The sequence below is a fragment of the Carlito syrichta genome, unplaced genomic scaffold (assembly GCF_000164805.1).
Source record: "Carlito syrichta isolate Samal-C Ts95f unplaced genomic scaffold, Tarsius_syrichta-2.0.1 Scaffold315958, whole genome shotgun sequence".
Taxonomy (NCBI): domain Eukaryota; kingdom Metazoa; phylum Chordata; class Mammalia; order Primates; family Tarsiidae; genus Carlito; species Carlito syrichta.
The window spans coordinates 152217-223695 of record NW_007260054.1 but is presented as its reverse complement, the minus strand read 5'-3'; the positions used below and the strand labels follow the sequence as shown (position 1 = coordinate 223695).

Sequence of the window (71479 nt, the reverse complement as noted above, 5' to 3'; positions counted from 1 at the left end):
GTCTTTGTCTGCTTCTGCCTGCAGAGAGCGCCGGCACGCCAGAACGTGAGGCGAGGCTTCACTTGACCTTTTAAATTAGCATTTTGATTCCGATCCCGGAATCTCGTGCAGTTTTCCACATGGCAGTAAGCTGGCAGCTGATTCCCCGTGGTAGTCTCGAAAATACCCAATGAGAAGTTTCATGTTTAATTGCCAGCCAAGCGCGGGGTCCGCTAGCAAAACCATTTTGGAAGAACTAACTATAGGAAGGGGGGAAAAAAAACCCCGACAACTTCCTATTAAGACTTGTTGCAGTTTTCTAGAAGAAAAGTGAGCCGGCGGTTAGAATGTACAGAGATCCTGCAATTGGTTCGTGTTCTGGAAGGAACAGTTTTATAATCTTGCTCAGTTATGACTTATTGCAACAGACTATTTTAGATCTTCTTGCGCTTGCTGTTTTCTGAATGCCTTTAACTTAAAATAATCAATATGCCAGTGCATATTTTGGGGTGGCATATTTTTAACTTTTTCACTAACAAGCATTTTGAAAATCTAGAATGGTCTTTAAATGCTTCTGGGAGTATAAAATGATACAACCATTTTAGAAAACTCAGTTTTTTAGCCGGGCTCGGTGGCTCAGCCTGTAATCCCAGCGCTTTGGGAGGCTGAGGTGAGTGGATTGCCTGAGCCCGCGGGTTCGAGACCCGCCTGGGCAAGTTGGTGAGCCCTCATCTCTACAATAAATAAAAAGTTAGCCGGGCGTGGTGGCGCGTGCCTGTAGTTCCAGCTACTTGGAAGGCTGAGGCGGAAGGATCGCCGGAGCCAGGAGCGGCCACTGCACTTGAGTCTGGGTGACAGAGTGAGACTCCAACTCAAAAAATAAAAAGAAAATAAAAATAAAACTCAGTTTTTAATAAAGTTAAACATACACCTCATGACCCAGTAATTCCACTTCTAGGTGCTTAACCAAGAAAAATATGAGTCTTTATTTATAAAGACTTACACAAGAAATTTCATGGCAGGTTAATTCAAAATAACCTAAAACTGGAAACATCCCTCAACAGATGACTGGGTAAACAAATTATTGTATATCCATACTGTGGAATATTACTCAGCTATACACAGACATGAACTAAATGAAGGGATCTCAGAATCATACTGAGGTAAAGATGTTAGACACCGCGGGGCTTGGAGGCTCAGCCTTGTAATCCCAGCACTTTGGGAGGCCGAGGCGAGTGGATTGCCTGAGCCGGCAGGTTCAAGACCAGCCAGGGCAACTTGGCAAGAACTCGTCTCTACAATACAATACAATAAAATTAGTCAGGCAACGTTGCACGCCTGTAGTTCCTGCTACCTAGCGGAAGAATCGCAGGAGACCAGGAGGTGGATGGTGGGGTGGCCATGAGTGTGTCACTGCACTCAGGCCTAGGTGACAGAATGAGACTCCGACTCAAAAAAAAAAAAAAAAAAAAAGTTAGCACAAGCATATGATGTTTCACTTATGTGAAATTTTAAAACAGTTGAAACTAACCTATCATCATCATCTTGTTCCCTAAGTCCAATCTTCCTTTTAGCTTCCCAGGTTAGGTCAAAAGATACTATTATACCAATTAACTCAGCTAGATTCAGATATGTATATGAACTGGTTAGAATCCCAGCGGGGCCTCCACAAGTTAATTTTTAAAATGTACATGAGAATATATTAGGGGCTAAAACTAATAAATTAAAAAATACATTATAAAAAAATAAGGCTATCAATGCTTTGTGTGGGAACTTGGAAAAAAGTAAATGATTTCTTTAAAAAAATGGCTGGTTTCCTAATTCACTTATACTAAAATAAATTCTTGATAAATTAAAAAATTTAAACTATTCTTGTTTCACTCATCATAGTTGAAAAAGAAGTTAAAACGGTGGACAGGCTAGGCATGTTGGCTCACACCTGTAATCCCAGCACATGGGGAGGCAGAGGTGAGAGGATTTCTGAGCTCTGCGGTTTGAGCCCAGCCTGGGCAACTTGGCAAGACTTTGTCTCTACAATAAATAAATAAATAAATTAGCCAGGCATGGTGACCTGTGCCTGTAGTTCCAGCTACTTGGAAAGCTGATGCAGAAGGATCACCTGAACCCAGTAGGTAGAGGCTGCAGTGGCTGTGTATGCCACTGCACTCCAACCTGGGTGACAGAGCGGGACTCTGACTCAAAAAAAAATTATGTACCAAAAGCACTTCAGGAATATATATATAATAATCTTGGCATGATAAGCATATCATGAAATTCTCAAACCAAAGGAGAAAATATCAACAAATTAGGCTACTGCACAGACTTTTGTAAATAGGTGCACAATAATGATAATTAACAAAGTCAAGAGACAAACTGAAGGAAAATATATGTGACACTTGAGAGATAAGAGCTAATTCCCATGCCATATTAAAAAAACTTAGAAAATCAGTAGGAAAAAATACAATAAACAAAATTGAATATTATTATTGAAAAGCAATGCATAGATAAAATTCAAATGACTGAAACACATATGACAAAATACTCCAGTGTACCAGTGGTCAGGAAAATGAAAATTAAATTGACAATATTTTAAATTCCCTAACAGGTTAAAAAATATTTAAAGATTGAAGCTATCTTTATAAATAATAATAATAATTTTTATCTGCTTTGTTAACTATGTTGTTTGTTAGTCAAAATAGGCTAGTTTATACTAAGGTTAAAATTAAACCCAAGATGACAGTGGCTTTCTTTTTTTCTCTCTTTTAATTTTTTTATTTTAAAGATGTGGGATACAATTCAGGGTTAGGTATACAAATGTTCATTATGCAGGTACCCTTGCTGATGAGGTGTGTCCCCCTCCCCCAGCAGATTCCCACTACTGCCAATACCACCTCCCCTCCACCCCTGCATCCCCTGCCCCTGGCAGTTTTCTGTTACTGCCAATACTTTTCTTACAGTATTACAATAATTGTTCAAGGTCCGCTTATGAGTGAGAACATGTGATACTCAGTTTTTTGTTTCTGTGATACATCACTCAGTATTATAGGTTCTAAGTCCATCTAGGTTGCTGTGAAGTTCATGATTTTGTCCTTCTTTATGGCTGCTTAATATTCCTTCGTGTATATGTACCACATTTTTTAAATTCAGTCCTCATGACAGGCAGCATGGTTGGTCCCATGTTCTTGCTACAGTGAACAATGCTTCGATAAACGTATGTGTGTAGGTATCTTTTTTATAGAGTGCTTTGACCCCGCAATCCCACTACTGGAAATATACACAGTAGCTCTCTTTAAAAAGTTTTACTTCCCACTTACGCAGGTCTGCCAGGTCTCTACATCATACAATTACCCAGAGAGCAGGTCAAAGGCACTTCCTCCAATTGATAGCTTTAAAAATATGTGGTCAGCCTCCCAAAGGCGTGGGATTACAGGCTGAGCCACCAAGAAAAAAAAAAAAAAAAAAATATGTGGTAAGAGAACATTCCAGGCAGATGAAACAAGTGCACAGAAGATAGGCCTACTCAGCCTGATGTGCTCAAGCGTCTGCAAGGAGTACAGTGTGGAAAAAAGAATAAAATAGAGAAAGGGTGGCAAGAGATCAAGCCAGCAAGGTAGAAGTGAGAGAATGGAGCTCTATGAGGGCTATCTGGACCACTGTAAAGATGTTGGCTCTTACTTTTGACATCTCCCCGCATCTACCTGCACTACAACAGATTGAATGATCTTTTAAAGACACAGATCAGATTATTTTATTACTTCCTTACAACCTTTCAGTAACGTCCCATCTGCAAGGTCCTGTGGGATCTGTGCCCCATCTTTGACTCCACCTTCATTGTCTGCCCCTCTTCTCAATTAGACACATACACTCCAGCCTTTATTAGACCCTTACGCTTTCCTCTCACAGCATTTTTTACTTCTATTTTATAGCATTTTAAAAATGTGTTTTAATATGTGATTACCGTGTTTACCTCATGTCTGTCTCCTTAAGACCATTCACCTATAATCACAAGGGGCATGTTTTCCTTTATACATCAGCTCCAAACTCAGTGCTTAGCACAGAATAAATATGTCATATGTATTTTTAAGTGTATGCATGAATGAATAAAATGGATTAAAATCAAAATCAAAAGTATGACTTCTAGGTGAATTTATCTTATTCTGACAGTGATAAATTCTTATTATTTTTCCAAAAACATTGAGAATCAGTTTGAAACATCAAATCAGCAGACTGCATGTATGTCATTATTTCTTTGTTAAAGATAACCACTTTGCCCTTCCATCCTTTCTTGGAAACTATAATGTACCAATGGAGGAAGAGAGCACATTGGAGAATGGATGAATGTTACTGTGGCTAGAGATGGAGAGACAAGGTATTAAAGCCACCCTCTGTAATGTAAGTCTCCAGAAAATCTAGTTATCAAAAATTGCCTTGTGACTGAAACTTAGATGACTCCTAATTTAAAGGATGACTGAATAAACTAGAGTTGGAGTCTCAAGTAAAACCTTTGTAAAAAGGATTGATGACTCAATGTCCAGCTCCATACACCTATAGGTTCAAGAACTCACTGTTTTATATTGTCATCACCTCTGTGGGTGATGACACCCTGTTTTAGGGGGTGTTTTCACAGAAATCATAAGTTGCAGCAAGAAGAGGATCTGGAGGAATGTTTCCAGGAATACTGAAGAAGGAGTCAGGGCATCTTGACGTCTGAAGGATTCTCTCTTGTCAACAGTGTGAAATATGGACAGGTGTTCAAGGTTAAAGGCTAGTGTAAATATACAGGGCATAAATTGGGCCCTCAGTTCCCAAACCTAGTGTGATGGTAAATTTTGTCTGTCAGCTTGACTGGTTCAGATATTTGGCCAAACATTATTTTTGGAGGTGTATAGATATTCCTACTCAACCACTTATAAGAGGCAAGGACCTGGGTGACTGTATAAATGATATTTCAAACATTCTTAGAAAAGAATGAGTGGAATGAGGCTGGCTGATTGTTTCTAATGTCATTAGATAAAGTGGAACAAGAAAACGATTAGTTCAGAGATTCTAATTCCCAGCTCAAGCACCTCATAAATGATCTGGAAGCTATGTGTACTTAGGAGACCTTATGTGCTGTGGCCACAGGGCCAAGACTGATGAAAATCAAGCCCAGAATTTTATCCTATGACTAGATGAATTACATGGCAGATTGAAGTTCCAGCCTTACCAGCTGTCTACTCTTTTTAAAAAATGTATATTTGATTTTAAAGATATGGGGTTAGCCAGGCATGGTGGTGTGTGTCTGTAGTTCCAGCTACTTGGAAGGCTGAGGTGGAAGGATCACCTAAGCCTAGCAGGTCGAGGCTGCGGTGGTCATATAAGTGTGCCACTGCACTCCAGCCTGGGTGACAAGAGTGAGACTCCAACCCAAATTAAAAAGATGTGAAATACAATTCAGGGTTAGGTATACAAGTGGACACTGTACAGGTGAAATTTGGTCTTCACTTTGCCTGGTTTGAGATTAGTTACCCTTATTGATGTTGTGTCCCCATCCTGGCAGTATCCCACTACTACCAATCCCTTTCTTATAGTATTATGGTAAATGTTCAGGATCTGCTTATGAGTGAGTACATATCGTACTGTGTTCTTTGTTTCTGTGATAGATCTTTGAGTATTATAGTCTCAAAATCCAAGTTGCTGTGAAGTTCATATGTTTGTCCTTCTTTATGGCTGTGTAATATTCCATCATGTATACGTACCACATATTTTTTATCCAGTCCAGTTTCGATGGGCAACATGGTTGGTTCCATGTTTTTGCTATTATAAATAGTGCTGCAATAAATATGCATGTGCAGGTATTTTCTTTGTAGAATTATTTGAGTTCCTCCAGGTATATTCCCAGAAGGGGGATTGCTGGGTCATATGGAAGGTCAATTTCTAGTTTTTTTAGAAATTGCCACACTGTTTTCCATAGAGGTTGAACCAGTTTGCATTCCCACCAGCAATGTAGAAGTTTTCCCTCTTCTCCACATCCTCAACAGCAACTGTTGTTGTTTTATTAATGATGGCCATTCTTACTGGGGTTAGGTGGTATTCAGTGTCCATGCCATAAGAGGTAAGATACACAAGTGGGACCCTCATTAAACTGAAAAACCTCTGCAAAGCAAAAGAGACCATCAAGAGAGTAGGGAGACAGCCATAGAATGGGGGGAAAATTTGCCAACTGTATATCTGACAAAGGTTTAACATCCAGGATCTACAAGGAGCTTAAATAACTGAAAGGAAAACAAAACAAAACAAACCAAGCAGCCCCATTAAAAAGTGGGCAAAAGACATGAATAGACACTTCTCAAAAGAAGATATATGGGCAGCCAACAGACACAGGAAAAAGTGCTCAGTCTCACTAATCATCAGTGAAATGGAAATCAAATCCACAGTGAGCTGTCTATTCTTAAAGCGAGGGAATTGACTGGGGAAAAAATGGGATCTGTAAGTTGGCATGGGGACATGCGGGAAGAGCTTGATGAAAATGAAAACATTAAAGCACTAAATTCTGCTGAGTCTTCTTTGTCACAGAAGAGGCTTCCCCAGCCCCATTGGAAGCAGCTTTTCTATTTCCAGTGATAGAGCTCTCCAACCCTGCCTGAGAAGTTTAACACTGTAATGGCCTCCCTTGAGGCAGTTGCCATGCAAGGATTCTCCTCAGGAGAATCACTTCCACTATCCCTCTTTTCTTCTACACCTCTAATTAGACTCGTGCCTCAGCAGATCCCTAAAGGCGGGGAATAGTTACTCATGAAAGGTTGTGCTATACCCCAAAAAGTTACTCAATTTTTCTAATTTATAGGGACAGCAATCTAGGAACACGTGTTAGGCAGGCTAGCTAGCTTAGGCATGGAAGTAGGGGAAAGAATGGAAAATTACTGAGGCAGAGGTTAAGAGGTTAAAAACTTCTTGTGGCTTGAAACTGGCGCAAACTTCCTAGAACTTGTAATTGACATGAAACTTACTCTCTCTCTCTGTTCCTCTCTGACAAAAGCCAGCACTCACTAAGCTTGAGTGCATCTCCCTCTTGGAGATCACCTACTCTCCCCTCTGGAGTGTGTACTTTTGGTTTAAACTAAAGCTCCTTCCTTTACTTTCTTTGACTTGTCCTTGAAATTTTTCTTCATGGAGTCAAGAGCCTGGTCCCAGGTATGGGCCAGGGATTGCACCTCTTGAGAAGAGACTTCTAACTCCCCAAGGAGTCAGCCATGCCATCTTGTTGGGCCTAACTGGGGAATGCTGTCTCTCTTTTGCTGACACAATCCTTCTCAAGTTAGTTGTCATTACAAAGAACTAGATACTAAAGGTATGGAATAATGGTGTAAGAAACATAAAGTTGAATCAGACTGAATTTGCTAATATGGACTCACTAAGCAGAGGTTGTGCAATTAATGTTGCAGCTGAGAGAGTTAGAAATGGTGCTCATAGTTTGGTTGGTTGGTTGGCTGAAACACAGAAAAGATGAAGTGGAAATGCTGGATGTGCCTTAGTTTAATGTAGAGGATGGAACTAAAAGGCTTAGGAATATTGGAAAGAGTGGATTTGTCATTTAAGATCTACACACCCACACTGGGAAAGTCAAGTGTGGTGGGTGTGAGTGGGTGAAGGGCAAGAAGGCATACTTTCAGAGCTGTGGTAGCTCTTCTCTTTATGCCAGACCTCACAGTGGGAATTGTAGTCATTGATCTGGGAAACCTAAATGCAGTGGGAGTAATGGATCTCAGGATGGCAGAGACAAGTAATGGAACTCGACTGCCAAAGGCATGGTGACATGGCTATTATAATGAAAAGCAGAGCCAAAAGGGCAATCAGAATAGTGTGACTTGTGTAAACCTATGCTTTGGCTAGTTGCTCATGGTTTCCTAGAGGTGAAACTGATGAGAAGCCTATTGAATTCCTACTTGATCTGTATAGACAGCAAAGTTAGGCCAAGTGAGCAAAAGTCTAACCTGAATCATAAAAATAGAATCATGGCCGGGCTCGGTGGCTCAGCCTATAGTCCCGCGCCTTTGGGAGGCTGAGATGAGTGAATTGCCTGAGCCCGCGGGTTCGAGACCCGCCTGGGCAGCGAGACCTCATCTCTACAATAAATAAAAAAATCAGCCGGGCGTGGTAGTGCATGCCTGTAATTCCGGCTTCTTGGAAGGCTGAGGCGGAAGGATCGCCGGAGCCCAGCAGGTCGAGGCTGCGGTGGCCGGGAGCGGCCACTGCACTCCAGTCTGGGTGACAGAGTGAGACTCCAACTCAAAAAAAAAAAAATAGAATCATGGGCCCTCAATTCCCAGGTTTGAGCTACTTTATAGATTCAAATCCCCTTGAATGAAGGGGACGCCCCCAAGGGCACCCTGGTTGCTTTAGGAAAACTCTTGTAAACCATTTTTCTTCTGCCCTCACACCAACACAACAATCACCAACACAGAAGACTTCTGTGATCAAAGATGTGGGAGTTTCCCCCCACATATCAAGTAGCAAACACCAGCTGGGTGTTCTCCAAATCAATTCTGACACTATTTATCTGCAGATAGTGTCAGGCCATACAGGTTGAGGACTCAGTCCTCAATACTGACCCCTCCTTCCCACTAGTTCCAAGTCCAAGCCTCCAGAAATTCTGACCAACTGGTTTTAAGATTTCTATGACCCTTTCTTTGGGTGCAATCAACTTGATAGAGTGACTCACAGAACTCAGGGAAAACATTTAAGTTTACTGGTTTATTACAAAGGGTATTATAAAGGATACCCCCCAAAAAAAAAACCAGATGAAGAGATACATAGGGCAAAGTCTGAAGGGTCCTGAGACAAGAAGCTTCTGTGTTGGGGTGCATCACCTTCCCAGCACATGGATGAATCCTTTTTCATTGTCCTGCCCATCTCCACATATTCAGCTCCCCAGAAGCTCTCTGAGCTCAGTCCTCTTGGGTTTTTATGGAAGCTTTAGGGCATCAGTACTTCTTCCCTCAGAGTATAGGGTGAGATTCTCTCTGGGGAGACTCACAATCAGAGGGTCAATGAAGGTTAGAGTTCTGCTTTGTGAATGGGTAAAAGGAGCGCAGGAGAAAGTTTTTCCTGAGGCCTTCCCAAGGACTAACATACCCAGTATTTTTTTTTTTTTTAAGTTGGAGTCTCACTCTGTTGGCCAGACTGGAGTGCAGTGGCCGCTCCTGGCCACCGCAGCCTTGCCTTCTGGGCTCCGGCCATCCTTCCACCTCAGCCTTCCAAGTAGCTGGAACTACAGGCGTGTGCTACCATGCCCGGCTAATTTTTGATTTATTGTAGAGATGAGGTCTTGCCAAGTTGCCCAGGTGGGTCTCGAACCCGCGGGCTCAGGCAATCCACTCACCTCAGCCTATCAAAGGTGGGGGATTACAGGCTGAGCCACCGAGCCCAGCTTATACCCAGTTTTTTAATAAAAGACTGTAACAAAGGCTATGGGAGTTACCAACCAGGAACTATGGAGGAAAATCAATATTTAATACCACACTACCAAAAATGTATAGTGAGTCTTTCTCCCAGCCTTTCCCAAAGGGATGAACAGCCTTTTCTCAGGATAATGTGGCAGGATTTTACAGAGAGAGACGGTACACTGAGGCTTCTTTGCCAGGAAGCAGTGTTTATTCATGCTGGCACTGGCTCTGCAGATTCACATCCAAAGGCTGAGCCCCGAGCGTAGGAGGGCATTGCCTTATATACATTTTTAGCTTGTCTCCCTTGTAAGGCTACATATTGGTAACATACATTATGATTGGGTATTTCACAGCTCAAGGTTGCAGAAGGATTACACATGGGCATTACAGCTTGGGCCACATTCCTTTCTCTCGAACATAAATTTTTCTAAGAAGGTTCTTATCTCACGATCTAGGAGGACCCTTTCTCTATTCTAGGAAGGCCCTTATCTTGTACTAGGAAGGCCTCTGTCTCAATAACTGTGCACTGGGGAAAAGAGAATCGAGCCTTTTGTGAAACTAGTGGACACTGGTTGAACTGACACTAATTCTAGGAGACAAAAAAAAAGTCAGAGTAGAGGCTTATAGAGGTCAGATGATCAACAGTTTTAGCTCAGGTCCATCTCACAGTGGGCCCAGTGGATTCTTGAACCATCCTGTGGTCATTTCCCCCGTTACAGAATGCATAGTTGCAATAGTCATACTCAGCAGCTGATAGACCATTGGTTCTCTGACCTATGGAGTGAGGACTGTTTTGGTGAAAAAGGCCAAGTGGAAGCCACTAGAACTACCTGTACCTAGAGGAATAGTAAACTGAAAGCGGTACTGAATTCCCAGAAGGGCTGAAGAGATTAGTGCCACCATCAGGTACTTGAAGGATGCAGGGTGGTGATTCCTACCATATTTCCATTTAACTCACCTATGCAGTTTGAGCAGAAGACAGACGGATCTTGGAGAATAACAGTGGATTATTATAAGCTTGAGCAGGTGGTGACTCCAATTGCAACTGCCGTACCAGATGTGCTTTCATTGCTCAGGAAAATTAACAAAGCCTCTGATACCTGGTATGTAGCTATTGATCTGGCAAATGCCCTTTTCTCCATCCCTGTCCATAAGGCCAACCAAGAGCAGTTTGCTGGCAATGCAGCAAAAGACCTCACTGTTCTACCTCAGGGGTACATCAACTCTCCAGCCAGGTGAAAATTTTGTTCACAGGAATCTTTTTTTTGGAGTTGGAGTCTCACTCTGTTGCCCAGACTGGAGTACAATGGCATGCTCATGGCCACACAGCCTCGACCTGCTGGGCTCAGGCGAGGACTCATCAAGTTGCCCAGATCAAGTTGCCCAGGCTGTCTCAAACCGTTGGACTCAGGGAAGCCTTTCACCTCGGCCTCCCAAAGTGCTGGGATTGCAGACTTGAGCTACCGCAGAATCTTAATTGCTTTTTGTTGTTGTTGTTGTTGCAGTCTCACTCTGTTGCCCAGGCTGGAGTACAGCAGTACCAATCAGAAGCCTTGACCTCCTGGGCTCAGGCTATCCTTCTGCCTCAGCCTTCCAAGTAGCTGGAACTATAGGCTCATGCCACCATGCCTGGCTAATTTTTTGATTTATTGTAGAGATGAGGTCTCACCATGTTGCCTAGGCTAGTCTTTAACTCCTGGGCTCAGGCAATCCTCTTGCCTTGGTCTCCCAAAGTGGACCTCTATGAATTTTGGAGAAATGTATTTCTCATTTGGGTGTGTTAACTATGGCCCATTTACCAAGTGAACCAAAAAGTTGCTAGTTTTAAGTGGGGCTCAGAAGAGAAGGTTCAGCACAGATCCAGGCTATTGTGCAAGTGGCTCTGCTGCTTTGATCTGTATGATCCAGCAGATCCCGTGGTATCTGAAGTGTCAGTGGCAAATATAGATGCTTTGTGGAGTCTTTGGCAGGCTCCTATAGGTGAATCTCTTTGCAGGCTCTCAGAATTTTTGAAGCAAAGCCTTGTCATCCCCTGCAGATGACTTTTTTTTCTTTTTGAGTTGGAGTCTCATTGTGTCACCCAGGCTGGAGTGCAGTGGGTCACACTCATGGCCACTGCATCCTCAACCCGCTAGGCTCAGGCGATCCTTCTGCCTCAGACTGTCAGGTAGCTGGAACTACAGATGCGTGCCACCATGCCCAGCTAATTTTTTTTATTTACTGTAGAGATGTGATCTCGCCAAGTTGCTCAGGCTAGTCTCGAATCCCTGGATTCAGGCAATCCTCTCGCCTCTACCTCCCAAAGTGCTGAGATTGCAGGTGTGAGCCATTGCACCTAGCGTTGCAGATAACTTCTATCCTTTTGAGAAACAGCTCTTGGCCTACTACCAGGCCTTAGTAGAGTCTGAATGCTTAACCATGAGTTATGAAATTATCACGTGACCTGAGCTACCTGTCATGAACTGGGTGCTATCTGATCCACCAAACCAGAAAATTGGGTGCAAACAACAGCACTCCACCATCAAATGAAAGTGGTTATGTATGTGATTGGGTCCAAGTAGACCTTGAAAGCATAAGTAAGTTATATGAACAAATATCCCAAATGCTCCCTACTCCTGCTATACTGCCTTCTTTCTCCCAGCCTACACCTGTGGCCTCATGGGGAGTTCCCCATGATCAGCTGGTAGAGGAAAGAAAGACTTTCCTCTGGTTTACATATAGTTCTATGTGATATACAGGCACCATCTAAAAAGTACAGCTATAGCAACATAGACCCTCTCTGGGATATCCCCGAAGGGCAGTTGTGGAGGGAAATCTTTCTAGTGGGCAGAGCTTTGAGCAGTAAACCTAACCATTTATCTTTCTGTTGCTCCATCTTGACTAAAAGCAGAAATTTTGAGCCATTTTATTGAACAATTTTTCTAATTTCTACATTTTCTCTGAACTTAATTCAAATAATTGCCTTTAAAAATTCAACCATGTATTATTAACTTATTATGGCCAGGTACAGTGGCTCATGCCAGCACTTTGGGAGATCAAGGTGGGAGGATCCCTTGAACCCAGGAGTTTGAGATGAGTTTGGGCAACATAGTGAGACATTGTCTCTACAAAAATAAAAATAAAAAAATAGCTGAGCATGGTGGTAATGCTTGCAGTCCCAGCTACTTGGGAAGCTGAGTCTGAAGGATTGCCTGAGCCTAGGAAGTCAAGGCTTTGATAAGCTGGGATTGTACCACTGCACTTCAGCCTGTGTGACAGAGTGAGAACCTGTCTCAAAAATAATGTTGATGATGATAATAATAATGTTAATAATAACTAACTAAGAAAAGCTGTTCTAACTAAGGTAGTCTCTGTTGATTCATCACAATCCCCATGGTTTAAAAAAGGTGGCTTTGGTTGGGCTCAGTGGCTCATTCTATAATCCTAGCACTTAGGGAGGCTGAGGCAAGTGGATTACCTGAGCCTGTGGGTTCGAGACCAGCCCGGGCAACTTGGCATGACTTCGTCTCTACAATAAATTTTTAAAAATTAGCCAGGCTTGGTAGCGCGCACCTGTAGTTCCGGCTACTTGGAAGGTTGAGGCAGAAGGATCACTAGAGCCCAGCAGGTTGACACTGGGGTAGCTGTGAGACTGAAACTGCACTCCAGCCTGGGCGACAGAGTGAGACTCCAACTCAAAAAAAAAAAATGTGGCTTAGGCTCTGGTGTAGTGGCTCATGCCTGTAATCCCAGCAGTTTGGGAGGCCTAGGCAGGAGGACTGCTTGATCCCAGGAGTTTGAGACCAGCCTGGGCAACATAGCAAGACTTTGTCTCTACAAAAAAAATAAATAATTAGCTGGATGTGGTGGCATGTGCCTGTGGTCCCAGCTACTCAGGAGGCTGATGTAGAAGGATTGCTTGAGCCTAGGAGGTCGAGGCTGTGATCATATCACGGCCCTCCATCCTAGAAGACAGAATAAGAAACCAACTCAAAAAAAAAAAAAAAAAAAGCACAAAACAAACAAAAAAAAGGTGGCTTATAATATCATACCAATAGTACAAATCAGATATTTTATCTTTAGGAAAAAAATTAAGTTTTTATTTTCACTATTCGCACATTAATATGACAAATCAGATACCTTAGAGGAAGACTTACCACTTTCTAAACAGTATCATTTGTGATTCTGGTGACAAAATGGTATGGGGTGGGAAAAGACAATAAATATATCTTAAATAGAAGCACTGATGTAACTTCATAAAATGCAAGTTAAATAGTTCATTGGATAAATGACTTGCTGTATAATTGGATTTCATATTATACATATTAATAAAATAATATAACAAAAATAATAATCAAAGACAGGCAGATGAGAAGCAATATATAATAAACTCTGAAGCTAAAAAAATCTGAAAATTAAAATCTTGAAACTAAGATTTCAGAATAAAAGAATAATAAAAATAGTGATTTTTCTTTTTGAGTTGGAATCTCACTCCATTGCCCAGGCTGGAGTGCAGTGGCACGCTCACGGCCACCCCAGTGCTGACCTGCTGGGCTTCAGCGATCCTTTCACCTCAGCCTTCCAAGTAGCCAGAACCACAGGCATGCGCTACCACCTCTGACTAATTTATTTTTATTTTTATTTTTATTGTAGAGCTGAGGTCTCGCCAAGTTGCCCAGGCTGGTCTCAAACCCGTGAGTTCAAGCAATGCACTTGCCTCGGTCTCCCAAAGTGCTGGGATTACAGGTTGAGCCACCGAGCCCGGCCAAAAATCGTGTTTTTAAAGAAATGTTGATTTGATAGGATGCTTTGTAAGCTGGAAAGCCAGTAAGAAGATTCAGAATGAGATGACAAAGGTTAGAATCATGGTGGAAGTATGTACAATAGAAATGTCAAGACATTTTGGTAAACAATATTTCTTTCACTTATATAGGAAAATTAAGATTAAATACATTATAAAATACCATTTCAAACATAATTACAACAATAACAAGAATGAAGCTATCTTCAACAGGATTTTCAGATGTTTGCTTGAATGATTCTTGACACTCCATAGGAACTCAGCAGCAGTTTGTGTTGCCTAGAAGAAGTAATAAAAAGAAGCATTAGTATGCTAAATTAAAAATAATTCATCACTCATTATAAACTAAAAACAGGCCTCCTAGCTTCTAATAGATAGAAGCAAAGTTTATGTTCTGTAGCATGATTTTATTTATATTCCTTAGTCACTATTTCAACCAATTTTAATTTATTGTGAAAAATACAAAGATTCACAGTCAAGAAAGAAGAAATTTACTTCTCTGAGACTACATATTAGAAAACGTTCTTTCAAGTTGCCATTGGGAGAAGAGGGAGGGATTTTAAAAAAGAAATAAAATAATTAAGGACCTAGAGACATTTAGTTAAAATACTAAGGGTATTATAAAAGAAATAATTTGGGGTGTGTGGGCAGGAGCAAAAAATGTCAGATAAAGCAAGGAAGATGTGATTTGAACTGGACTTGAAGGATAGGTGGAATCTGGATCTACAGAAAAGAGAGTATAGAAGGAGGGAAAAAATAGCATTGTACATCACAATCTCAGTTAGACTTTCTTTCTTTTTTCTTTTTTTTGAGTCAGAGTCTCATTCTGTCACCCAGGCTGGAGTGTAGTGGCATGATCATGGCTCATCGCAGTCTCAACCTCCTGGGCTCAGGTGATCCTTCCATCTTAGCTTCCAGAGTAGCTGGAACTACAGGAATGCGCCATCACACCCAACTAATTTTTTTGAATTTTTTTGTAGAGACGAGGTTTTGCTATGTTGCTCAGGCTGGTCTTGAACGCCTGGGTGCAAGCAATCCTCCTACCTTAGTCTCCCAAAGTGCTGGAATTACAGTGAGCCACCACACCCAGCCTCAGGAATTTCTTTTATATAAGATGTCAACAAATTTTCAGTTCATGAAATAGATAGCTTGCTAAGTGCAATGAAAGCAAATCAAAGGAAGATGATACTTCTATGTATTTATTCATTTCTTACCTTCTTTTAATGGGGTTTTGAGGGCAACATTTTCTTTACTTTCATGATGAAAAGCCTTTGAAGGATCAAAGCGTTTGATACCCAGAACTTTATTCAATTCTTCCTGAAGTTTTTTCTCATTTTGTTTTGTTTTAGAAAGCTGAGAGCGGAGTTTTGATACCTCCTATGTAAGAAAAACACAGATAATAAACAATTATTAAAGATTATGTCAGTTAAATATCTTACCAACGGTGCGGGCAAATTCTGAAGTTGCTTATATATCAAACCCTAAAGGCAAAAAGCACTACTGGATACAGTCCTTAAGACTGAATTATAAAATGACTTTAAACAGTTGTGACAAAGGAGATAAAAAAACAGTCTTTTAAATCTTCTTGTCCCTCTCTGCTACAAAGCTAATATATATATATATATATATAGCTATTTTGTGTGTGTGGGTGTAGACAAGGTCTGCTGTGTTGCCCGGGCTGATCTCAAACTCCTGGCCTTAAGAGATCCTCCTGCAACAGCCCCCCAAAGTGCTAGGATTACAGGTGTGAGCCACTGAGCCTTGCTAAAGCTATTTTTCTGATAAAAGTTCAACTTAAAATTAATTGCCAAGATCCACTGTAGCGTAAAGGCATGAAAGCATCAAAGAAATCTCTTCTGATCTGCTCCCTATTAAAACTAAAAATTATAAAAAGGTAACCAGTTAAGGCCTCTGAAAATGGAACTAAGGGGAAAATAGCAAATGAAGAAACATCTTCTCAAGAAAATCTGCAAAAATTTGGTAAGAAAGATGGGAGTCTGCTGAATTTGAACCCAAACCGCTCTCTCTCCTCACTGCTGGCTTGGCAAGGCAGAGAATCTATACCAGACTGCTGCAGCCAAGAATATAGGCTCCGTCTTCCCCCAGATTGCTTCTGTTTCTATTGAGATGGTCATGTAATTGGTGAGGACATGGAGAAAGTCGTACCCTCATACACTGCTGGTAGAATATAGAACGGTACAGTCACTTTGAAAAACAGCCTGGGCCGGGCTCGGTGGCTCAGCCTGCAATCCCGCACTTTGGGAGGCCGAGGTGAGTGGATTGCCTGAGCCAGTGGGTTCGAGAACTGCCTGGGCAACTTGGCGAGACCTCATCTCTACAATAAATCAAAAAAAAAAAATTAGCCGGGCGTGGTAGCGCGCGCCTGTAGTTCCAGATACTTGGAAGGCTGAGGCAGAAGGATCGCCAGAGCTCAGCAGGTCGAGGCTGCGGTAGCCGGGAGCGGCCACTGCACTCCAGTCTGGGCGACAGAGTGAGACTTCAACAACAACAACAAAAAAATTGAAAAACAGCCTGACAGCTCCTCAAATGATTAAACACAGAACTACCATATAACCTAGCAATTTCACTCCTAGGAATATATCCAGGGAAATAAATACAAATGTACATACAAAAACTTGTACATGAATGTTTATAGTAGTGTTATTCATAATCGCCAGAATGTGCAAACAATCCAACTGTTCACCAACCAATGAATGAATAAATAAAATGTGGTATACGCACACAATCATTAGGCCAAAGAAAGGAATGATGTACTGACACATGCATGCTACAACATGAATAAACTTTGAAAATATTATGCTCGCCGGGTGTGGTGGCTCACACCTATAATCCCAGCACTTTGGGGGGCTGAAGTGAGAGGATTACCTGAGCCCAGGGGTTCAAGACCAGCCTGGGCAACTTGGCAAGACTTCATCTCTACAAAAGCAAACCAAAAAACCATTACGCTAATTAATTGAAAGAAGCCAGTCACAAAACACCACATATTATTTGATTCCATTAAAATGAAATGTCTACAACAGGTAAATCTATAAAGGCAGATAGTAAATTAATGACTACTTAGGGATGAAGGGTGGTATAAGATGAGAAAGTGTTGTAAAAGGGTACAAGATTTCATTTTGAGGTGCTGAAAATATTCTAAATTGACTGTGGTGATGACTGTATATCACCACAGTTTAGATGAAAATACTAAAAGCTATTAAACAGTCCACTTTAAATGAGCAAATTGTATGGTATATATCTCAATAAAGCTGTTAAAAAACTTAAATACCTATTTTTGAACACTGCTTGTCTTTATAATATTTACATTAAGGAGTTTGCATTTTCACAAATAGAAATAAATATGTAAATCTTTATGAATTCTTCTAATTACTCTAGTAATTTTCAACACACTAAAGAGGTAGTTGGAAAATCTCAGAATATTGAATACCCATCTGGTTAATACTCCAAAATAAATCCATTAATTCTCAGATTTTCCTCTATAAACTGTTAAGTTTTTCTGATACCAAAGATCTTCATTTTATTTAAATATTATACATATTTTAGAATAACCCCTAGCCCAATATCTGTAATAAAAATGCTATTTTACAAACCGACTTGAGTTGGCTATTTTCATCTTTTAATTTCACAACATGCTTGATTTTTTGTTTTAAATTCTGATGACCTAATAATTTAGCATATGAATCTCTTATTTTATTTAGCTGTTCTTGAGCTTCACCATGTTCACTCAACAATGCCTGTTTCTCTGCTTCAAATGCATCCAGTTGTAGCTGAAAAAGATAAAGACGACAGTTTAACCTTACTAGTTTCATATAAGCCCTTAAATAAACAAACAAAAAAACCCCATAAAATAGAATATGCTTATATATTCTCAGGAATCTCTACTGATTCTCTATGAAAACCATCTAAACTCTGTGCTTTTTAAATATCCTTAAACCAGAGGAAAAGAAACAAGATAAACAGCTAGCCAGCCTTATCTGTTATCATCTGCATCATCACATTATAACCAATACTGTAGTTCTACTCAATTTAAGTGCCAAAACTAGCATTTATCCTTTGTTTTAAAAGATCAGAGTATTAATTTCAGAAACAATGAGAAAGATCATAACAAAATGCATATCACAAATTAAAATACGTTAATTATCAAAAGCTCATACCAGTAGAGCTTTCTGAGCTATTAACCTTTTTTTTTTTGTTAAGTCGGAGCCTCACTCTGTTTAGGCAGGAGTGCAGTGGCATGATCATGGCCACTGCAGCCCTGACCTATTGGACCAAGGCAATCCTTCTGACTCTGCCTTCCAAGTAGCTGGAATCACACGCATGTCACCACGCTGAGCTAATAGCGAATTTTTAAATTTATTGTAGAAACGAGTTCTCGCCAAGTTGCCCAGACTGGTCTTGAACTCCTGTGCTCAGGCAATCCTCTAATCTCCACCTTTCAAAATATTGGGACCACAGGCATGAGCCACTGAGCCCAGTTAAGCTATTAACTTTAAATTCCTTATTATAGACTTATTTTTCATCTATAAAAGCAACCTTAGGAAATTTATGCCAATTAAATGTGTCAATTATATCTTAATAAAGCTGGAAAAATGTATGCACAATTAAATTCATAAGTCTTCTTTAATAAGAAACTAAATTGGCCCTGTAAGTACACAATAAAAAGATCTTACAGAAGAACCAAAGTCACTGTCATGATCATAACAGGGAACAAAAGTGAATTCCTAAAATAAACACAAGTAAGCTTACTACTAACTGACAAACCTGAAAAGGTTTTGTTTTATTATACAGTTCTTCATAAAGCAGACGCCACTTATTAATTTCTTCAGTCAATTCTGCCATTGTATTTTCATTTTCAGTTTTTCTGCATGGAAAAATTAAATTAAAAAACATAGTTTATTTAAAAAATAACATCACAACTGAGTTACATGGCACTCAGTTTCCAATCATAGTACCTGGCTTTTTCATCTTCCAGTTGTTTCCTAAAGTCCTCATCTTGTTGCTTGAGTTGGTTTTGCAAATCAGTTATTTTTTCAAGAGAAGAAACTGTGATTTCTTTAATTTCTGCTTCTTTAAGTGTTGACTTGGTCTGCAGCTCTAGAAGCATCCTTGGGTTTGAGAAGTAAGAATCCACTGAGCATTTGACAGCTATTTGAATTACTTTTTTTTTTTTTAAACTTAAGAAACTCTTTAAGAATTGTTAATTTTTTTTCTGAGACAAGGTCTCACTCTGTCTTCCAGGATGGAATGCAGTGGCACGAGCACTTACCATAGCCTTGATCTCCTGGGCTGAGGTTATCCTTCTGTCTCAGCCTCTCAGGTAGTTTTTTGATTTTTTGTAAAGACGAGGGCTCAGTATGTTGCCTAGGTTAGTCTCGAACTCCTGGGCTCAAGCAGTCCTCCCCTCCTTGGCCTCCCAAATTGGTGGGATTGCAGGTGTGAGCTACCATGCTGGCCTTTAGCTGAGTAAATTCCTAATTTGCAATTTAAGATTGCCAAAAGTAAACTATTTAACAATTCCCTGTGCCACTCACTAGCTGTCTTTCAACAATAAATTGTCTTAATAGTTCTAAGGCCGTTATTTATTTTTTTGTTTAACATACCTTGCATATTCTTGATTTGCACTCTCAGTTGCCAATATCTTATGTTGAGCATCCTCTGCACTTTTTTCAGCCTTAGTCACTTTTTCTTGTAGGGAAGTGTTGTCCAGCTTAAGATCTTCTATCTCACCAGCTGTTAATGTTTTATACCTTATTTAACAAAAACAAAGAAATTTTCTAAGTCCTGTACACATGCCAAATATATAGTTGATCAGTTTAGATTTTATACACTTTTAGGTAGAGCAGACAAAAACTTATAATATAGTCATGCATTTACCCAGATAAAAATTCAGTGTTCCTAGGTAAGCACCAGTGAGTTTACAAGGTATTTGCTGTGTATTCAAATAAAATAAAAGGAAGTGCCTACCATGTGCAGGAAATATGCATACAGAGGTGAAAAAAAATCAACTCCCAAGCAAGAAAATGACTCAAAAGAACAAAAAAAGAAATGACACTGGAGCCCAATGAGAAAGAAGGGCAGGAGCAGAAGCTGAAGGCATGAGGCAGGTCATCACCACAGGGTACAATGGGTTTACCTGAAGGACAAAGGGAAGCCACTAAAAGTGTCTAAGTAAGTGTATAGATGACTTAGAGATATGAGGAGGGTGGCTTGGGGAAGGGCAGGAATGAAAAACTGAAAGATCAACTAGAAGACAATTATTTATCAGTTGAGGTGAGTGACAGAAGATGGGGGTATTACTATGCTGCCCCGCTGGCATGCAAAGTCTACTTATAGGCATGATCATTGTGCACTGAAGCTTCAGACTCCTGGGTTTAAATGATCTTCCTACTTCAGCTTCAGTAGATGGAACTAAAGGCATGTGCCACCGTGTTGCCTGTTTTGTTTTTTGATTGCTACCTCTGAAGTGTTTGTGCTCCTTCAAAAATGTAATTCGAGGTATAACTTATAGTATGTTAAACTAATGTACACATAGAGAAAACAATGAACATTTTTTTGCTAAAGGGCAGAATTCTTTGTTTTTTTCCTAAGTTCATTATTGTTGTAATGTTGATGTCCAATAATTTTTAGAAAATATAAGAGTAGCAAAGGAGTGTAAAACCTTGGTCATTTGTTTATTAAACCTCTGGCCTTAAAAAAAAAAAGAGCGAAACTTTTAACTTTGACTATCTTACTTATTTGCATATACATTTACTTTATCTTTCTATGCCTATTACTTAATTATAAAATAATTCGAACCTTACAAACTCAAATAATTGATCTGAGAATCCTAAGAAAATGTACTCAAAAATAACTTAACATCTGAAGTCATATATGAACATGAGCTTCCATCAATACAAACTCTTTTATCTTTTCTTCTAGGAGATTTCGCTCTTCAGCTATAGATTTTGTTTCCTCTTCCAGTTGCTGGACGAGCCTTTCAGTTTGTTCCTCCTTTTGTTGTAATTTATCAAGCTCATCCAGTGCTTGCTTTACTTGTTCCTCAAGGAGATTCTTCTCTTGAATCCTTTCCTCTTGAAAAGAACATAGCTTTTGCTGAAGACTAGAAGATAATTCCTGTATCCAAACAGAAAACCACCAAAATAATTTGAAATGGCATTGTGAGGTCTAACTAAGAGACAAAAAAGAAATACATACAATTATAAAAATAGTTGTTGAGATATTTCCAGGTCAGTATATACTTAATTCTTTTAGTTGTTGCAGGTTGCCCAACAATATAATATTTCACATCAGTGCATGCAAGTACCTATTGGCTCAACTGTCAATGTTTTATATATCAAACATTTCAAATTTGTAAGTGGAAAAAAATTATTTCCATTTCCTTGGTTACTTCTGAGGTGGAGCATCTTTTAATGTTTACAGACTATCTGAATTTCTCCTTTTGAGAATTATCTATTTCCATCCTATACGTATGCTTTTTCAGTGGACTTTTTTCCCCCATTGATATGCAAAATGTTCTTTATGTAATCTGGTTTTTAAGAATTGTTTTGTTTCTCCTGCAATTAGATATTCTTTCATAAGATAACTGTACATATCTTTAGAGCTTACACAAGACTATGATGGAAAATTAAAAAAAAATGATTTCCTTATTTTGCTGCATCTGTTATTTGTAACTTTTCCACATTATTAATAAACCTGTGGTGAACATGTAGTAAAGATACATGGCTAGGCGGGGCACAGTAGCTCATACCTGTAATCTCAATACTTTCTAAGTCTGAGGCAGGAGGACTGTTGGAGCCCAGTAGTTTGAGAACCGCATAGACAACATAGTGAGACCTCATCTCTACAAAAAAACTCTAAAAAATTAGTCAGGTGTGGTGGCACATGCCTGTAGTCCCAGCTACTCAGGAGGCTGGGGCAGAAGGATCACCTGAACCTAAGAGGTCAAAAATGCATTCAGCAGTGAGCGTGCCATTGGACTCTAGCCTGGGCGACAGAATGAAAGCCCTACTCAAAAAGAATGAAAGCCCCATTCAGAAAAAGAAAAAAGAAAACAGAAGAAAGAAAGATATGTGACTAAATCTTTAGCATATCCATAATTATTTCCTCAAGATATGACTCTAAAAATAGAATTGTTGGATCAAAGTATATACACAATTTAAAGATTTTCTGATACATAGTAAAATTTATGACACAAAATAAGCACAGTTTTAAAACACTATTGTAGGAAACTACCTTCTCTTGTTGTAGACATGAATTAATTTGTAATTCTTTTTGTTGAAGCTTTTCATTTTCCTGTTTTTCAAGAATAAATTTCTCCTTTAAGTTTTGCATTTCAATATTTAGATTTTCTCCCCGTTCTCTATCCTTGTGGATGAGGTCTTCTATAAAAGGCAAAACATTAAAAATACTGTAAATAGATACTAACATTAACTTTGAGAAACCCAGACTCCCATAATACTCCATTATATTGCTTTTAGCAGTTTACACAGATAAAGTATTCCCAAAGAAAAAGACGAAACCATGAACTTTGTATCACTACTAAATATAAGATATATGCTATGTAATAAAGCCTCCAAATCTAGTTTCATATATCTTTCAATTTTAAAAGGCCATTCAGTGAAAAACTCAAGAACTGCACAACTGTATAATTTCAATCAAGACAAGTAACATACTGAATTGATACACAGAAAACAAACACTATAAAAGTAAAAAATTCTAAATTATAGAACAAGGATCTGTTGTTGCTGAGATAATTAAATTTAAAAAGTTGTTTTCACATAGCAATTCTTTTTAAAAATATTACATGTAACACGTATCTAAAGAAAGTAATTATAAACACTATAATACCTTTTTCTTTTTCAAGCAGTTGACATTTAGCATTCAGGTCTTCTACTTGTTTAGATAACATAATATTTTCTTCAAGAGATTGCTTAAGGCTTAATACTTCATGATCTTTCTCTTTCAAATTTTCTTCTAACTGGGCAATATGCAGCTTATATTTTTCCACTTGATCTGATGCACAACTGCATTAAAACAAATTACTTTGAAGAGCACATGTATTTAGGCACATGGAGAATAGAAAAATGATTTAAAAAAATAATTCAGTGTTCAGCAAAATAAACTACTGTTCATACTACCTAATTTCCTCGATGTATTCTAAGAGTTTTTCTGTTTCAGATTTTTCATCAATCCATTCTTTTTCTATTGAAACACTAAAAGAAAATTGCATATGTTAATTAACACATCCTAATTTATTTATTTAATAATAATAAATAGCATTAAGGAGCAAGATGGCCAACTAGAAGTAGCTAGTGCGAGCCTCTCATATGGAGTGAATCAAAATAGAATGTCTTAGCACTCAGAGCAAAATGAGACCAGCAGTACACCCCACAACTCACAAAAGAAGCAACAGGACCCAGAGTGTGCCAAGAAGAGAGAAAGGGATCAGCCTGGAAATAGGCAGACTCACTTGGATCACTGACACAAACCACCAGCAACCTCTGGACATGGCTGGGAGGTGAATGAGGTGAATTCAGGAGTTTTGTGCCACAAACTTAGAAGGCCCGGAGTCTCATTATACTCCTGACTCGCAGGGGAAACTGCCTTATCCAGAGCTGTGAAAACCCATGTGGAGTTGTGGAGCTGTGGAAACCCCTGTGGATTGTGCAAGCAAAAGCACCATGAGCTGCTTCAGCTACATTTCCCAGAAACTTAACCCTTGCTGGTGGCTGCATTCTAGAAGTACTAATAATTTCACTTGCCTGCATTCTAGAAGTTTGATGATTTCACTTGCCCCAGCTAGACAGTTTCTGTCTGGGGTGGGCTGCTGTGAGAAGACCTGAGGCTTGAATGCAGATTGCCTGGGGCAAAGGCATGAGAGCTAGGTGGGATTCATTGCCCCAGCAGCCCCTCACTGTGAACTCTTGTGCAGTGGAAAAACAGAATAGAGAGAGAAGCCAGAAATAAACCCAGATACCCATAACCAACTGATCTTCGACAAAGCAGACAAAACATACACTGGGGAAAGCACACCCTATTCAACAAATGGTGCCGGGAAAATTGGATAGCTACATGCAGAAAAATAAAACTTGATCCTTATCTCTCATCACATAAAAAAATTAACTCAGATAGATTAAAGACTTAAATGTCAGACTTGAAACCATAAAATTTCCTTGAAGGAAACCTAGGAAAAACTCTTCTGGACGTTGGCCCAGGCAAAGAATTTATGGCTAAGACCCCAAAAGCAAGTGCAACAAAACCAAAAATAAACAAGTGGGATTTCATAAAACTACAAAGCTTCTGCATAGCAAAAGAAGTAATCAACAGAGTAAACAGATAATCCACAGATTGGGGGAAGATATCTGCAAACTATACATCTGACAAAGGACTAACATCCAGAATCTCAAATAGCTCAAACAAATCAGCAAGAAAAAAGCAGTTAACACCACTAAAAAGTGGGCAGCTGGGCACAGTGGCTCAAGCCTGTAATCCCAGCACTTTGGAAGGTGGAGGTGGGAGGATCACTTGAGGCCAGGAGTTTGAGACCAGACTGGGCAATAAAGTTAGAATCCATCTCTACAAAAAAAAGAAAAATTAGCTGAGCATGGTGGCACCTGCCTATAATCCCAGCTACTCAGGAGGCTGAGGCAGGAAAATTGCTTGAGCCCAGGAGTTTGAGGCCACAGTGAGCTGTGATCATGTCACTGCATTCCAGCCTGCATGACAGAGTGAAATCCTGTCTCAAATTAAAACATCACAAAAAAGTGGGCCAATGACATTAACAGACATCTCTCAAAAGAAGATATACAAATGGCCAACAAACATATGAAAAAATGCTCAACTTCACTTATCATCAGGGAAACACATATTAAAACCACAGTGAGTTGCCACCTTATACCAGTCAGAATGGATATTATTAAAAACAACAACAATAGATGTTGCCACAGATGCAGTAGAAAGGGAATGCTTATAACAATGTTGGTGGGAATGCAAGTTAGTATAACCTCTATGGAAATCAGTATGGAGATTTCTTAAAGAACTAAAAGTAGATCTACCATTCAATTCAACAATCCCAATACTTGGTATCTACCCAAAGGAACAGAGGACATTACAGAAAAAAGACACCAGCACTAGTATGTTTATTGCAGCACAATTAACAATTGCAAAGATGTGGATTCAACCTAAATACCCACCAACTGCTCAGTGGTATCATGGAATATGATTCAGCCATAAAAAAGAATAAAATAATGTCTTTTGCAGCAACTTGGATAGAACTGGAGACTACCATCCTAAGTGAAATAATGCAGGAATGGAAAACTAAATACTGCATGTTCTCATTTAAAAGTGGTTGTTAAACTAAGGATCTGCAAAGACATAGAATGGTATAATGAGGCCAAGTGCAGTGGCTCACGCTTGTAATCCCAGCATTTTGGGAGGCCAAGGCAGGAGGATTGCATGAACCCAGAAGTTCGAGACCAGTCTCAGCAACATAGTGAGACCTCATCTCTATAAAAAAATTTAAAAACTAGGTAGGTGTGGTGGTGCATGCTTGTAGTCCCAGATAATCAGGAGGCTAAGTTGGAGAGATCACTTGAACCTAGGAGGTTGAGGCTGTGATCATGCCACTGCTCTCCAGCCTGGATGGCAGAATGAGATCCTGATTCAACAACAACAACAACAAAATATAATGGTATAATGAACACTGGAGACTCAGAAGGGGAAGGGTAGGAAGGGGAAAGGGATGAAAAATCACCTATTGTGTACAATGTACATAGGTGGAAATGGTGGGTACACTTAAAGCCCAGATGTCTTTGCCACTATACAATGCATCCATGTAACCAAAAACCATTTGTACCCCCTAAAACTAATGAAATTAAAAAAAAAAAAGATGGTGATTACTAGGGGCTGAAAGAAGAGAATGAGAAGTTATTGTTTTAAGGATGGGAGTTTGGGTTTTACAAAACAAAAGGAATTATGGAGTTGGATGGTGGTGATGACTGCATAACATTGTGAAAGTATTTGTCAGTGAGCTGTGTACTTAAAAACTGTTAAGACAGTAAATTTTGTTATGTCTCTTACTACAATTTTTTTTAAAAAATGGAATAAATGTATATAATGTATGTCTCTGTTTCACTCCATATCTTCCAGTCAAGCAATAGCTATTTTAACAGTTTAATATTGTGGATTATAGCATTAGACTCTTAATCCAATTTAAACTCTCTATTCTCATCCACATGAGTAATATCTTCACTACTGCAACCTTCCAGAAGGGTTTATGGAAAATTAGCATGAAGACAAGATGTATTAATAATTAATCAAATATTAAACAGAAACATTAAGCTTTCAAAAAGAATCATCATCATCATAAATAATGTTTCTATAACCAGATACTGTTTTATCAGGCAGGCTGACTCCAGAGTCTACATTCTTAACAACTTTTTTCTATTAACATTTTTTTTGTATATGTATGTGGTGCCAAAAAAAGGTAAACACATTTTAAGTATGACATCCACTCAAAAGACAGCATTAATCAAATGAATGCTAGTGTCACCATGTGACAGGCAGGACAGTTAAAAATAAAAATGGCGGAAGTGCAGTTGAGTGACTGTCATACTACACATTGCTACCATAATTCAACTTCAAAAAGTAATACATAGATAGCATCTCTTAAAATGTGTATACATTTTTTGGCATCCCCATTATATATTTTCTTAACCCTTATTTTATATGAGCTCTCAAATTGACAACTTACATTCAAATAGGGGACTAAAGCTTTTATTTAAGTGAAAAAGGTTTCTGAACATATTCTGACAAAAGAGTTATGATGATGAGAACCATCCTTATGACATTCCAAGTGTTAGAAATAATTTTTTTTTGTGGCTTTCCTGTTTTCTCCACCTATTGACATACTAAACAGCATTTTGTGTGCCTTAAAGCTTTTGTCCCAGACTACCTGGTATTCAACTGTTTATGTCTTTACTTCTTCCAAAACACTCAACTTAAGAAATGAATAGATCTAAATAGACACCCTTACAAAAGGAGATATATGAATGGTCAATAAACACATAGAAAGATGCTCGACAATAATAGTAACAAATCAAAATTACAAATTAGATATGACTTCACACTCACTAGAAAGGCCAAAATCAAACAAACTGACAACAGCAATTGTTGGTGAGAATGTGGAACAACTGGAGCTATGCACGCTGTTACTGAGTATATAAAATGGTACAACCACTCTGAGTTTTTCAAAACATTATACATACATTACCCTATGACCCAAGGATTCCACTCCTAGAAATTTATCCAAGAGAAATAAAACATATGTCCACAAAAGGACATAAAACGTGTTTGTAGCAGGCTTCTTCATTATAGTAAGAAACTGCAAACAGCCCAAATAATGATTAAAGAATAGATAAATGGAGATATATTCATATAGTGAAATACTACTTAGAAATAAAAGGGAAAAGCTTATGGTACACATAACAGTATGGATGAATCTTATTATGTTTATTTTGGGATCTTGCTTTGTTGCACAGGTTGGAGTGCAGTGGCACAATCATAGCTCACTGCAACTCCAAACTCCTGGGCTCAAGCAATCCTCCTGCCAAAGCCTCTCAAGTAGCTGAGACTACAGAGGTACACTACCACACCCAGCTAATCTTTTAATTTTGTTTATGGAGATAGGGTCTTGCTGTTTTGCAAAGGCTGGTCTCAAACTCCTGGCCTCAAGTGATTCTTAGGCTTTAGCCTCTCAAAGAGCTGAGACTATAGGCATGAGCCACCATGCCCAGTCAAACATGAATGAATCTTGAAAAATTACATAAAACAAAAGAAGCCCTCCCCCCATGCTGTGATAGACACTCTAAAAAAAGGCAAAGCTTGCAGGGCTCAGTGGCTCAGCCTGCAATCCTGCGCTTTGGGAGGCCAAGGTGAGTGAACTGCCTGAGCCCGGGGGTTCGAGACCTGCCTGAGCAACTTGGTGAGACCTCATCTCTACAATAAATAAAAAAAATTAGCTGGGCATGGTAGCGCACGCCTGTAGTTCCAGCTACTTGAAAGGCTGAGGCAGAAGGATCGCCGGAGCCCAGCAGGTTGACGCTGGGGTGGCGGTGAGTGTGCCACTGCACTCCAGCCTGGGCGACGGAGTGAGACTTCAACTAAAAAAAAAAAAATGTAAAGCAAAGCTAAATTATGATGATAGAAGTCAGAAAGTAGTTGCCGAGGTGGCAAATATTACACAGGTAGTAGCAAGGAGACAAGGGGCAAGAAACTTTCTGAAGGGATGAAAATATTCTCAATCTTGTTTGGCTAATGGTTACACAGCTGTCTACAACTGTCAAACGTCATTAAACTGAACGACTATGATCTGTGCATTTTACTGTATGTAACCTATAGCTCAGTAATAAAAAGGCTAGGACTGTGCCTTAATCATAGCTTCCTATACCAATGTTTCTCAATTTCAGTCTACCAACTCTGTAAGATCTTAAGACCTTTACTCGTCATTAATACAGAAGATGTACAAAAGTAATACATTCATATAACTGTCTAGTATAAAATGTTTGGGAATGACTAGGGCTCCACTGTCATTAGAAGGAGAAACAGAGCAAACAAAGAAAGGCAAAAACATAAGTCCTGAGGAAAGGTTGAAGACTCAGTAAACAATAACTAGCTGAGAGTCAAAAGGAGAATTGGTTGACTCTACAATTTCTTTTTTCTTTCAGTCACTTACAGCTTCCCCTCAAGTTGGGCTATTTTCCCCTGAGACTCTTCAAGATTCTTCTGCGTGATCTGCAGCTTCATCGCCATGCCTTCTTGTTTCACCATCATACCCTACACAACAGAGGCATCTGTTTTATGGAATGAGGAATCTCTGGGATTCCCAGATTCAGATACAGCAAACTTGCCAAAGGTAGCACTCACCTTCATCTTTGCTTCTCTTTTGTTTTTAAGTTTCATTAACTCCAGGCCTAGATTTCTCAAATTCTTCTGGTTATCATTTTCAGAAAACTAAGTACAACAAACACATAAAAAACTCAGAAATATTTTCCTCTAAGTCACATATAAAATCTCATAAATGTTTATTATTCTATTAATCATTGGGACTATTATTTGCCTGCAATATACTTTGGTAGAATAAACAGTCTGACCAACACCACAAACACTGACTGTAAACTACTACTGTTCATAGCCCTCTTTTCCTTAACGTGACTTTGGTTTATTTCTGAAAGGTAGTTTGGGTGGTCACATACCTCTATATGCTGTAAAGTTCACTATAAGGCTCTAAAACAAGTCTTTAAGAGAGGATTTCTTGAAGTGTGCTTGTGCAACAAAATGAAACTGAATTGCCTGATATACTTTGAAATATGCAGAATACAGGATCTATTCCAGGATTACTAAATCAGAATCTCCCTGAGTGGGGCCCAGGAATATGCTCCCTGCCTGAGAGAGCAATGTTTGATTCTAGTGCATCTTTTTCCTTTTGTAAGCAAAGAGCCCAGCATGTTATAAACCCCAAATAAATGACTCTGAACAGTGATTTATACTCTCCCTGTATTTCTGTAACAAGCAGGAAGACCATGTTAAGCCCTTTAGGATCTATTAGTGTTTTAATAGTGATAAACACAATTTACCTATTGAACATATTTAGTGCATCAATTTACTTATTTCCCATTTTATTCCCAAAAGAATTTGAGATGGAAGCTTGCTATTAGGCTATTTATTTCAGAGAAAGACTGTTAAAGTGATTTCTAAATATAAATTCTGTAATTTTGATTACTAGTCTTATTTACTGAGGGCGATTTTGAGGGGTAAGAAAACGTCAGATATTAAAACAAAAAGTAACTTGTTTAATTATAACTTCTGCCAGGCACTCTAACTAAAAAGAAGATACAAGCCAGGCACAGTGGCTTACACCTGTAATCCCAGCACTTTGGGAGGTGGAGGCGAGAGGATTGCCTGAGCCCACGGGTTTGAGACCAGTCTGGGCAACTTGGAAAGACCTTGTCTCTACAATCAAAAAATTAGCTGGGCGTGGTGGTACACGCCTGTAGTTCCCGCTACTTGGAAGGTTGAAGTGGAAGGATTGCCTGAACCCAGCAGGTCGAGGTTGTGGTGGCCGTGAGTGTGCCATTGCACTCTAGCCTGAGCAACAGCGTGAGACTCCAACTAAAAAAAAAAAAAAAAGATACAATTCCTATTTGAAACAGCTTAATAGTTAAGGTACATCTAGTGAAGGAAAAGGGCTAAATTATTTTATTTACTAGTAAACGTTACCACGAGGCTCAAATACCTTAGATTTTAGAAGCTCATTAATCCTGGTCAAGTCAATAAGCTGTTTCTCCAGTGAAGCATTATTTGCAGAGAGAGAGGTTTTTTCCCTGATTGCAGCATTTAGCTTTGTTTCCATCTTCTCTAACTCAGTTTCTAGATCCTGAATCTGCCTGTCCCGAGTCCCACGTTCCTGCACAAGAACACGAATCTGGAAAAAAAACAAGGTGATAATAAATAACTCACAGATAAAATGCCAACATAGATGCTACAGATAATAAAAATGTTAATGCTTCTGGAAAAATGTCTAATTCTGACATTATACTCATGCAAATTCTTATTTTTCTAGCTATTTGAATAATCATATTTACCTTATGATACATCTTAAAATCTTAATGCATTTTAAAAAGCAAAGGACTTTGCTTAAACTTCCAAGTACAATTAAGCTATTTATTCACTTTTTAAGGTATTTCTATCTATAAGAGTTCTTTTCCCTAATTCAAATTACACATATTCAAACTATAGTTTGAAATGCTAAATATGTTTTTCTTTCTTTTTTTTTTTTGAGTCAGACTCTCTCAGTCCATCGTCCACACTGGAGTGCGGTGGTACAATCATGGCTTAGTCTCGAACTTCTGGGCTCAAGCAACTCTCCCTCCAGGCTATAGGCGCATGCCACCACACCTGGCTAATTTTTAAAATTTTTGTTTATTTATTCCCCCTCCCCCCACTTTTTTTTTTTTGGTAGAGATGAGATCTCACTATGTTCCCTAGGCTGGTCTTGAATTTAAGCAATCCTCCCACCTTGGTCTTCCTAAGTGCTAGGATTATAGTCACTATGCCCAGTGCTAATGTTTTCTTATTTCAAGAAGGCAGAACTGGGCTTCTGAATAGAATGTAGTAAGTGCTGGCAAGCCGTCATTCTTGCTACTACCACCAGATTTAAAAAATAACAACTTCTCAAAATCGAATATTTGCAAACAGAAAATGTAGAAGCCAGAAGACAATGAAATGGCATCTTCAAAATGATGGTGGAAAAACGTGCCAGCCTAAAATTCTATATGCCATGAAGTAACTGATGTAAACTATCAGTTCTCATGCAAGTTCTGCCATTCATTCACCAACTATCTCACTAAGGCTTAGTTATTACACCTATAAGTATCAACCCCTACATCACTGGCACATAGCCTCAATAAAAGGGCAGCCAATATTATTAAAATACATATAAAAGCATCAGAGCAATTAGGAAGAGATTTGCAGTAATTGTGACATATTCTTGATTCAAAGCCAACACTTGACTGTATTCAAATGGAAGGTTTTAATATATCAAAAGAATATGTCCATGATAAGAAGAGTTGGTCAGCAATAGAAACATGAAAAAAAGACTGCCACAGAAGCACAGATGGCAGTGAGCAGCTTGGGCACTGCTTAGAAACTAAGAAACTACGTGGGTTCTTTAGGTCAGTGCTGTTCAATAGAAATTTGTCATGTGGAAATGCACTGTCCAGTCTGGTAACTGCTCACTACATGTGGCTACAGAGCACTTGAAATGTGATTAGTGCAACTGAGGAACTGAGCTCTTAATTTTATCGGATCTCTTTTTTTCCCCTTAGAGACAGGTTCTTGGTCCATCACCCTGACTGGAGTACAGTGGTGTGATCATACCTTACTGCAACCTCGAACTCATGGGCTCAAGTGATCCTTCTGCCCAAGCCTTTCAAGTAGTAGGACTACAGGCATGTACCACCAACTCAGATAATTAAAAAAAATTTTTTTCTTGTAGAGAGGAGGTCTCACTATGTTGCCCAGGCTGGTATCAAACTCCTGCACTCAAGCGATCCTTCCACCTCAGCCTCCCAAATTGCAGGAATTAAAAGAGTGAGCCACTGTGTCTGGCCTTATTTAATCTTATTTAATTTGAAAAGCCATGTGTGATGCGTGCTACCATATTGGACAGTGTAGTTCTAGGTTATTTCACCCTTGAGAAAGGTATGCATATTTTGTGCACAGCAACATATCAAGTTAGCCTAACTTCACCACAATCTAACTAACCTGCCAGGATTAGGATTGCATGCCCACCAAGGAATTCTCTAGCTATATTGTCTTTTTTCTTTTTGAGTTGGGGTCTTATTGTTGCCCAGGCTGGACTGCAGTGGCAAGATCACAGCTTATCACAGCATTCAACTCCTGGGCTATAGTGATCCTTCTGCCTCAGCCTCCCAAATAACTGGAACTACAGGTGCAGGCCACCGTGCCCTTTGATTTATTGTAGAGACAGGGTCTCACTATGCTGCCGAGGTTGGTGTTGAATTAGAGTGCTCAAATAATCCTCCTGCCTCAGTCTCCCAAAGTGCTGGGATTACAGGTGTGAGTCACTATACCCAGCCTAGCTATACTGTCTTAACACAGATTTACATACAGGAAGAGCATGTGCTATGGATGGATCCAAATATTTGATCCAAATATCTAATTGTAATAAACTGACATAATGGTATCTAGTTATCAGTTTTTCATGAAGTGGAGTATCTTGAATGTGTCCCTTGGTATGCTAACACACTTAACTCTGCCAGCATACATACTGAAATGCCTGGGTAGGGCTCTGAAATATTGCACCCAAGTTAAGGAACTATTCCCCCATAGGCACTGGTCTGAATGGAATGTTTGCCTTACTGCAGGACTCCTCAAAGTACAACAGAATCCTTATCTCTCAACTCCAGGTAACTGTTTTTCCAACACAAACCATATTTATTTTTCAAGGAGCAGAAAGTATTGCTTACCTCTTTTTCTAATATCTTCAAAGCTTTGCCATTCTTTTGAGATTCCTTCTGTTTAAAAGTCAAAGAAAACTATAAGTAAATTTAGGTGCTGCAATTATCACAGCCAAATTTGATTTTTAGTTATCAGAAAAGATTCATTGATTCAAACAGTTAATTTCTATTTTAACCACTGCTGCTAAATATTTTGGAGGTCACTTATCTGATAAATGAAGGAAGAGTTCTTAAAAATCTCAAGATATTTCAGGTTTAAAAGTTTTCAATCCAATAGCTAAGGCTATTTCTAACAACCCCAGTGAAAAGAACAGGTGGAACTTTATGAATAAAGCTTCTGACTGCCTCCCTGCTAATGTGAAACCGGAACACATTTTGAATATTTAATTATGCTATCTCAGAAAGAAAAGAATCTTATACAAAGAAATCAACTTAAACTTTGATATCCAAAGAGGAAAATAAATACACAAATGGAAAGAAATAAAGAAAAACTGAAATAGCACAAGCTCTGACGCTAACTTTCTCAGTGTCTTTATTCTAAATAAGACGTAGTTTTTACACTACTTTTTTTTTTTTATATCCAACAACCTTTCTGACACAATGGTTAGAAAGAGTATCTATTTTTTCCATCTAAAAGTGGAAGAAAATGCATAAACATCTTGAATAAAATGTTTTTTTTATCTGTTTCTAAGTTGAAGAGGACACCAATCTCATGTTTATTAATTTCACATCTGATGGCATTTTCTATCAGGAAAGGTCTACTATTTTGGGGCTCCACATAAACTTGTATGTAAAACTTGTAGTTCTATAAGGGTGTTTGTGAATTCTCTAATTAATTCACAATTTCAAAATTGTTTCACCAAGAAATTTAAATCAAGCCATTCCCATCAGTTTCCACAAAGAGTATCTATATCAGTCCTGCCCAATAAAAATATAATGGAAGCCACATATGCATTTTAAATCTTCTACTCGTCTTATTTAAAAAGTAAAAATTTTAATATATTTTACTTAACCCAATACATCAAAGATATTATTTCAGCATGCTATTAGTATAAAATTATTGAGATATTTTATACTTTTTTGCACTAAGTCATCAAAATTTGCTGTGTCATCTACACTTCACAGCACATCTAATTTGGATGCTAAGTTTTCATCAGAAATATTTATTTATATTTAGATTTCATAAAACATACAAATGAATAATTAAATTCACAATCCCAATTTTTCTAAAAACATCTAGTTTTCTACTAGTAGAACTGAGTATGTTTTTAAGTACACTTTCATTAAAATTAAATAATATTAAAAATTTAGTTCTTCAGTATCTCTAGCCATACTTCAGTGCTCAATAGCTAATGTGGTTAGCTGCTTCCATACTGAACAACAGAGCTCTACATTATAGGACAAGAGACTTAGGTAATTGTCAAGTGATGACTGAACAATCTAAGCTTAACTGTAGCTCATTAAAATATCTATTAATCTGTGAAAGTCTGTAAGAAAGTACAGCTTGCTTGTCTATAAACTTATGAAAACATTAATAATAGGCTCTTGCATAGCCATATCACAAGGCTATCAAGAATTTAATCTCTTGCCTCTCCTTAACCGTTTCTGAATAGCGAACCTCTATTAGACATTGGATTTTTTTTCCTTTTCTCATGACTAATACTAACCCTTCCCCACAAACAAATAAACAAGAACAAAACTCAAATGGTGGCACCTAGCAAATCAAAGCAAACACAATTTTGAATGGTTTACTAGGTAATGTATAATTTATCTAGATATTGAAATGATTGAGAATTGAAGACCATTTTGTAATTGTGAACCAAGGGCACATTTAAACATAATATATTTAGTAATGACTTAGGCAGAAATCTAAATCCCGATAACTTACTTCATTAATTTACAGACTCATATAATCTTGGTTTATATACTTAACCCATTTCTAATGAAATATGTCTTCAGTGATACAGTTGATAAACCACTTGGCACATAAAAGCTCCTCACCTTTGATTCCAAAGTCTTAACTTTTCTAGCTGAAGCAGGCAAGGTAGGATTTTTGTCAACATTAAGATTTTCCTGAGATTCTGCAGAAAAATGAATTTGTATAGATTATAGTTGGTGTTGTCAGGTTTTAACCACACAAAAAAAAATTTCTAAATTTCTAATTGCATTCATTATTATTATTTTTGAGTCAGTCTTACTCCATCACCCAGACCAGAGCATAGTGGAACAATCACCATTTACTGCAGCTTTGACCTCCTGGACTCAGACAATTCTTCCACTTCAGTCTCTCAAGCAGGTGAGACTACAGGCACATACCACCATGGCTGGCTAATTTTTTTCTTTATTACTAATTGCAATTATTAATGAAACAATATAAAGTTATTTTACTTTTTAACTTTTTAGATTAGAAGAGATAGTTTATTTAAAAGGTAAATTAGAAAGAGGAGATTCACCTCCCCAAGGAGAGAAGGGGGCCAAAGCCAAGTAACATGGCGATGGCCATAGCTCAAAGAGCACATGGACACATCAGTCTAGTATGGCTATAGCCTATTCTTTTTTTAATTGTACATTTTCAAATGATTAATTGCACAATTATTTGATCGCCTTTCTGATTTTCCTAATATTCCTTGACAGAAAGGTTATGGTAATTACCAAAGGGAAGATACCTATTTATGAGTGCTTTGCTTAGTTCAATGCAATGATGAAAAATGAAATCATTATTTTATACTTCACCCCCATAAATCCACCAAATAAGAAAATTTAAATATAGGTCTGGATTTAATTTTTAGAAATGCTATAGCATTTTTACATTTATTATTTTATTTATTTTTAACTTCATGGGAAACATGTGGAGATTACCTAGATATATTAGATGATGGTGAAATTTGGCCTACTAATGAACCTGTTATCCAAATAGTGACATGGTATCCAATGGGCAGTTTTTCAATCCTCACTCCCCCTCCCACCTCCCCCCTTAAGGTGCCCCCACTGTCTGTTGTTCTCATCTTTATGTCCGTGTATACCCAGTGTTTTGCTCTCACTTATAAGTGAGAACATGTGGTATTTAGTTTTCTGTTCCTGCGTTCATCTGCTTAGAATAATAGCCTTCAGCTGCATCCATGTTGCTGCAAAGGACACGATTTCATTTCTTTTATGGCTGCATAGTCTTCCATGGTGTATATGTTCCACATATCCTTTATCCAGTTCACTGCTGATGGGCAAGCATCTTTCGTTTAAATACAGTTATTCACAAGTTTAAAACTTATGAGATCAGATAGGCATCGTTTATTTGGGGATCCATTACCTTTTTGTTTTTTAAATCTTTCCGATTTCTGAAAGGATACTGGTCCTTTCAAAACTTCTGAAGTTTTGACATCATAAGCACCTGGAGATGGTGCACAACCTAGAGGATACACAAAACATTAATGTATCATCTACTGTTATTTACGATCCTAAGTTAAAAACATGTGGGGCAGACCCAGCGGGTCCCCTCCCACTGTGGGAGCTTTTGTGTCCTCTCAATAAATCCTGCAAAAATAACCCTACAAAAAACAAAAAACAAACGATCAAAAAAAAAAAAAAACAAACCAAAAACATGTTAGGCCGGGCTTGGTGGCTCAGCCTGTAATCCCAGCACTTTGAGAGGCCGAGGTAAGTGGATTGCTTAAGCATGCGGGCTCGAGACCAGCCTGGGGAACTTGGCGAGACCTCGTCTGCACAATAAATAAAAAATTAGCAGATGTGGTAGCGCGCACCTGTAGTTCCAGCTACTTGGAAGGCCGAGGCGGAAGGATCGCCAAAGCCCAGCAGGTCGACGCTGGGGTGGCCGTGAGTGTGCCACTGCACACCAGCCTGGGCACAGAGTGAGACTCCAACTCAAAAAAATAAAAAATAAAAAACACGTTACAATAAAGTGAATATATATGGAAAAATGCCATTAACAAATTGCTTCTATATATTTTTAAATGTAAAAACAGCATTATTTGATATTATCAAGGCCTCTCTATGAAGAACAACATCATCTTGCCCTTTATATCAATTGGGTCAAAGAAACACAGGGAACTGAGCAAAACAGTTAAGACAAGTTAGGGATGAACATAATATAATAGCAAGCAACATGGTTTTGTTATTAAGGACTGAATATGAGAAATAAAATCTTTGGAGCAGACGTGGTGGCTCATGCCTGTTTTCCCAGCAACTTGGAAGGCCAAGGTAGGAGGATTGCTTGGGCCCAGGAGTTCAAGACCAGCCTAGGCAACATAGCGAGATCTTGTCTCTACAAAAAAAAAAAAAAAAAAATTAAAAAAAATAAGCCATGCATAGTGGTATATGCCTGTAGTCCCTGATGCTCGGGAGGCTGAGGTGGAAGGATCGCTTGAACCCAGGAGGTTGAGGCTGCGGTAAGTGGTGACTGTGCCACTGCACTCCAGCCTAGAGTGAGACCTTGGCTCAGAAAAAGGAAAAGAGAAATAATATAATTGGTGTCAATTCTACTCAAAAAGAATCACTGAGGTAACTACCACTGGTGTTTAAAAATAAAGCAATTCAATCTGTGTAGCCCTCAATATTCAGCCTCGAACAAAAAATGTATAGTGATAATCTCTGACTAATATAAATAAATCAGACTACTGATGATGGCAATTGCAATTTGACCACACAGAAGCAAATAAACCACACTAAAGGCAACTAGAATTTTTGAGCACCTACTAAATGCTAGGCATTATGCTAAGCATTTTATGGATATTATTTTAGTTAATCCTCACAAGAACCCTATGTCATAATTTACAGATAAATAATTGAGACTTAGGTAAAAGTCATGATATGCATAGTATAAACTGTATTAAACTATATTTCTATGTTCCTGAAATTTACACTGTGTAATTTCACTTAACTGGAGTCCTAAATTTGAAGGCATTTCAGAGTACTTACACATAGCAGACTTGAGATGGGACTCTCAGGACTTACAGTTAAAATATTATTTGCAGAAAGTTTTAGCTAATTGGGATCCAAAAGATTAACATTACTCTATGAAAAATTATTTACTTCAGTTTGAATCTCATGCAAATAAACAGGAACACCATGGAGTTTTGACCATTCCAGGGCAACTACTGCTGTCCCCTAAGTGACTATCAAATAGGTAGATAGTAACTCATTAGTAGATCTTGACTAGCATTTTTATTTTTTAGTTAGGGGGGGTCTTACTCTGTCACCCAGGCTGGAGTGCAGTGGAACCAATCACAGTTCACCACAGCAGCCTCTGACCTCCTGAGCTTAGGCGATTCTGAGTAGCTAGGATTACAGGGGATTACAAGTATGAACCACCGTGCTCAGCTCTGTGGTGTGTTTTTTTTTTTTGGTAGAGATGAAGTTTTGCTTTGTTGACCAGATTAACCTCAAACTCCTGTACTCAAGCAATCTTTCCTCCTCAGCCTCCCGCAGTGCTGGGATTATAGGAATGGGCCACTGTGCCTGGCCTTAATCATCATTTTTTTAAAAAATGCACAACAAAAATTGTCAGCATGACTCACATGTAGCGAGGTAAAGCATTGCTTTGTAAAACTTTGTTTCATATATATTTGTAGAAATATAAAAATATATTCTAGGGAGATATATAACACTTATTTCTTACCCTAGGAAAGAGTTTAAGAAGAAGTGAAGTCATTGCTTTCACCAATTCTAAGTAAACCATAAATATTCTATTAAGGATAGAATTAAGTTTCATTCCTCTATCTGGAATAATGATCATTTAGATATACTGACACAAAGACTCCAATCCTGGAAACGTTCAGATCTAAATAAGATCAATAATAAATAAAGGTAGTAGATTTTCAATTAGGAACAAGAATCTCAAAATGAAGTGCAGAATTCACTGGGATAAGGTAAAGGTAGGATTTGCAAAAAGCAATAATCTTGGCTAGTTCAGATTTCCCACAACTCACAAACTATACCCTGGGGTAAACAACAGAGTGATGGAGAAATCTCTAAAATCAGGCTAAGTGTGGCACATCTTAGAGCATCTATTTGATTCATTGGGGTGTATGGGTGGGGAGGTCATGGAAAACATATTGTATTTTAAAACAAATAGAAGACTTCAGAGAAAACTGCCACCAGCACTGGTGGGAAGTAGGTGCACGGATGCAGAACCTATGGTTAGTCTCCTTTTTCTCTCTGTTCTTAGAAAGAGTAATAAGCACTGCTGTAGACTTTGCAAGTAGCCAGAAGAAAACAAAAAACTCAACAATGTTGAATTCTAGTATTCTCATGCATCACTGGATCCACACTATCTTTTACATACAGTATATGTAAAAGATAGTGTGGATCCAGGGATGCATACAGTGTGTCTGTGTGTGTGTGTGTGTGTGTGTGTGTGTATATATGAGCGAGAGAGAGAGAGGTCTCACTATGTTTCCCCAGGCTGGTCTCAAATTCCTGGCCTCAAGCCATCCTCCTACTTCACCCTCCCAAAGTGCTAGGATTACAGGCATGAGTTACTGCACCTGGTCTGGGTCCACACTCTCAAAGGAAATAAGGGCCAGCAAAAAATGGGACAGTGGACAGTGAACAGCATATACAAAGTAAGTATATACAGTGGACAGTGAACAGCATATACAAAGTGGACAGTAAACAGCATATACAAAGTAAGAACAATAAAGACCATGGTTAACAAAAGACTCTTCTCTTCCCTAAAGACACTACAGAGTTAAACTTGCTACTTAGGGGGATTTGGATTCCAGGGGAATTAGACTGAAATCTAGCCTGTGTACTTACCAACTCTTTGTGAGACTGTGGCACATGATATTTTCATGCTCTTTGTATTTTCTTTACCAAGTACTTTTTGTACTTGGTACTTAAATGTACTTCATCATAGATATGACTTGTTAAATACTGGGAAAGAGGGTACATCAGACCAAGAAAGGAATATCTTGGGAGAAATCATAAGCGTTCTGGAACAACTTATATTGTCATCAACCAATGATCCAAAGCTAACACAGTCAACACTTTTATGCCAAAAAAAACCCTTTTTTTTTTTTTTAGTTGGAGTCTCACTCTGTTCCCCTGGCTGGAGTGCAGTGGCACGCTCCCTGCCACTGCAGCCTTGACCTGCAGGGTTTAGGCAATCCTTTTGCCCCAGCCTTCCAAATAGCCGGAGCTACAGGCATGCGCCACCATATCTGGCTGATTTTTATTTACTTATTTATTGTAGAGACAAGGTCTTGCCATATTGCTCAAGCTGGTCTCGAACCCCCGAGTTCAGGCAATCCTCTCGTCTCTGCCTCCCAAATTGCTGGGATTACAGGTGTGAACCACTGCAGCCGGTCAAACAAAACATTTTATACGTTACTTTCAGACTTCTGTTTTCTATTTCTGCCACCTAGAATGGACAGACTATCTCCCCTTTTGCCTGGTTAACTCTCATTTATCCTTCAGATCTCAGCCCAGATGTCATCTCTTCTAGTTTTTTCTGAATCCCCAAATAAGACTAGAAAAGTCAAAGCAGCTTATGCATACTGTTCCTACCACAAAACTTCTCAGTTTTGTAATGGCTTATCCATCTCCCACAACAGACAAAACGGGTTGAATTTAGAGAATATCTTAATTATGTCTGTGTCCTAAGTATTTAACTCAGGGTTGAGTTCAGCAGCATAGAAAATACAGAGAGTATGTTGGGATGTAGGAATGGTATGAATAGGATTTTGTAATCAGTCAGATCAGGGTCCAAATCCATCTGTGTCTGCCAACCAACAGACATTGTTATGTGTCTGATACTTTGTAGATATAGGAGGAAGAAGATGAATAAGAACATTATACTCTCTCTACTTTTCCAGTCTAGTTTTAAGACTTCTAGAAAGTCACTTCAATAAGGATCAGATTCTTCATCAACGAACAGGAATAAAAAACAGTACCTACTTGACAATATGGTTGTGAGGATGACTACTGGAATAATATGAGAAATCACCAGTGTCTCATACATATTAAACATCAAATGTTATTCTTGAAACTGTAAGCCTGAAATACTATATCATTTGTAGAGCCAGTTTAATCTATTATAATGCAAAAACAAAACAAAACAAACACTCCTTGTTTTGTTTTGTTTTTGTCGGGTCTCACTCTGTTGTCCAGATTGGAGTACAGTGGCATGATCATAGCTCACCACAGCCTCAACCTTCTGGACTCAGGCGATCCTTCCACCTCAGCTTCTGAATAGTTGGGACTACTGTCATGCACCATCACACCTGGTTATTTTTAAAAATTTTTTGTAGAGACGAGGTCTTGCTATGTTTCCCAGGATGGTCTCGATCTGCTGGGCTCAAACAGTCCTCTGGCCTTGGCCTCTCAAAGTGCTGGGATTACAGGCGTGAGCAGTGGCCTATTCTTGGAATACTTAGGAAATAATATGGTCCTTGAGTCTTTTAATTAAGTAAATAAGCCTTGTGCTGATCCACTTGCTTGCTTGGCCTTTATGAGCAGTGGTGTACATTTTCATTCACATGTTGGCTGACAGAAATTACAGCTGTAATAAGTGGCCATTAGTGAATTACAATGGATAAATCATGGACTTTGATACTCAGTATTACCACTTACTAATTGCTCAATAGTTACAAAACCCCTCAGTTTTCTCATCTGTAAAATGAGGACAATATCAATACCTTTGTCACCTGCCTTTTGGAAGGAATTAACAGAATCTAGTAGAGAAAATGTTAGCCCAGTCCCAGAAAACAGTTAGCGTCTTAAATGATAAGTGCCTATCAACCACCATCTAAGGATTCCTGGTTATTATGCTTGTGCATTGCAGTGTTTAAGAGCACATGACGGAGGCCATGTGCAGTGACTCATGCCTGCAGTCCCAACACTTTGGGAGGCTGAGGCAGGAGGATTGCTTGAGGCCAGGAATTCAGACAAGCCCGGGCAAAACAGTGAGACTTGGTCTTCATTAATTAAAAAAAAAAAGGTACTTGATGGATTCACTGAGGCCTGGGTTCATAACCCTGTTCCATCAGTTAGGTTGTGTAGCACTGAACAAATTTAAGTCCTAGTCTATCAATAAGATAATGAATAATAGGATTATTTCTTAGAGTTGGTGGAGGATTGGAAAAGAAGTGGTCATGGATATAAAGTCTTAGTATAGTGCTGAGGTTCAAGGTAAGTGGTCAACATCAGCCGCTATAACTTCATTTATAGTGTTTTTAGTAAGTGCTACTGCTATAATCTTACCCCCATAAACTGCCATAAATCCTCCTTCTCTTATGCCCAAAATTAATAGGCAAAAGAAATCCCATCAGCTCAGACGAAAAGTAATACCCGAACGTTCTTATTCGTGAGGCCTTCTCGGACTTAACGATCAAATATCTCCCACTGCCTCCTCGTCCCTATTCCCTTCATCGGCTTTAGTTCCTCCATACCGCGAACTGTTTATTGGCAGTATGTCCCACTTGAATGTAAGCCCCACGGGGCAGGGACGGATTCACTCACTGCTGTATCCTTAGCAACCTGAACAGCACTTGGCGTGTAGTAGAGGTTTAGTATATATTTGAGAAAAATGAGTCGATAGAGCGATCCCCACCCCGGCCCTAAAATCGCTGCCTGCTTGCCTCCCAAGATGGGAACCGAGAGGGGTGAGAGATGTTAGAGCGTTTCCCGTCCCCCAGCTCCTTCCTCCTTACGTACCAGAAGGATCATTGAATCGTTTCAGGGGCGCCTTAGGAAACGACATGCTGACCAAAAGGTCCAAACACACCACCGCTCGGCAACTGCCTACGGACGATTACGATTACTGCCACCGGATTACAATTCAAATCCCCTATGACCCGCCCACCCCGGCGTCAGCCAATTGGAAAGCGAAAACCATGGTACCCACCGATACCCACCAATCACGCACAGCAACGCCAAAGAACATGACGTTTCTAGCTGTGTCCAATTAGGTGGCTCGTATGTTTAAGCTGACAGCCAATAGAAGACCGTTACTGTTCGCTACCCCGCCCATCCGCCCTATCTTTTCCGGCGTTAGTCAATTTGTAACCTACGCTTTAGAAGCAATTGCGCAAGCGCGCTGAGAAATTTGGAAGTCTGCGTTTTGGCGTCTTAGAGGTGACAGCATAGTGACTACCTGCTTCATTGGTTCTAATCATCTCCAATCGTTCTTTAGGTGTAAAGTTCTCTGGATTGCAGTTCTTTCAAATCCAGTCCTGCCAGTGGCCACTGAAACGGAAAAACGAGCACGCGCACGGGGCCACCAGCTTGGCGTCTCTGCGCATGTGCATCGACCGGAGCAAAGGGGCCGAGGCGCAGCCCGAGCGTAGGGGTTCCGCGCGTGCGCTGGGCTCTTTCGGGGCGGCTGCTGCCCGGAGGCCGCTGGACTATGTCGGCGCCCTTTGAGGAGCGCAGCGGCGTGGTTCCATGCGGGACCCCGTGGGGCCAGTGGTACCAGACCCTGGAGGAGGTGTTCATTGAAGTTCAGGTGCCTCCGGGGACTCGCGCCCAGGATATCCAGTGTGGCCTGCAGAGCCGGCATGTGGCGCTGGCCGTGGGTGGCCGCGAGATCCTCAAGGTAGCGGCAGGTCGGGGCTTGTGTTCAGTTTCTTCTTCCCGACCTCCCCACATCCCCGAGTCCTAAAGTTCATTGTTTCCATGGGATGACACCCTTTGGGCTGAAAGAGAGAGCAGAACATTGGCCTGGCTGGAGCTTCCATCCTCAGGGCACGTCCCTAGTTGGAGAAATTTCAGGAGCTCGTTTTTCTGCTTTATTTTCAAACCAAGTCAGGCTGCTGCTTCTGTTTCTTTGAGGGTCTTCAGCTGGGAACAAGTTAACTAGGTTGCTAAAGGAACAAATATTGATGTTACATACGCCTTCTTCCGGGCCCTGATCCGTGTGCCAAGGAGTGCAGCGAGACCAAGAAGGTTCCTGCACTCAAGAGAATCTGCACTCTTCTTGTAGCGAGCCATAATTAAGAAACATGTGGGCTGAGATAGGAAAGCATGGAACAGAAAGTAGAGAACAGATAACGGGGTGAAGATTCAGAGATGATGTCAGGTGATTTATTTGCTCGTTGTAAATTAGAAAAATCCTGCCTGTGTAGTGGTCAAGCAGGTGGTGAAAGGGTGTGTGAAGAAAATAATTATAGTACCCCTTTTATTTATTTTCGTCAGTGTTCTTTGAATCTGGAACCCGCTATTTTCTTGCTAAGCCTAGAGTTAAATTTGATTGAAATTAGATTTTGTTTTTAGATTAGATGTCCAGGATGTTTGATGGCAGTGTAATGTAATGGTGAAGGGAGACTCCTTGGGATACCTGGCTACAACCTGTTGTCTGTTTTGTAAACTTGGGCAAGAGTTTGTTCAGTGTCTGTAAGCCTTACTCATTCCCAAGGATTGTTTTGAGCATAACATGCTATTCATATGTATGAAGAACTTGGAGTAGTACCTGGTATGTAATAAGCTCGTAGTACTTGTTAGATGTTACTGTATATAGAAGTGCTCTGAGTGCCTCAAGATTCACGTGAAAGACATTGGTTTATGTCAACTTGGATCTAATAACTTCTGAATAGTTGTACAATTCATAGTTTCCTGAACAATGGTTTAAGATGACAATTTAACTTACTTTAGTAATTGTAATAACTTTGGGAATTTGGCAGTAGCGCTGGGATTTTAGATGTATTGATAGACCAGTAGGATTTTTTGTGTGTGTGTGAATTGGAGTCTCACTCGGTCGCCCAGACTGGAGTGCAGTGGCCGCTCCCGGCCGCCGCAGCCTCGACCTGCTGGGCTCCGGCGATCCTTCCGCCACAGCCTTCCAAGAAGCTGGAACTACAGGCGTGCGCTACCACGCCCAGCTGATTTTTTGATTTATTGTAGAGATGAGGTCTCTCTGCCCAGGCGGGTCTCGAACCCGCGGGCTCAGGCAATCCACTCACCTCAGCCTCCCAAAGGTGCGGGATTACAGACTGAGCCACCGAACCCGGCTAGGATTTTTTTTAATAGTACTGACTTATTTTAAAATGTGTGATTTTTTAGTAAACTTAATTTCATTTTCTATAACTTAAATTTGGCAACAAACTAAAATGGGTTTGAATGTATGCATTCTCTTAAATTTTTATTTTGCTTAAAACAAGAGTTTGTGAAATCAGGTCTAATTTGACATCAGGTCTAATATGACATCAGATCTAATCCAACATCACTTCTACAGTATGTGCTTTAAAGTTTTTAAAATGCCGATTGCCCAACAAAGAGATTGAACCAGTTTTTTTCAGTTTACATTAAAAGACAGCATTTCACCAGACGGGGCAACATAGCAAGACCTCGTCTCTACAGAAATATCAAAAAATTAGCCAAGCGTGGTGGCATGAGCTTGTAGTCCTAGCTATTTGAAGGGATCACTTGAGTCCAAGAGATCCAGGCTGCAATGAGCCTTGATCATGCCATCGGACTATAGCCTGGGTGTTAGACTCTGACAATGAATAAATACATACATAAATATCAGCATTTCTTGGTTTTGCAGGCAGTCCCTTCTTGCAGTTCATTTTAATTTGTAGAATTAAAGCATTTCAGATATTTCACATTTGGCCAATCAGTGATCAGAATTTCTACATCTAAAAATTAAGGAACCTTGATCTTTTTTTAAGAGAGCCCTGTGTTCTTTGTCATGCAGTGTAAACTAGGCTCTGTTTCACTTGCTTGGAGGACATTCAGGATTGAGCACTTACAAATGTGGTGAAATGGTGTAAGGTATGGATTAGGTCGAAAATTAGGTAAGTCTTAATCTTGACAGCTGCATAAAAGTAATGAAATGCTATATTTTTAGTACTTTGTATGTTTCTTTTTCAGGGCAAACTCTTTGATTCTACTATAGCTGATGAGGGAACGTGGACTTTGGGTAAGGGTAACTATTATAATTCATAGAATCTTTTTTAAAATCAATTTTGTATTAGAATTTGGTATCTTTTTCTCTTTTGCATTAGGTCCTTTTAGGCTTTGCACCTTTGAAAGATACTGATAGAAATATGTTGAAAACAGTTGGATGTCAAGATTTCCTAAAAAAAGTTTACCTAATGATTTTTGAAAAATATAAAATTTAGTGATGAACTCTAATTTTTTTATTTGTGATTTTTTTTTTTTAGAGGACAGAAAAATGGTTCGTATTGTTCTTACAAAGACAAAGAGAGATGCAGCAAATTGTTGGCCTTCTCTTCTGGAATCTGAATATGCAGCTGATCCTTGGGTACAAGACCAAATGCAGCGAAAGCTTACATTAGAGAGGTTCCAAAAAGAGGTAAGTCACTTGAAATGTGTGAATATGTGTAGTTAAATATCTAAACATCATAGAGTCAATATTTTTTGAATTTTCTTGAGAGGAATTTATTTGTATTGATATGATTTCCAAGTTTAAATTCAATTAATGTATATCAGTAAAGCATGAATAAACTCTTAGAAAAATTGAATATAGGCTTACATAGTGTAAAAAGTAAAAGGCCCTTTTACCACCATTTTCCCCATTCCATGTACCTATCTCATTTTCATCTCATATACTGGCTTTTTTGTTTTGTGTTTAACACAAATGTAGAATCACACTCTGTATTGTTTTTCATGTTGCTCTTTCGTTTAATAGTATGCCTTCGGTCTCTTTTCCTGCTAGTGTGTAGGTGTAATATTCATTCCTTTTAACTGCTTCAGAGAATCTCTAGTTTTGTCTTTGATATGATTTAGATTTCTTCATTTTAAATAAAGCTGTGCTTTCACTTCTGTGAAATTACTTAGATATTCCCAGATAGATATTTTAAATATAAATATTTAGGAGCAGAATTACTGGATCAAAGCACTTTTAAAATTTTGATGAATCGTGCATATCTAAGAGGGGGACCCCAAAAAACTCAGAATTTATTTTTTAAAAATTGTGTATTAAATGTTTAAATTTCAGTCACCTTCAACATACTCTCTGATATGGTACACCTATTAAGATGCTTTTTCCACTGCTCAAAACAGTTTTTGAACTAGTCAATTTTGATGCCTTTTAGTGCTTCTGCCATTTTTTTGTTTCACTGCCTCCATTCGGCAAAACGTTTTTATTTGAGGACTTTTTCAACCAGAGAAACAAAAAAAAAAAGTTGCTCGGGGTGAGATCCCATGAATGGGGTGAGAGGAGTCATGTTGTTTTTGGTCAAAAACTACTGAACACTCAGTGTGGTGTGGGCAGGTACACTTATAAATCACCTATCATGAAGTGGGCAAATGTGCTGAATCTTCAAAAACAAAATTCACTGAAACCAAACGCAGCTTGTCACAATGATGCTAGTTGGTACATTCCTAGAACACTTACTTAGCAGAGGAAGCCTGTCCTACAAGGGGCCTACCCTCCAAAAAATAATTCACACCCCCTTTTTTTTTGGTCCTCCATATGTGATAATGATTTCTAGCCTAGACTTTTCTTCTGAATTTTGGACCTATGTATTAGTTGTCTATTTAGCATCTCTACCTGGCTATTTAATAGACATATCAAACTCAATATGTCCAAATTGAACACCCCTAACTTCTTTCCCAAATTTGGTCAGCCTCTAGCCCTCTCATGTCAGTTGATGGAAACTGGTGGGTCAGGTTAAAAAAAATTGGAAATCATCCTTTATTCTGATCCTTCTTTCATACCCTATTTTATTAGGAACTCTTATTGGAGCTACCTTCCACATATATCCTAGACACAGTCTTCTCAAAATAGCAGTTAGATCATGTTGCTTCTCTCGGAACTCTGAAACTCATTCCTCTATCACTGTTTCAAGGCCCTATCTGCTTGGTTACTCCATTATTTCCCTAAACCCCTCCTCTGTTAACTGCTGTTCTCTGCACTGGATGATTTATGGTTTATTTTTTATCTCCTCTTGCTAGAATGTAAGTTCCACGAGAGCCAGGGGTCTTTGTTTCATTCACTCTTGAATTCCACATACCTCTATCGGTGTATTCCAAACAGGAGGAGCTTGACAGATGTATGTTGAGTAAATGAAATTTTCCACCAAAAAGATTAAAGCCTAAGGTAGTGGTTTCACAGGATTGTTGTGAGGGTTAAATTTGTGTAACTCTTAGAACTCAGTGTGATGTATAGCAAGCTCTCAAAAAATACTGACTATTAAAATCTGTTTACATGCTGTCATTGAAGTATATGTTTCCCCATACACTTGTTAAAACTATAATATATATATCAATTTTCTAAATATTTGTAGTTCTGAAAGTTGAAAACTACCTCTTAATTTTAAATTCCATTTTGGTGATAACAATGGCATCTAGTAATTTTTCATTTATTTATTGGTCATTTAGATTTATTTTAAATCAATTGCCAGTTCATTTAATATTTTTTCTTAGACATTTTATTATTATTATTTATATCTTTTAGAATCCTGGTTTTGACTTCAGTGGAGCAGAGATCTCAGGAAACTACACTAAAGGTGGACCAGATTTCTCAAACCTTGAGAAATAACCACGGGTTTTTTTTTGTTGCATCCTGTGGATCCCAGCAGATATTGCCAACTTAATCAGAGAAACAGATTATGTGATGGAAGAAAAATGTGGCTGCTTACAGTTAACAAATTGCAAAATATATTTTAAAAAAGGTTCTGAAAATTGAATTCAAGTATGATTTACATAGGAAACGTGCTATGGGAACTATTCTATGGATAGGTAAACTTTTTTTGAATTTATTTTTGCTCAGCATGAAGTTTATATGCTGTATTTTACTAATTTCATATTTAATAATATTTTTAATACAAAAGTCATTAGGGTATAGATCATGTGAAATGAAAGGGTGCCTTCAAGGAAAGTTAACTTTTTCTTTTGATAAGTGTGATATTCAATAAACTTTTCTAAATAGGAATTGTGTACCCCTTTGTCTAAGTACACCAATTCACACAAGGAAATTATAGTACTGAAAGCAATTTTTAAGAAAAGAAAAAATCCACAACACAAATGTATTTTGAGGAAATTAATTTTAAGAGTTAATGAAAATTTCTTAATTAGATCTTTCCTTGAGCAATTACTTTATGTCAAGAAGTTGAAAAATCATTAAAAATCTAACAGCAGCTGTGGATTAAAACAGAAGAGAAGCATGTAAGTGAATGTGGTAATTGGGTGAGTCCTTTGTTCGTGGCAGAAAGCAAAGTAAGGCCCCTGATTGTAAATTAGTGGCATCATTTTGATCTTAAGCATCCAGACATGTAGGTAGGGATTGTCTATTGAAATTTCTTTAATCCTGTTTATGTTAATAATATATTTTGTCTTGTTTAATTCTTGAAAAAACTTGATCTTTCAAATGCATAGAAAGGTTACAAGTGAAGTATAGAGAATTTTTTTCTTTCTGAACCATTTGTGAATAAGTTGGACATGACGCTCCATCACCTCTGAGTATGTTAGTGTCTATTTGCTTCAAAGGACATTCTCTTATTGGCTATAGTGTAACCATTACAATCAGAAAATTTACATTGACTCATTACTGTCATCCAGTCCTCAGACCCTCACACTGTTCACATTGAACTTACTGTCCGATTAATGTCCTTTATAGCAAGAGGATCCAGTCAGAATCATGTCTACCATTTAGATATCAGCTATCTTTAGTTTGCTTCAGTCTGAAACACTTTCTCATTTTTTCCTTGTTTTTCCCAACTTGGCATTTTTGAGGATTACAGACCCGTTTTGTAGAAAATCCATTATTTTGAGTTTGGTTTGATGTTTCTTCACGATTAGATTCAGGTTATGTGTCTTTGGTAGGAATATGATAGAAATGATAATGTGTTCCAATTGCATCCTATCATGGATTAATAATTTCAATTTGTCCCATATCTGATGGTGTTACTTATATCACTGATTAAGGTATTATCTGCCAGACTTCACTGTAAAGTTACTCTTTATGTAAAATTATTTTTGAAAAAGGTAGTTTTAAAGTACCACCTTGTTCCTTATCAGACTTTTTATTTATATGAACTCAGGATTCCCTATTTGATTCAGTGGGTTAAATACCTATTATTCTCATTGCTTTGATCCCTAAAATTGTTATATATTTAGCTGATAGAAGACCATTCTAAGTGACTTCTGTGTCCTTTTGACATATCTCCATCATTGTTTGAACAATTTCTTACTCTCTGGCCAAGATATACCAGGCTCATAATGCTTTCCCTGCCCCAGCCCTAGAATCAGCCATTTTTCCAAAAAACCTGAGTTCTCTTTAGTGGGTAATGGTATTTAAAAGTTAAGCCGGGCTTGGTGGCTCAGCCTGTAATCCCGCGCCTTTGGGAGGCTGAGGTGAGTGGATTGCCTGAGACCGCGGGTTCGAGACCCGCCTGGGCAGCGAGACCTCATCTCTACAATAAATCAAAAATCAGCTGGGCTTGGTAGCATGCCTGTAATTCCAGCTACTCGGAAAGCTGTGGCGGAAGGATCGCTGGAGCCCAGCAGGTCAAAGCTGCGGTGGCTGGGAGCTGCCACTGCACTCCAGTCTGGGCGACAGAGTGAGACTCCAACTCAAAAAATAAATAAATAAATAAAATAAATAAATCAAAAAATTAGCTGGGCATAGTAGCACGTGCCTGTAGTTCCAGCTACGTGGAAGGCTGAGGTGGAAGGATCGCCGGAGCCCAGCAGGCTGAGGCTGCGGTGGCCGGGAGCGGCTACTCCACTCCAGTCTGGGCGACAGAGTGAGACTCCAACTCCAAAAAAAAAAAAAAATTAAAGTTAAGATCTATGTCTAATTTGCAATCACTGTTGGTGTGTGTATATAATGTTTATATTTAAATCTACATGTCTGTATGTTAATAACTATGAGTTCACACTTAAACTTTACATTCTAATCCCATGGGTTCACTTTAGTTTTCTCCCTTTCCATATTTATAACTCCCTTCAGCAGCAATGAGAAACCTGATTCTTATTATCCTTAAGACAAAGGGGGACCCAAAAAAACCCAGAATTGTCCTGAAGGGCAGGCCCCTTGCAGTACACTTGCAATTTGTCCCTCTGGATCAGTCAACCAAAGTTTTTATCTGGAAGTTTTGAAAAGTTTGCATAATGATTTGTGGAAGTAACATCTTGAGTTGTGGCAAACAAGTGACTGGTTCTTCCGCCGTGACAACGCACCTGCTCACACCATGCTGTGTGTTTAGCAGTTTTTTGATCCAAAATGGCAGGACCCCTGTGCTCCACCCTCTGAGCAACTTTCTTTTATTTCCCCAGAAGAAATAAGTCCTCAAAGGGAAATGTTTTGCCAATGTGGAGGAGGTGAAACAAAAGTTGGCAGAAGCACTGAAAGGCATCAACATTGATGAGTTCAATGTTTTGAGCAGTAGAAAAAAGATCTCAGTAGGTGTGTTGCATCAAACAGAAAGTACTTTGAAAGTGACTGCATGCTTTTTAAAATAAATAAGTTCCGGGTTTTTTTGGTCTCTCCTAATATATTTGATCTTTATTGTAGGTCATCTCCCCAAGTGAATACTTTCCTGCTCAGGCTCCAGTATGCAGTGCTAAGCAAGGGATGTCCTTGTCACTCTGCTTTGACCCTAACACCCAACTACAGCAGCCCACCCACCCTATGATACTTATATTACTCATTTTAGGAATGAATTGTTGGAGAAGAGACTATAAATTGGCTTATCTTTGACATTTAACACAGTTTTGCTGGATATAGAATTTTATGCCTGTAATCCTAGCACTGGGAGGCTGAGGTGGGAGGATTGCTTGAGACCAGGAGTTCAAAACCAGACTGGGAAACAAAGTAAGACCTTGTTACAAAAAAATAAAAGAAAAAGAAAAATTAACTAGGTGTAAGGGCCTGTGCCTGTAGTACCTGCTACTTGGGAAGCTGAGTCAGGAGGATCACCTGAGTCCATGAGGTTGAACCTGTGGTAAGCCGTGACTGAGCCACTGCACTCCCGCCTGGGTGACAGTAAGATCCCATCGCAAAAAAAATTATATTTTGACCGCTGGATGTGGTGGCTTACACATGTAATCCCAGCACTTTGGGAGGCAGGGTCAAGGATTGCCTGAGCCTAGGGGTTTGAGACCAACTTGGGCAACTTGGTGAGACCTTGTCTCTGTAATAAATTACCTAGGCATGGTGGCATGTGCTTATAGTTCCTCCTACTTAGAAGGCTAAGGCAGAAGTATAGCCTGAGCCCAGTAATTTGAGGCTGCGGTAGCTGTGATCGTGCCACTGCACTCCAGCCTGAGTTACAGAGTGAAACTGACTTAAAAAAATAAGTTTTGAGTAAACAGAGTAAAACTAGCTTTTTTGATGTATAGTTTGGTGAATTTTAATAGAGTTAAATCACCACGAAAACTGTCATGCTTTCTTTCAGTCACATACTACTCCGAAGCCCCTAAACTCTGGAAACCACTGATTTAGTCTCTGTTTCTATAGTTTTGTCTTTTCAACAATGTATAAATGGAATCATATGTAATTTTTTTTAAAAAAGCTTAATTGAGACAAAATTTACATAACATACATTTCACCATTTAAAGTGTATCATTCAATAGTTTTTAGTATGTACACGTATATGCAGCCATACCAGTGAGTTTTACAACATTTTCATCTCAAAAACCTTTGCTATAATTTCTGTTCCTCCTTTCCCGTGCCAGCCACATAGCCAGGAATTTACTTTCATCTCACAAATTTCCCCATTAATGCACATTTCATAACCATGGAATCATATTATATGGTCTTTTGTTACTGGCTTCTTTTCATTTAACATGCTTTAGAGATTCATCTGTATTCTAGCATGTACCAGTACATTGATTTTTATATCTGAATAATATTTCATTGTATGGCCGTATGACTATCTGTTTGTAAACTGAGGAACATTTGGAGTATTTCCATCTTTTGGTGATGATGATGTTCCATAAATGTGTGTACAAGTGTTCATGTGCATATGTGTTTTTATTTCTTACCTAGTAGAACTTTTAGGTTATATGGTAACTGTGTGGAACTGCCAAATTGTTTTTACAAAGCAGCTATAACATTTTATAATCCCATCAGCAGTGTATAAAGGTTCCAGTTTCTCCACATCCTTGTCAACACATATTATCTGACTTAATGATAGCCATTCTAAATGATACAATATGAAATGGTGTCTCTTTGTAGTTTGATTTGTATTTCCCTGATAACTAATCTTGTTGCATATTCTTTCTTGTTCTCATTGACCATTTATCTTTATTGGAGCAACATTTATTCATATCTTTTGCCCACTTTTTAACTGGGTTGTCTTATTTTTGAGGTGTAAGGGTTCTTTATATATTTTGGTTATAGGTCCCTTATCAGGTATTTGAATTGTAAACAATTTCTTCTTATCTGTGGGTTTCTTTCACTCTTTAAAATTTTTTTTTTCTATTTTTGCCTATCGCTTTCTTGATGGCATCTTGAAGCATTAAAGATTTGTTGGTGTGTGTGTGTGTGTGTGTGTGTGTGTGTGTGTGTGTGTGTGTGTGTGTTTGGAGATGGTTTCATTCTGTCCCTTAGGCTGGAGTGCAGTGGTGTGATCCTGCCTAATTGTAGCCCTTGCTTCCTGGTCTCAAGTGATCTCCTGCCTTGGTTACCTGAGTAGCTGGGGCTATAGCTGTGCGCCACTATACTCAACTAATTTTGTTATTTCTTGAAGAGATGAGGTCTCACTATGTTGCTCAGGCTAGTCTCAAACTCCTGGACCCAAGCAATCCTCCTGCCTCAGCCTTCCAAAGTGCTAGGATTATAGGCATGAGCTACCGCACCCAGCCTGCATGAAAGTTTTTAATTTTGATGAAGTCTAGTTCATCATGCTGTTGGTAGATTGTGCTTTTGGTGTGATGTCTTAGAACTTTTCCCTAACTCCAGGGCATGAGAATGTTCTCCTTTTAAAAGTTTTATAATTTTATGTTTTACGTTTAGATGTGTGATCCATATTAAGTTAATTTTTGTATAAGCTGTTAAGTTTAGGTAGAGGTTTATTTGTTTGCCTATAGATGTCCAATAATCTCAAATTATTTTGTTGACAAGACTATCCATTCTCCACTGAGTTGTCATTGTACCTTTGTCAAAAATCAATTGCTATTTATGTGAGTCTGTTTCTAGACTATTCCATTGATCTATGTGTATGTCCTTTCACAATTACCATCCTTCCTTAATTATAGCTTTATAGTAAGTCTTAAAACTGGGTTGCATGATTGATTCCTCCACTTTATGCTTTTTCAAAATTGTTTTGACTGTGTTAGTTTTTTTTTGCTTTCCGTATAAAATTTAGAATCAGCTAGTCTATGTCTACAAAAAATTCAGCTGGGGTTTTTAATGCAACTTTGTGAGTCCTTCAATTCATGAACATGAGGTATCTCTCTATTTAGCATCTCTTTGGTTTCAGTCATCAGCATTTTGTGTAGTTTTCAGCTTACAGATCCTTTACATCTTTTCTTAGTTTATTCCTAAGTGTTCATTTTTGGGGGAGCTATTGTGAACGCTATTGTTTTTGAAATTTGAATTTCCAGTTGCACATTTCTAGTGCATACAAATATGTTTGATTTTGTTTGTTGACCTTGTATCTTGTGACCTTGCTAAACTTTATTATTAACTTTGCAAGTTTTTTGTTGTTGATTTATTGGGTTTTTCTATATAAACCACAAATAGGAAGTTTTATCTTATCCTCCCTAGTCTTATAAGCCTTTTATTTTTCCTCCCTGATTGTGCTGGCTAAAACAATACAGTGGAAAAAGTGGCCATCCCTGTTTCCTTCTGGGTTATAGGGTTTTGAAAGCATTGTCTTTCACCATTAATTACTGTGCAGGCTGTAGGATTTTCATAAATCCCTTTTATCAGATTGAGGAAGTTCCATCCATTGATTCTTTGTTAGCTGAGTTTCTTTCAAGAGTGGATGTTGAATTTTCCATGCTTTTTCTGTATCAATTAGTTTGATCATTTTTTTTCCTTTAGCCTGTTAATATGGCTGATATATATATATGTTAAAGTCTCATACTTGTCGCCCAGGCTGGAGTGCGGTGACATGCACACAGCTACTGCAGCCTTGACCTGCTGGGCTTAGGTGATCATTCCGCCTCAGCCTTCCAAGTCGCTGGAACTACAGATGCATGCCACCACACCTGGCTAGTTTTTATGATTTATTGTAGAGATGAGGTCTCACCCAAGTTGCCCAGACTGGTCTCAAACCCCTGGGCTCAGGCAGTTCTCTCGCTTTGGCCTCCCAAAGTGCTGGGACTACAGGCGGGCCACTGCGCCCAGACAATTGAGTTAATTTTGAGATAGCTTGTGTGTCCCCCCAATCCCAAATTTGGTCATGGTATATTATGCAGTTTATCTAGATTCATTTATTAAAGGTTTTTGTCTGTGTTCATTTTGGATATTATCCACTATTTTTTTTCCTTTAATTATCTTGATTTAGTATGTTAATTCTGGCCATATAAAATGAATTGAGAAGCGAGTGATCCTTTCTGAGATTTGTAGAATTTATGTTAATTCTTCTTTAAATGCTTTATGAATTTGCCAATAGGTTTTTAAAAATAGATTCAATTTTTAAAAGTTGTTTTATAGAACATATTCAGGTTATCTAGTTCATATTAGTTAAGTTTTGGTAGTTTGTGCCTTTCAAGACGTTGGCTCATTCATGGAGTTATTCATTGTATTTTTTAATGTCCTTTTAATGTCTTCAGAATCTGTATTGTTATCTTCTTTCTCATTCCAAAGATTGATAATTTCTCTCTTTTTTCTTTCAGTCTTACTGGAGGTTTATCAATTTAATTGCTATTTTCAAAGAATAAAGGATTTTTTGGTTTTGCTTTTTCTCTATTGTAAATTTGTTTTCAATTGCATTGATTTTCTCCCTTCTTTTTTCTTTCTTTCTTCCTCCTGCTTACTCTGGGTTTAGTTTACTTTTTTCCCTTTAGTTTTTTAAAGTGGAAGCTTAGAGTATTGAGTCCATACTTTTTCTTATTTAATAAAAACAGTTGATGTTATAAATTTCTAAGTACTGTTTTAGCTGCATCTCACACATTGTGATATTTCCATTTCCATTCAGTTTAAGATATTTTCTAATTTTGAGACTTCCCCTTACAGCCAAGAATTTAGAAGTGTATTGTTTAACTTCCAAGTGTTTGGAAATTTTCCTGCTGTTGATAATTTCTAATTTATGGTTAGAGAACATATTTTGTATGATTTTAACCCTTAAATTTGTTAAGGTTTGTTTTAAGACCCAGGATATGATCTATCTTGGTAACTGTTCAAGTGTAGTTGAAATGAGTGCTTTTTCTGCTGTTCTAGGTTGAAGTATTTCACGTTGATTAGATTAGTTGGTTATTAGTGTTATTCCCTTCTACATCTTCACTAATTTTCTAGTAATTCTATAGACTATAGACAGCAGACTGTTTAAGTCTCCAACTTTAATTGAAGATTTAGCCATCTCTCCTTTCAATGTCATCAGTTCGTTTCATGGTTTTTTTTGGGTTTTTTTTTGAGTTGGAGTCTCACTCTGTCACCAACTGGAGTGCAGTGGCCGCTCCTGGCCACCGCAGCCTCAACCTGCTGGGGCTCCGGTGATCCTTCCGCCTCAGCCTTACAAGTAGCTGGAATTTACAGGTGCACGCTGCCACGCCTGGTTAGTTTTTTGATTTATTGTAGAGATGAGGTCTCACCAAGTTGCCCAGGTGGGTCTTGACCCTGCAGGCTCAGGCAATCCACTCACCTCAGCCTCCCAAGGTGCAGGATTATAGGCTGAGCCACCGAGCCCGGCTCGTTTGATGTATTTTTAAGCTCTGATATTAGGTGCTTACATGTTGTTTAGCATTGTCTTGGTGGATTCTCTTTTTTTTTTTTTTTGAGTTGAGGTCTTACTGTCTCCCAGACTGGAGTGCAATAACAAGCTTACCACAGCCTTAACCTCCTGGTCTCAGGGGATTCGTCTGCCTCAGCCTCCCAAGTAACTGGGATTACAGGCATGTGCCATCACGCCCAGCTATGTTTTTTGATTTTTTTTGTTTTGTAGAGACAAGGTTTTGCTGTGCTGCCTAGGCTGGTCTTGAACTCCTGGGCTTAAGCAATCCTCTTGCCTTGGCTTGCCAGAGTGCTGGGATTACAGACATGAGCCACTTCACTGGGCAGAAATACCTATTGTTTTATAGATAGGATATCTCATAACTGGAAATGTATACAAAGTTCAAAGTTCAGTATGAGTTTTTAAAAAACTCATATGGTGACAGAGGGATTATTAAGCTAATGAGAGTCAAATGCAAAAGGAGGCTTCTTTTGTAAACAAATTTTTTTTTATCAGTAATTCCTTGCAATGTCCACTTTAATGGCTTGTTAGTTTAATTAAACATGAACAGTTCAAAATCACATATTGTTTCAGTTCCAGTAATAATTACCAGTTGACTCAAGCATGCTAACATAAGCTGGGCAGTTACCTGTCATTAGCAATCCTGCAGAAATATTGTTTATTTAGGTAAGGGGGCTTGGACTAAACTTCAGGTGGGCTGAATCTAAGGGTAAATATGTATTAAGGATAGCATCCATAGCAGCGATGAATCTAAATGACAAGTGATTAATAATGCATAAACAACTTTTAATGCACATTAAGCATACTGCCATTATCCTATGTCTATCTGCAAAACAATTAGAAAGTAAAGTGTCAGGTAATAGTCACACTATTAAGAGACTTCATTGTTTCTGCTACCATACTTCTAACTATAGTGCTAAGTGAATATACTGAGATAGCTTTTTATAGTGTATTACATTGCTAAAATAGATAATTGAATCAGAAGAAAAAACAAAACCACCCAGCAAAGGACTACATTTCAACAACTTTATTGAAAGGTATATCCCTTAGGACCAAAACATAATAGTAGTTGGTTAGGTTACCTCTGCCAACTCAAAATTAACACTGATATATTCAAAATATTGAAATTTATCAGCCTTTGGGAAAACTGAAAAGATCATAAAACATGGTTTACAAAAGTTAAGGATGAGATGTACTGTGGTTCTTTGGCTTATTTTTTTAGAGCTTACTTATCCATAACATGATGTCAAAATTGGTTACAGCCATTCTGTATGGACTCAGGCTACACTGAGTAACTGTCTACAGTACTTTATCACAGTAATTCTTCTCTTTATAGCCACTGACTGACACTGAGAATCCTGAACACTACACCTTAGTGATCTTGTAATGATGAAGGTGCCTACTTACTTTTCTTAAGACTTTGTTTTGGCACAGTAAGAGCACTCGTGAAAGTATATTCTCTTCTTCTTAAATTAGAAGCAGTGGCAGTTTTATAAAAAAAACAGTTCCTAGTAAAAACTTTTGGAGTGTTAAGTCTACCCTGAATGTACCTTACTGGGCTAAAGCAGGTTTTCAAATTGATACTTTATTTTGAAATACTAATACAATAGAAACTAATTTTCTCAATGGGACTAGATTGAGGCAGTAGGTTCTGTATAAAATTTTTATCATGGATACAAATGTCACCTGTTTTCTAGAAAAAATATTAAGGATAACTTAATATGCCAAACTTACTAGGTCTGTATTTTTGCTTTGTATAAAATGTCCTCAAATTTAAGTGTAATTCCCATATAGTAATAAAGTCCACATCTCTGGATTTTCTGTTGCTTGTATTACAGGGGCCAAGAAACCATTTACACTGCCTAGAATATTAACCCTTATTATGCCTTAAAAGTGCATTTATGAAATGTCTGTTCTGATGTAAACCTTATAACTTAACATTTAAATTAAGCAGGTTACCATTTTCAATACCATCTAAATACAATATATTGATCTAATATATAAAGTTAGGTCATTGTTAGAAATGAAAATTCACAGTATACCTTCCCAGGCTTATCATTAGCATTTCACATTTATGCTTTTAGCTTTGATTTGAATGCTTCACAGATAAATTCAAATCTAAACATACTTCCACTGTAGCATATTAATAATGAGGCAGTTTTCCCAAGTCTGAGAATATCATGCTAACTAGTGATGTTTTGAGGCTTCATAGCTTAAATCCTTTATAACATTATGGTATCCACAGATCAGGGTTATGAAGAAAGGCTTCAGAGAAGAGTTTTTTTGCTGTAGTAATCCTATTTAAATAAACAAAAATTATCATTAGAAGTCAGTCTGATAAATTGCCAATAAAATTGCACTGTTCATAGTTAATACTCATAATTATATAGATGTTAATTCTTAAATAGAATAAGATAAAATCATCAATGTGAGTTAAGAAATTTAGATAGCAAGAATGTATGTCATATATGCAATGACCAAGCTTATATATACATATATTTTAGTTGGAGTCTCACTCTGTCGCCCAGGCTGGAGTGCCCAATCATGGCTCACCTCCTGGGCTTAGGTGATCCTCCTTCCGACTCAACCTCCAGAGTAGCTGTGACTACACCCCACCCAGCCCAAGTTTACATTTTTTATGCATGTAACTACTTTTTAGTAAGTTCAAGTGCTATAGCAATGATATATGTATGACAACCAATATAGATGCCATCTATTATATCTTACTTTTTCTTTAAGTACAATATCCAAGTTCATACAAGCTTAATGGTCTCAAATTAGTTCATATATGGTTCAAACTTTTAATCTTGTTATCCTACTAGGCTGTGAAACTTTAAATGAGCCAGAGCTTGGGTCTACATGTAGCAAGATGATGTGCAATTAAAAAAACTCTGTCTGTAATATACTTTACTTTCTTCTACTTTGTAAAAAACAAAAACAAAAAACTCCTAATTTTAGTGCTACTTAAAAATTCAGATTATTAAGAAGATGCTGTTTCTAAGCTGAAAATTTAATGAGATAGCTAATTATATATCAGAGGTTGGATAATTCCTTACTCTTAAGGTGCTAAACCTTGTAGGTAGTAAATGCCTTTAAATATTTGCTGACCAGATCAGTGGAATCATTTTCCCCTTTGCTATTCCAACTCCATTTTGTTTATTTTGAAGATATCTTAATTCTTTAATTGTAGAAGAAAATTATAGCACTGGAAAATTTTCTCTATCTGGAGAATAACAATGAATCAAATTTACCAATTAAGGAACCATTTCAGGAATTGTTGGAAGGTGAGTTATTCTGTAGTAACTATGCTTCAGTTGTCGTGCAGTACGCCCAGAAACAATCCATTTCAACTTCTGAACATTTGGTTTGGAACACTTGTTTGATGAATATTCAGTTAAACACTTGGATACGAGCTCTTGCCAGAAGGTCAAATCTCTGCCATTTACCTATACATACATTTTTCAAAGTTACTCAATTAAAATAAAAGTTCCACCATATTTAACTATAATAGTAAATGCAATCCTATTAATATGTGTCTTCTTTTCCTCATTAGAAAAAAATGTGAGGATGGTTACTTAAGTTTCACATAAACCTAGGATATTTTACTTCAGAAGATAGCACAAGTGGTTTAGTTTCCTTTATAGCTGTTAATAGGATTTAGGTTATGACCTTGACATACCTTGGAATGTTTCTGAAGACATTCTACTCCTTCTGTTAACTCTCCACACATCTGTGCTTGGATCTCCAATGCGATGATAGACAATGCCAACACAGATGGCTAAAAGAGATCAATTTAAAGTAAGGGCAAAATATAAAAACAACTCCATATAAATAGGCTTAATCTTTATAAACTATTTACCTTTGCTTTAGAAAATATGATCCTGCAGTGACATGCCTTAAGTTGAGCTTCTAGTCTTTCAAAATTGAGGCCATTTCTCCTTTAAGAAGAAAATGGGATTACTTTTATGTAGCTAATATCACATTTAGTCAAGACATTTTAAGGAAAACACTGCAGTCGATTTTTACAAGTGAAGCTTATGCACATTTAGAAAGTAAATTATGTGAAGTAAAGGAATTTCCCTTCCATCAGACATTAACTTATTAAGGGCACCATAAGTTTTAAATGATTTAGGCCAAACAAATAAAAAAATGACGGTATCATGCCACAAATATCAAGTTTTATTTTCTTTTAGTTTTAATCTATCTGCATCTATTGAAGTTTTTTTTTCCATAAATTTGTGTTATATGCTAATCTAGTACTAGGTCCTTTAATCCCAAGAATTAGCCTTCATGAAGCTACTGCCAACTGAAAATGTTCTCAATTCTGCTGGACAGTAAAGTTCAAGGGGCCACAGCTGTCATTTTACTTTTTTTGATTAGCATTCTATGAAGATATTGATTTTATGCAAAATGCATGTAACTGCATTCTGATTTCCAAATCTTCTTTGTTCAATACAGGAGTCACATACCTTTCAAACGGCAAGTTCTCTTGAAGGAGTGAATAATAGAGTTGCAGAAACTGAAATGCAGTAGTAGCTTTGACTTTCCAACACACCTTCTCTAATACAATCTTTTCCATTCTCATCAAGTCTGAAACAGTAAACCTGTACTGACTTATTCGGATCAAGTCAGTTGCCAGTGGGACATTCCTTTCCTCTTCTACTGATTTTACAGCTAAATAGAAGCAGCTCAGTCCAACACACCCAAGGTGCTTGGGCTGTACCTAAAAAAACAAAGACAAAAATCACAATAATCCCATGACTCTACCTTATTTCAATTAACAAAACACAATAATCTAGAGCTCAGACCCATCATTATGAAAATGTATCTTTGAGGTATATATGAAGGGCTTAACAAGATCCACTCATGCCAAACTGTAGCCTTACAACACTATGCACCCCACTTGGAACCAATTTTTGAGTAGTTGGGCTATGTCAGTATAGTATTTGGCTGGGCATAGAAAAGTTCTATTTTTTATTACTGTAGATCTATACCTAAGCACTTTGTTCTAGTTTGAACAAATAAGTTAACTTGTCAAATTCTTATATGAGGACTGAAACATTGTATGGCTTATTAACAAAATTTCTTTCTGGGATATTATATTTTTTCCAGGTTGTTTTCTTTGTAGTAATACATGTAAAACAGTTTAAAAATATTATAGCACATACTGTTTACTCTGCTTATAAAGTTCTACTCACTACCTTTCATTTCCATTTAATTTTCTGAGTATCTACAGTGTGAGGCACAGTCAAAATTCTATTTGGACCTTAAATTCCAACTCAAATATAGCTTTAAGAAGCTTTTACCAATACCTGTGCTCTCTTTCCTCTTCATGTAACCCCTTCAGCAGTATATTTATGCCTCTTTAAAGACATAGTGTAATTATTTTCCTTATCATGACTTGCAATATATGATAGTTATCAGTGCAACCATCTTATGTCCACATAAGACTATTATACTAGAGGGACGGCTGTATATTATTCATTTGTGCAACACTGGCAGATTCAAAGGTAGTGCCTACATATTTAAGTGTCTAAAGAGTTTTTTAATCAGTCTGTTGAACAATTTTCTTGAACCATTCAATTCAAATATTGTGTTTCTTCTATATATGATGCATTATGTTGGGTAGAGTGCTAAAATATGAGTTTCATTTTAATTGTCACATTATCTCATTTTCCTCCAGTGACTATGGTTGTACAGAGAAGCAGTCGTATTTTTAAGTTATGCGCTGAAAGCTACACAGATGTTTTGTTTATCTAGTATAGGGAAGTAATTACTCCTTATTCAGAAGACACTCTCTTTGTTGCATGCACACTGAAGCTAGAAATGCCAAGCATAAGCAAGTCTTGGTGAGGACTAAGGCTAAAACGTACAATTTTATACATGTGTAGCGATTAAGAAATAAATAATGGTTCTTAGCCACAATCTAGCCTCTAAATTTCTTTACATTTAAAAACGGCAGTAAATGAATGAACATATCTAATTTATCAAGAAAGGTATTTTAAAAACAACAGCCAACTTTTTTCATTGAGAAACTCTATAATTAATTATTTGATATTAGACTTTTTCATTTCAGAATTTAATAAATGATGCATTACTCTTGATTATGGAAAGGAGGCATATTAATGCTATAGTAGACAAAATTACTATAATGTTTTGGCAATTTGCTGAAAATAAAAAAGGTCAAGTTTATGAATACCGGCCAAAAGTTTGACAATTCCATCTCTAGAACACATTGAGCAAAATTAAGAAATACTCAGGTTATGTGGTTTTAAACATACCTTCATTTTAGACAGGAATCTGTCCAGTAAATTCACAGCTAGAGAAAATGTCTCCGTGTCGAAGCCGAAGAATTGAGTTAGACTAAGAAGATCTTTTACTTCAAAGTCCCTTAGCCTGGCAGTCATTCTGAGGCCATTATCGTGTGCAGACTCAATTAGTCTCAAGCCGCAGACCTTTGGCTGACATCTAGACTCCTGTTCCAACAGGGCATTCAGCTGGTGTAGCAGTTTCTGAGAGTCAGTTGTTGTCAGTACCTCTATCATCTATATATAGAACAAAGCCCAGAAAGGAGTGTAAGAGTAGCCCTTCCTGCTTTCCTTGGCCATCTTTGTATTGGGCCAAGATGTGCTTTATGATATGTATCCTCTCCCCCAATAGGGCTAGTAAATCTAGGACACTGCAAAGTGCTATTTGCTATTTCTTTCTCTTCTACAAGTTGGTTACATCCTAAATTGCAAGTTCTGAGAGGGCAGAAACCATACCTTAAAAAAAAAAAAATGCAAATCTTCAAGAAGTGTTTGTTCAAATTATTCACTGTCAATAGATGACCATGAATAGATACTATAAGAAAGGATACCAAAACTGGATGGTAGTAAGTATTCTGCCATATACTAAGATGAACTGTTCAAGTTTCTTATTCCTTTGATTTAGTTCCTTGTCTGTATAATGGGGATAAGGTTATTACCTCCCTCAGATTTGTGTGAGTTAAATGAAATCGTGTAAAAAGCTCAGCACGTATGGTAGGTGCTTAAACACTGAACGATAATAATGAGCTTTATTTCTACATGTGTAAAACGAAGGTGACAATATCTGTCTCTCTGAATAGCTATGAAGATCGAACAAGATGATTCACTTAAAGAGTGTAGCACTGTGCACACCAATTTAGAGGCAGGAAGGTAGGGGGTCTTTACGGTTGGCCATATGAAAAACTCCTAACTTCAGGGGTCCAATTCTTTCGCCCCAGATTGGTCTTGGAACTGGGCCAGAAAGCCACTAAAACACCTCAGGAGGACGGATCGGGTTCCGCCCCTCCCGGCTGGGACTAGCCTGGGCTTGTGCTCACACCAGCGAGAGTTCACTGAGGAAAAACGGGCGCGGACCACCCTCGCCCCGCGCCTCACGCCGGGCCTCTAGCCCTGCTCCCCACGCGCACCGGAGGTCAACCCAGTGGCCCCAGCTCACCTTGGTAGCGCCGTGGCTCCTCGGTAGTGACCACCCTCCCCGGGCCTACTCTCTCTCACCTCACCCCACGATACCAGAGCCGAGAGGCCTACGAGGCGAGAGGACTCGCAGGCAAGAGGAGAGGGGCCCGGGGAGGGGGAGCCGTCCTGCGTGGAGGCCTCCTCAGCGCAGCCGAGGCGGCTCAGCCCCGCTCTCGGTCAGCTCGGAGCCGAAGGGGCCGCGCCTGCCTTCACGAGAAATATATGGAAGGGCGGGGCTTTTCTGTGAAGGGGTGGCAGTTTCGCCGCTGATTGGTGCAGTTCTTTTGATGGATGCCCTCTGCGGTCCACAAAGGGCTGGTCTGTAGGGTAAAAGTCCGACCAATCAGCTCCCACTTCCCATTATCCGAGTCAAATTCTCTGCCCCCTTGAGACCGCGCTCCCAGCTCTTAGCGTCGCTCATTGGATGATTTTCCAAAGTGTCTTCATTCAAGAGGAGGCCGAGCTACATACACAACACTTGCCTGGGCCTGGTCAATCGGCTGCCGGCTGATTGGCCAGGATATCTTTCCAGAATGTGCTGGTAGTTTTTGTTCCCTGTGGTTTAGTAGTTCTGTAGTGGTTCTACCCACTCTTTCTAAAAATACAGTGACTAGTTAAAAAAAAGAAAAAAAAGACAAGCTGTGATTTTTCATTACAGATATTGAGGTTGTGGAATGTCTATGGTGTAGTTTATTAAATTCCCTAGTGCTCTCTTTGTACGCTTTGGAAATCAATTGATTTCTGCATTATTTTGCTTTTTATATAATTTATCAAATAATGGAATTAGACTATAATTTCTTGGCCCTATATCAATTTTCTGAATTTACTTTTTAATCAAATTTAATTAAATAGGAAAGTTGTCACAATTTTTCTTTCTTTTTTTAAAGAGCAGTGGGAATGGTTTTACTGAAAAGGTAGTATTATCATTCTTCTTTTTTTTTTTAATTTTTTTTTTTTTTATGAGTTGGAGTCTCACTCTGTCACCCAGACCGGAGTGCAGTGGCCGCTCCCGGCCACCGCAGCCTCGACCTGCTGGGCTCCGGCGATCCTTCCGCCTTAGCCTTCCGAGTAGCTGGAACTACAGGCGCGCGCTACCACGCCAGGCTGATTTTTGATTTATTGTAGAGATGAGGTCTCGCTGCCCAGGCGGGTCTCGAACCCGCGAGCTCAGGCAATCCACTCACCTCAGCCTCCCAAAGGCACGGGATTACAAGCTGAGCCACCGAGCCCGGCTCATTCTTCTTTTACAAAATTAGTACTATATAAAATACTATTTTCTTGAATCCTGGATGATGGATACAGTCAATTAGTTTCCAAAACAAAAACAAACAAAAAACCCCACCTGCTAAGCATAATAAGCACTTAGTAAAAAATAATAACTCAATGAACAAAATCCTGGAGTGATTTCCTACCAAAGACATATCACCTACACTCTAACTGGGTCTATCAAGCTTACTTATGATATTTAAAGTTGCTTAGGACACTTCAGCTCAGACCTAGGTTTTAATCAAAGAGTGGGGGTGGTGGCAGGTAGGGAGCAAACAATAGAAGGAATCAGAAAGAACTGTTGGTAGCAGCAGAATGTTACGTAGTTATCACAATTTTTCAATGACTTAAAATGAAAGATGTGTGGTAGAGTGTTAAAAGGGAAAAATTATTGTGAGTGTGAATTTCAGACTACAGACCCAAGTGTGAAGCTATATTATTCTTTTTATGTACTGTAATGAACTTAATCTCTGTTAGCCTCTGCTATACCAGATTCGTGGAAAATAACCTGAACTCTTCTTAAACTTCTTCCCTCTCCCTCTCTCCCAGATTGTCACAAGTGAAAAAGATCTATCAGTAAAAGGGCCTGAAAAAAGGATGCACAAGGAGTCATTTCTCGGCTTTTATGAATTATACAGTAGTTGAATATCTGTTCTCACTGCTTCTTCCTGTTCAGTGTCTCTCTGGTTGTACAGGGGTTCTGCTCTCTCTGGGGACAGTGTCTCTCTGGGCTTTGAAAAAGTAAAAATTGAAAGATTTTCTGACATCTCTGTTATTTTCCCTGCTATGTACTTACCTGAGGCAATGCCACAGAATCAAGTCCTGGAATGGGGTCAAAGAGATGGAGAAGAAGCAGAAGGAAAAACAAGGGAGAAAATATTAATACCTCAGGTACATAATCTAGTCAGTTGAGAAGCTGGCATTCAAATGATGAAGGGGCTTTTTCCGTCTTGAAAATAAACTTACCTAATGAATATAATATAGTCTCAATTTATAACACCCAAAACTAATTGTATTCAAAAAATACATTTTGGTATAATGTGTGAGTTCAAGTGTACATGTTTTTCCTTTTGCTTTTTGATCCTGTTATTCTCAATTTCTAAAATTAGGAATATTATTATTAATATTAGACATTTTAGAAATTAGGAATATATGTACACTTTTAAGAAATGGCTTAATAACCATAAAATCTTTGTGACAATAAAGAGTGTGCACAAGTTCATTAATATTTATTTATTTTTGAGTCAGAGTCTCATTCTGTCACCCAGGCTGGAGTGCAGTGGCCTGATCACTGCTCACTGCAGCCTCAAATCCCTGAGCTCACGCAATCCTTCTGCCTCCCAAGTAGCAAGGATGACAGGCAGGCATGTACCACCATATCCAGCTAATCTTTTGACTTTTTTTTGTTTGTAGAGAAGAGGTCTCACTAGGTTGCTGAGGCTGGTCACAAGCTCTTGGGAGAAAGCAATCCTCCTGCTTCCGCCTCCCAAAGTGCTGGGATTATAAGTGTGAGCCACTACACACAGCCTGTTAATATTATTGAACACATACTATGTGATAGTAGAGAACAAACTAAACTAGTCCCTGTCCTTGTGGTACATTTAGTGGGCAATATAAACACATAGACTTTGGAATAAAATAAACGTATTTTCATATCTAGAAATTACTATTAACTAATCATGTGACTTTTAGCAAATTATTTAATCACGTTGAGTTTTCATTTTCTTTTTTCAAAAAATAAAAGGTAAAAAAATGTGCTCATAGCATTATTGAGAGGATTAACTAATGGAAACACATAAAGAAATAGTCACTATTCCAAGAACACAGTAAATTACTTGATAAATTGTAGCCCTTATAATTAAATTACTAGTATTTCTTCTTAAATGTTTGTTTAAACATACATTGTGTTTTCTCTGATATCAGATTTAGTCTTCTATTTTACGCCTAGAAGAAGAATCAAAATTGTTTGTTGAATGCTAATAAAAGTATCCAAATTGCGAATATTACTTTCCATGCTTTATTTATACTTGAAATTTTCACTTGAGGGCTTTAGGTAATATATCAATCTTTATGTAATAAAAAGTGTTTTGTTTCACATTAGCATCTTGATTTTACTTTTTTTATCTTAAGTTTTTTACATAAAAAATATTCCACTAGCACTGAAGAATTAATTATATATAAATCAAGTCAAATGAACATTATTTGTCTTTTCTTCCTCCCCCTCCTCCACTGCCATTTTTGTTCCATAACATTAGAGACCATCACTTAAATAATTAAAAAGACCTAATTAGCAAAATGTGGAAATGTAACACTCAACTGTCTTCTCAATTAAGAAAATGATTTTATTTTTAAAGAAGTATAGAATTAGTCAAGTGTTCCTATTGCAATTTTTTCAAGTGACTGACTTCCAGGGTATTTTCTAGACTTAATGATATATTCAACTGCTATCTTCATACCTTCTTCTCCATCAACAGTTAAGTACAATAAGAACCAATGCTCAGAATAATGGCCTTGAGTCTGGACAAGAATCCAGGCAGCAAAAGGAAGATTTAATCATATGTTCTACATTGTAGACTGTAGAAGTGCCTTTGAACAGCAAAGATTATAACAGGTATATAAAATAGGGGCATTGTGTCAAATGCCTCTCTTATTCATAGGGAAATTCCTAATTGGTTCTGTTCCCATCTTGGAGATGGGGGAGTCTGTGCCTTTCCTCCCACACACACAATATCCAAACACTTAATGCACTTTACAGGCTTCCTGACAGATGCCCCTAACTTTTGAACACCAGCTTGTCCAACTATGAGTCCCTTCCCTTCCACTTTCTGATCCTTCCTGTAGCTATGTTTACAGCCTCCTTCACCTCTCCAGCTGTTCTCTAGTGCATCTATTCTGTCTTGTTCATTTGAAGATAACTTGCTTGGCAGTGGCTTCTTTGATTCTTTATTAGCTCCTGGAATGCCCGTGAAATTAAATATTGTTTGAGGAAGACAGAGGTAGAAGGATAACCACACTGAGATACCATCTAATCCCAGTAAGAATGACCATCACTAATAAAACAAACAACAACAGATGCTGGTGAGGATGCAGAGAAAAAGGAACGCTTCTACACTGTTGGTGGGAATGCAAATTAGTGCAACCTCTTTGGAAAACAGTGTGGCAATTTCTGAAAGAACTAGAAATTGACCTTCCATATGACCCAGCAATTGCCCTATTGGGAATATACCCGGAGAAACTCAAATCATTCTATTAAAAAAGATACCTGCACACATATGTTTGTTGCAGCTCTAATCACAATAGCAAACACATGGAACCAACCATGGTGCACATCGAAGCTGGACTGGATAAAAAAAAAAATGTGGCATACGTACACAATGGAATATTATGCAGCCATAAAGAAGGACAAACATATGGACTTCACAGCAACTTGGATGGATTTAGTGTCGATCATATTCAGTGATCTATCACAGAAACAAAGAACAGAGTATCATATGTTCTCATTCATAAGTGGACCTTGAACAATTATAATACTATAAGAAAGGGATTGGCAGTAGTGGGAAACTGTCAGGGGAGGGGGTGGGATTGGCAGTTGAGGGAAACTGCTAGGGGAGGGAGTGGCACACCTCATCAACAAGGGTACCTGCATAATCAATGTTTGTATACCTAACCCTGAATTGCACCCCACATCTTTATAATTAAAAAAAAAAGAGAAAGGTTTGCATTTGTTATCTGTTTCCCATATGCCAGGTCATTGTTCTGAACTTAAACACACATGATCTTATTCAGTCCTTTAACAACTTGGATATTATTATTATTCTCTTCAGAGATGAAGGTTATCCTACATACCTCGTGTTTAGTAGCTATTTTTACTAAATATACTTTACACATAATTTGAATTTGGATTTTACTGTATATTTATTTATTTATTTTTGAGTCAAGATTCTGTATTTCAGGCTAGAGGGCAATAGTACCATCATGGCTCACTGCAGCTAATACAGAGACCCTCTAATGTCTGTCCATATTGTCATAGCCCCTAGAGAAGGGCATGGCTAGGGTGCAGGCTCTCCTGTACATTCCTAAACAATATTCCTGAGAGCAAATAAAAGGTGTGTTTCTCCTTATCTCCTATGCACTCCCAGTAAGTACCTTCAGGGGATCCTTGGCTTCCCTGTAGCCTACACCCCATCAATTGAAAGATGCAAATCTCCTTTTACTCCTTTTTTCTGAGTGGTTATAAGTTTGAATAATATAGTATCAATGTAATCGTAAGCCTTGTGAATTACATAACTTTTGTATCAATGTAATAGTAAGTTTTGTGATTTGTATAACTTTTGTGTAATGCAGAATGTCTTAGGCCTTTTACGACAAGTTTGATTAATGCTTCTGCTGGGCCCTATTGCCAGGCTTGGTAGCTTAGCTTGTAATCCCAGCGCTTTGGGAGGCTGAGGTGAGTGGATTGCCTGAGCCCGCAGGTTTGAGACCCGCCTGGGCAGGTGAGACCTCATCTCTACAATAAATCAAAAAATTAGCCAGGCGTGGTAGTGCGCACCTGTAGTTCCAGTTATGTGGAAGGCTGAGGCGGAAGGATCGCCGGAGCCCAGCAGGTCGAGGCTGCAGTGGCCGGGAGCGGCCACTGCACTCCAGTCTGGGCAACTGAGTGAGACTCCAACTCAAAAAAAAAAAAAAGAAAAAAATGTGTATAAAAAAAAAAAGAAAAGAAAAAAGCTGTGAGATACCTCTGATACCTGGCACCAGGAAGTCTGGACAGAAAAATGTCACTATCAATAAATGTGACTGAAGCTCAAGTTCTATACAATGCTCTGCTGGTCATGTGGCTAATGTATAGGTACTAACAACTCTGGACTATGAAAGTGAACTGTAAAAGTCTAGAGGGTGAGCAGAACCATTTTGAAAGACCTTGAGTCTGGCTCTACCTTCATGGATTCGAACTCAGAAATAAACTTTTTTCTAGCAGCTCCCTGCCCCTTTGATTTATTGGTATCAAGGGGAGCCGCCAAGCGTTACTTGAACCATAATCACAGCTTCAACCTCCTAGGCTCAGGCAATCCTTCTGCCTCAGCCTCCCAAGTAGCTGGGATTGCCACCATGCCTGGACAGTTCTTTTTTTTTTTTCATTAAAAAAATTTTTTTTTTAATAGAGAAGAGTTCTTGCTATGTTGCCTAGGCTGGTCTGGAACTCCTGGGCTAAAATAGTCCTCTTGCCTCAGTCTCCCTAAGTACTGGGATTATAGGTGTGAACGACTATGACTGGACTGGATTTTACTGTATTTTTAAAAAAGTTTTTATTTTGGAGCATTTCAAACTCATTACCCAGACTCAGTAATCATCAACATTGGCCCATGTTATCTGTTTAGTTTCTATTTTTCTATCAACAAATATTTACTGAGAAATTTTTAGGTGCCACATCATTGTATTTTGTAGTCCTAGACTTAAAATATTGTAGCTTGCTGGGCATGTGGTTCACACTTGTAATCCTAGAACTTAGAGAGGCAGAAGTGAGAATTGTCTGAGCCTAGGGGTTCGAGAACCAGCTGGGGCAACTTGACAAGACCTCATCTCTACAATAAATAAAAAAAATAGTCGAGTGTGGTAGTGTGTGGCTGTAGTTCCAGCTACTTGGAAGGCTGAGGCAGAATTATATCACCTGAGCTTAGGAGGTCAAGGCTACAGTGAGTCATGATTGCACTTCAGCCTGGGTGACAGAGGG

General features: G+C 38.4%; 4 protein-coding genes across 5 annotated transcripts in view; 1 reads left to right on the top strand and 3 right to left on the bottom strand.

Annotated features, from left to right (window-relative positions):
* The window catches only part of MAT2B (methionine adenosyltransferase 2B), a 17948-nt gene extending 17700 nt beyond the window's left edge, over positions 1–248 (bottom strand). Inside the window, exon 1 of the mRNA XM_008073600.2 lies at positions 1–248. This exon is cut by the window's left edge and continues 95 nt beyond it. The gene's annotated coding sequence lies outside the window, so the exon portion shown is untranslated.
* Positions 249–14184: 13936 nt separating this feature from the next.
* Positions 14185–42970, bottom strand: HMMR (hyaluronan mediated motility receptor). Its single transcript, XM_021706730.1, has 18 exons — positions 42909–42970; positions 36547–36645; positions 35244–35323; positions 33252–33299; positions 30497–30685; positions 29128–29214; positions 28937–29037; positions 23343–23417; positions 23053–23228; positions 22438–22586; positions 21100–21318; positions 20339–20448; positions 19806–19952; positions 19158–19310; positions 18967–19066; positions 17796–17972; positions 15399–15561; positions 14185–14463 (listed from the first exon to the last, which is right to left on the bottom strand). Exons 1-18 carry the CDS (start codon positions 42952–42954, stop codon positions 14444–14446), a joined length of 2139 nt encoding a protein of 712 aa, XP_021562405.1. The 5' UTR covers positions 42955–42970; the 3' UTR covers positions 14185–14443.
* A 543-nt stretch (positions 42971–43513) lies between these two features.
* NUDCD2 (NudC domain containing 2) lies at positions 43514–49089 on the top strand. The gene is made up of 4 exons (XM_008073599.1): positions 43514–43788; positions 46062–46110; positions 46355–46506; positions 48613–49089. The coding sequence occupies exons 1-4, from the start codon at positions 43600–43602 to the stop codon at positions 48694–48696; spliced, it is 474 nt and encodes a 157-aa protein (XP_008071790.1). The 5' UTR covers positions 43514–43599; the 3' UTR covers positions 48697–49089.
* An 8924-nt stretch (positions 49090–58013) lies between these two features.
* On the bottom strand, positions 58014–64709 carry CCNG1 (cyclin G1). 2 transcript variants are annotated; one of them, XM_008073598.2, is made up of 7 exons: positions 64466–64709; positions 63283–63546; positions 61471–61724; positions 60861–60939; positions 60681–60779; positions 60253–60447; positions 58014–59298 (listed from the first exon to the last, which is right to left on the bottom strand). In XM_008073598.2, exons 2-6 carry the CDS (start codon positions 63544–63546, stop codon positions 60256–60258), a joined length of 888 nt encoding a protein of 295 aa, XP_008071789.1. In that variant the 5' UTR covers positions 64466–64709; the 3' UTR covers positions 58014–59298; positions 60253–60255. The 2 variants fall into 2 exon arrangements, with proteins under 2 accessions (XP_008071789.1, XP_021562403.1); XM_021706728.1 differs by having other exon boundaries at positions 60861–60936.
* Positions 64710–71479: the final 6770 nt, after the last annotated feature.

Excerpts from the sequence above, each read along its gene's own strand:
- HMMR (XM_021706730.1), bottom strand. The coding sequence starts at position 42,954 with ATGTCGTTTCCTAAGGCGCCCCTGAAACGATTCAATGATCCTTCTG. Across the intron at positions 35,324-36,546 it reads AAGATTTAAAAAACAAAAAG|AATCTCAGGAAAATCTTAAT; the intron begins GTAATGGATCCC and ends ATTTTTCTGCAG. Across the intron at positions 14,464-15,398 it reads CAAAACCCCATTAAAAGAAG|GCAACACAAACTGCTGCTGA; the intron begins GTAAGAAATGAA and ends TACTTCTTCTAG.
- NUDCD2 (XM_008073599.1), top strand. The coding sequence starts at position 43,600 with ATGTCGGCGCCCTTTGAGGAGCGCAGCGGCGTGGTTCCATGCGGGACC. Across the intron at positions 46,111-46,354 it reads TGAGGGAACGTGGACTTTGG|AGGACAGAAAAATGGTTCGT; the intron begins GTAAGGGTAACT and ends TTTTTTTTTTAG. Across the intron at positions 46,507-48,612 it reads TAGAGAGGTTCCAAAAAGAG|AATCCTGGTTTTGACTTCAG; the intron begins GTAAGTCACTTG and ends TATATCTTTTAG.
- CCNG1 (XM_008073598.2), bottom strand. The coding sequence starts at position 63,546 with ATGATAGAGGTACTGACAACAACTGACTCTCAGAAACTGCTACACCAG. Across the intron at positions 60,780-60,860 it reads TCATATTTTCTAAAGCAAAG|CCATCTGTGTTGGCATTGTC; the intron begins GTAAATAGTTTA and ends GATCTCTTTTAG. Across the intron at positions 60,448-60,680 it reads GTCTTCAGAAACATTCCAAG|GTAAATGGCAGAGATTTGAC; the intron begins GTATGTCAAGGT and ends ATGTATGTATAG.